The following is a 72,089-nucleotide window of genomic DNA, read 5'->3' as shown; positions in this document are numbered from 1 at the left end:
ATGATGAACTAAACAAAGAGAATGGAATACCTGATTTACCTTCAGAATTCCTAGTAGCAATGATATAACTCAGCTGAATTTTCTATAATGAATGTATTAGTTAAAAATAAAATATCACAAAAGTAACCGAAGCTTTATAAAATGGAAGTTAAATATAATATTGTTGGCATAAAAGTAATTAAAATAAAAGGTATGGACAGTTATAAATCTGTGTCAAACAGACTATTACATTTTGCAATTAATAATAATAATAATAGTAATAAGAACAACAGCAACAATAATAATAATAATAATAATAATAATAATAATAATAATAATAATAATACGTCTATGTACATCATGTCAACTAAGTCCGAATCGTTTACTGAATGGTCAGCGTACTGGCCTTCGGTTCAGAGGGTCGCGGGTTCGATTCCCGGCCGGGTCGGTGGTTTTAATCGCTTTTAATTCTTCTGGCTCGGGGACTGGGTGTATGTGTCCGACCCAACACTCTCCTCATAATATTGAGACGATATTCCACACTACCTACTACCACAGGAACACGCAATAGTGTTTACATCCCTCCAAAAAGGGTTGGCGGCAGGAAGGGCATCCGGCCGTAAAACAGGGCCAAATTCACACGTGAAACGCAGTTCGCAGCCGCGACCGCACAGATGTGAGAAGAAGCGCTAGGAAGTACATCATGTCAACTACTGCCTGTTTTCAAGTAAGGTCGGAATTATATAACGAATAAAGGTGCCTCACAACAACTGACACTGGTCTCTCCCATTAAGGAACTCTTTTTTACTAGCTGGCTACAAAGGGACTCCAGGAGCTTAAATTTTACTCTGTTCCTACTTTGACGACCGATAATATTTGACACTTCCTTAAAAACTGTCCACCATATTTCAACAATACACCTTCTGCCAACTAATTTTTGTTGAACTCTGGAGTTATTTCTAGTCCAATCAGCACTAATTATTATCACAGCAAGACCGAAGAATGATAAATATAATAACATGAGTTTTAATTGTACACTGTTTTTTTCTCTCATGTAATACTGTTTTATATGTATGTCTTATTTCGTGTTCATGAAGCACAAGATGCCCTTCACACAGGTTGAAACACGCCCTTAGATATGTTTAGACAGGTCATTTAATTGAAGTGGTAACATTTTATTTCATTAAACAGGTGGATAATAAATACCTAAACTCTTACTAACAATATTTAAATATATACTGTTTCCTTCCATTTTTTATGTAGAACCCACCTTAGCGTAGGTACTGAAGTACAACGGATGACAATTATATAGGGTAAGAAACTTAGACTGATGAGTACCACGTATCTAATGTCTCGATGGCTATAGAATAAAATTAATTACCGAGCACCACTCCCCTATTTCCTTCATTCCCTTCTTCCTGTTAAAACGACAACAAACACCACCGCTACTGTAGATTGTCAAAAAATGAGAAGACAGCACGCGGCTGTTATCTAATTGTTTGACACCCAGAAGAACCTAGTAGCTCATTTATCTGCTCGGACGATCATTACAGCTGCGGCGTGCAGAGCGATTTCCTTTTATCTGTGTTAAAATTTGTCTCCAATCATTCCGTTTGTCAGACCCTTAGAATGCTGTTACAATTGTCATAGATCCTACAATTAATTTGATGACATAAAGCACAGGCCATGAATTAAACAAGATGGTTTTATATTTTTGCCGTGCGAAATTGTTTAAGCAGCTAGGTACGCGTAGGTAATTAAAACTTGTTTAGTTCTGGGAAGGTGAAGTAATTTTTCATGGAATCTCAATTTTAGTAGCAGTTTATGACGTCTGATTCAGAGTAAATCCATAATACTATCATGTCAGATATTTTAGTACGTGAAAGCATAAGCTTACGGGGTTGTTAGTCATGTTCATCATGTATTTCCATGAATACTGGTGTTCTAAACTGGCCAGATTTGATTTCGTAAACGTCTGTATACAGCAACAAATGCGTTGAAGCCTTCTTTCGCCTTCCCCGATTTCTTACGTTTCGCCTCATTCCACTGGTGAAAAGATCAGAAAGTCAGAGAACACCAAGAAATATTGTTGTGTATAGTACTGAGGTCAACACTTCGGTAAACTTGTCTGTGTTGTTTCCGTGCTGGTGTGTTGTTTGCAATTGGGGCTAGGGTGGGGAAAGGAGTGTTCTGTACTTTCGTTGTTTGTTTGTTCGTGATGATGTCGGCGTCGCTGGAGGCGGTTGCATTAGTGATAATGCTACTTCATTAAAGGAACTTGGGACATCATAAATTAATAACCCTGTTCATTTAATGTGCCATGAGTCTGAAAAAATGAATATATGCTGTGTGCGTGTAAGGGTGAGTATGGAATCTTAAGCCACTTATTTATTATGGATGGACATAATGACAACAATCATGGCTTAATACTAAGCAAACGTAATAATGCCTTGGCGGAACGCCATATTCACCAGGCGTTCATCGCGTTACCCATGACACAAAACTCCAAAATATACATAAATCTTAACTATAGACGGAAATGCCTTTCATCGTTCAGTCTGCAAGCCTCTGTAAATTTACTAAACGCCTGCCCAGTACTCTATTTGTAAGTAGCTCTGTGGCATCGTTTAGTTCTGTACCTCTGATTTTTAAATCATTAGAAACTGAGTCTAACGAACGTCGTCCTGGTCTCCTTCTCTTACAATCCATGATCTAGTCCATTATTTTCCCAGGCAACCCACCTTCGCCTCACATGACTCACTGACGCCTCGTTGTTCGTAGAGCTTCATCAATCGAGCTCATTGCTATTACCAACCTCTTATGCTTGTATCAGCAATTATTCTCGCTACTTTCATGTCTGTTGCTTATAACTAATGAATAATATGACATGAATCCACACAGCTTTCACTCCCGGAGAGTAAAGTTCACATGAAAATAGATCGGAGTAAATATACTTTCGTTCAGGAGTTCTCTTCTCTCTTACAGAGTACTCTTCACCGCGACTGCGAGCTCACTGCATTAGCCTAGCTGCAAGTTGATTCACTTTCACTTACTAATACCATTCTTTTCCATAGCAATGGTATCCCGGATCTCAGGTTCATTTACCAAGTCACTGCCCGAACTTCACGAACTGGGAGTAGGCTACAGTAATCTACACCACAAACCAACTAAAATCATAACCATTCCCAGTCTTTCAGGTCGTGAAGATTGTAATTTTATTTAATAGAATGTTACTTCTTATCTATTGTTTATATCGTACACTGAACACTCGTTTTACTATATGCCAAGTGATTGATGTGGAAATATGTCATCACATGTTTGCACATGCGCAGCTTTTCATGTCTCTTCCCTCCCTCCCTTCCTTCACTGCATAACGCCCGTAGTGTGTCATTTTTCTGTAATTACTCATATTCATGATTGTTCATGTTCTTCAAACTAGTCTAAAAGGAAAGGTAAAATGCTTATCCAAGTACAGTTTTTTAATTGCTATATGCCTATTCTTGATCATTGCGAGTAATTGTATTGAATTGAATTAACGCAGAAGTTCATCATCTACGTCAAATCTTCCTTGCACTTGTCATGAGTAGTTTGGATTCATTATTACGCCCATCCTCAACATTATAAGCTTATACAATTCCACAGATTGGACACCGCAAAGACATCTTTACTATCCTTATAGAAGCGTGATTCATCGCCATTCCATAAAAAATGTAAAATATCATCTCCCATCATAGTCTTCTTGAAAGCAATGTTGGAAGAGAGAAGATAGTTAGCTGTCTGAGCAAAATACAATGTACCGTATCATCAGTAGTATTCACAGGGCAATGTCAGATGTTGTCGCAAAATTCGGATACTGGGAAATACAGTAGAAAATCAAAGCATATAGAGAAGGGAACTGTGACTCATGAATTCTTGTGAATGCCAGACTGAGCAGCTCAGATGGTAGAAAAATACTTTTCTAAATCCAAGTTAGTGGGTTCGATCCCGGCTCAGTCCGATGGTATTTGAAGGTGCTCAAATTCACCAGACTCGTATCGGTTGATTTAATGACCCGCAAAGGAACTCCTGTGAGACAACATTGTGGTAACTTGGTGTATTCGAGGTCGTAAAAATGGTTGAGGTTAATATTAGTATTAATAATACTTTTATTTTTGTTATTATTACCTTTTTGAAACGTTATAAACGTGGGAAAATTCAATTTTGAGAAGCTTTTTTTGCTATTGGCATTACGTCTCACCGACACAGATAGGTCTTATGGCGACGATGGGACAGGAAAGGGCTAGGACTGGGAAAGAATCGGCCGTGGCTTTAATTAAGGTACATCCCCAGCTTTTGCCTGATGTGAAAATGGGAAACCAAGAAAAACCACCTTCAGGGCTGCCGACAGTGGGGTTCGAACCCACTATCTCCCGAATACTGGATACTGGCCGCACTTAAGCGCCTGCAGATATCGAGCTCGGTTTTTGAGAAGTTAATACGTTAACAATCTTGACACATTGAACTTGACCTCATATAAACGACGTTGGGAAGGGGATGCGGACGTATTATTATTATTATTATTATTATTATTATTATTATTATTATTATTATTATTATTATTATTATTATTATTATTATATAATGTAAACCTACATAGGTCCATGCTACTCTAACCAGCTTCTTCTCTTCTTTTGACGTTAGAATGCCGTGACATTACATATGCATTTGCTTGCATACAGCATCTTGTTTTACTTCATGCAGCAACTTGTCGATCACTTATTCACTAACGTGAAAATATCGCCTATAGTAGTGGAATGTTTCAATTCGAGAATAGCAAGTCCTGCATTATATTCAGTGAAAGCTTTTGTTGTGAGGTGCTCATGTTTCTCCTTTGAAACAAATATATCTTTAGGCCACTTCTAACACGTTATGTGGTGAAGCATTCTTCGCTTTTCCATTCGCGAATAATTTCTCCTGCAGTGAAACTGTGCTTTTCTCTGTCATACATAAAGCATTTTAAGAACTAGCAACACGCTCACCATGTATCTTTTAAATATGTGAACCAGGATCCACGACCTATCAGGCACGTATCATCGAAATGTACGATTATAGTGTCTGAGCTTACGGCAGATAGTGGACTCTGGTATATTTCAACCTTACAGCATTTCTGTTATGTGTGATGACCAGGGAACGGATTTATATGTACTAATAATTATTGAAATATGTACATATATATTTAGTTATTTTTATTGAAATATGGAATTATATATGGACTTAAAATTACACATATAACATTAATTTCTAATTAATATCAAAGTTCGAAGAAGCTAAACAAAGTAGACCTACATGCAACATAATGTTGCATTTCTCATTTTAATATATTTGAAGAACACACAATCCTTTATTCTCAGTTACCAAAACAATGGATTACAAAATGTTCTTTTAAATGCTGGAAAGTGAATCTTCTCCTATTATCTCTAAGGGCAGATGTATATTGAGTGAAACTGCGTTCAACATTGGAAGAGGTAATGGGGGCATAATTCACTTTCACAATATCTGCTGGGGTTAAATCCAGTGTTAATTTTACATTTAAATCTCCACACAGCATTGCAGAAACCTTTGTCATTTCTTCATTATCCAGGGTTCTTTGGAAGTACAGTGGCCATCTTCATGTTTGATACATCTGCGACTTTACCTGTACCACGATTTAGTTGTTCCACAGTTTTATTCACAATTTCACAACTTTCAGAAAGTGAGAGATATGAGTTTTGGAGCCTTTTCAGTGTTTTTGTGATGCATGAAAAATTATGCTGAATGTAACATAAGTCATTTCTCACACTTGTATCGCAGACAACTGTTTTCGCGGCTTCAAGCGAGGCTGCATCTTCAGAGTCCATGGCATGCAGAACGTTCTTAATACAGACTATATATTCAACATAATATTTAACCGCTTGCAATCACGTACCCCACCTAGTTAGAATCGGCTTAGGCGGCAATGGAATCTCCGGGTACATTTCTTTCAAAAGAGGAACTCTCCTGGAGACTTTGAGAAAAACATTTTTCACTGAGTAAATCAATAAATCTACTTTGGGGTAACTGCCTCTTATCACTTCTGCCACACGATGAATGGCATGTGCTACACATATTAAATGAGTCATCTTAGGATATACAACACCTAATGCTTCTCCGGCTTTTATCATATAAGGTGCGGCATCGCTAATAAAAAGTAACACTTTATTATACTCAACGCCCTGTGACCAGAGGATACCCATAGCCTCATTGAATAGTTTTGCTACAGTTTTGTTATCGCACTTTTCTAGAACATCACAGTCTAAGAGAATCCGTTTACAATAATCTTCGCTTAACAAACCAATGATTACGTTGCCAATTAGCCTGCCTTCTTTGTCTGTTGTCTCATCAATGGAAACCCAAATTGGACCGCCTTTAATCTCTTGCCTTATCTTCCGAACAGTTTTATCGTATATGGCTGAACAGTACGTTTTTCTGACCGTTGACTCCTCCGGGATGGATCGTTTAGTACATTTCTCGAGGAATTCCCTGAAGCACTGATTATTCAGTTTGAAGAGTGGTACGGCAGCAGAGATGACAGCACGGCAGAGATCGGTGTTGAACTCGGACGTTACACTGGAAGTTGCTGGTTGTGTCGGAAACAACTGTCTCTGCTTGGAATCTCGTTGTTTGTTAGCCTGGTGTTTACTGGTTAAAACGTGCTGTTGCACAAAGAACCCTTGAGTAGATGTCACTGTACAATGACACAAATTACAAAATAATATCTTACTGTCAGTTGATAAACCACCTTCTTTAAATTCTGATACATCACTTTTCAATTTTAAACTGGTTGACTGAGCTACTTTAGGCATATTGTAACAACATTAATGTCTTCTATGAATATCACTGTACAACTGCACACACTTAACGTACAAGAACACTATGATCCGTCTCACTGCTAATTCAAACTGTGAATGACTGGTAGTGAACTAGATGGAGTTCTGAAGCAATCAAAGGGAATGCCAGAATTACGAACTAATCCGGAAACCACTAGCACATCGTCGATGAATGAGATTTCCCTTGTTACAAAATTACGTCACAGACACAGTCGATGTTACGTAATGCAGCTTATCAGTGCTGTAAGTGTGATTCAGGTAGTCACGGTACTGACCGGCTGATCTCCACCACTGCTGGGCTCAACCCCTCTCTTTCTTCGCACCGCTTATCAACTTATTTTATCAGCCCAGACGTAGACAGGCGTGATTATGACCTGCACACCAGTTAAAATATTAATTTTTCGAATATAGATTTTTAATTTATTTCTCCATTATTGAGAGGGACTACTTTTTAGTCGAAATATGGGCTATATTGATTTTAATGACGAAGAATACGGAACATATGTGCTAAACTCCAAAATATGGAAAAATATGGAAAATGAATACTCAATTTTTCAACTTCACACGTCATGATTGGTAGCGATAATGCAAAATATAATTCATTTTAGCTTCCTAAAGAGATATGTATTAACATATAAATCCGTTCCCTGGTGATGACCATGTTGGCAGTTTACCTTTTCAGACATTTTTTCATTCTTCCAATAAGGACATATTTTCCAATTCATTCCTTCACAAGACATCAAGGGGCATAATTTCACGTCTTTATTATATGACTAACACATGAATAGGTTTTTGAATGTAACTCCGTCGTGCAATTTCAGGCAATATTGTTCAAATTAGCACGTGTTCTTTCATCCTCGCCTGGAAACGACTGGGTTCACCACGATACTTGTACTCAGTACTATACTTTCAGAACACGTTTGTAGCAAATTTGCCAACAATATTCCAGAATTTAATGTAGTATTTCAATATCCATGGATGTGAAATGTAAATTAGTAAAATTTTGTTTCTTATGACTGTTAGGTTCTTCGGTCCGTCGAAACCACTAAAATAAATCAATTTAGAAACCATCTGAAAAAGAGAACATATGATAACAGAAATATATCTGAATAAGGAACAAATTAATTAATTCATTTCCATTCTATTTTTAGATAGACTAAATTTTCAAATTCATAAATGAGTTCGACAGTCTGAAGAACCAAACTTTTATAAATTAACTGAGTCGGAACTGAAATGTAATGGCTTCAAATATCAAAAAAGCTTATATTGTTAGAAATTTGTTATCTCTCACTGGGGAAAATATATTTTTCTCTCTGGCTTGTATGTTAGAGGCACACATCCGAACACAAGACTCGGCACAGGGGTAATTAGGTAACTGAAATTTGCATATAAATACACATAAAGCTCATAAATTCGGTCATACACAGAATTGAGCGAATACACATTGACATCCATTGAAATACCATGCACAGTTGGTCGATTTCGTAACACTTGTTGGTGCATTTAAAGCGGTCAAGAAAGTCACACAATTCGCATGTTTGGGAAACTTTTGTCAAATTTACAGTCCCCAAGAAAGGAATGGACTGTTGCTCTTTCTTGAAGGACGCAGTACTTTGCGTATGTCTCTTGGCATATTCTGGAGCGAAATTTAGCTTTCACTGATGTCGCAGATTTATGGCTGTGACAGTATAGAAGCTGCTGAGATGTGGATAGTGTCGAGTCTTGACATTTAAGGCAAGACCTGTGGGACTGGATATTATGAAAGCGGATACTCGTAGTTCCCGCAGGGCTGCAATGGTACTTTATAGCCCAGTAACGAAATAAATGGCAAAAAACTCATTCCCCACCTTCCTTTGTACTCTTCATTACGGGACCAATTTTGTTTTTTTTTTGGAGGGGGTTTCCCAATAACTACATACAATCTGGACTGAAAAGTAAAGACATGAAAGGTACGCTTGAGACTTAACATTTCACTTAGTATGGGCAGAACTGGCGCAGCTCTAATGCGTTTACGTTGCTCTCAAGGGACTAACTCTGGTGTTCTGTGTCAAGGTTACTTCATAGAATGGCCGCTATACATTGTCCGACCTGTGTACGGTCATTTCATACTGCAATGTCTTCCGGGTTTTACAACTAATAACCGGGGACCCATTAATCTTATAAACGTATCCAGCGAAGTGTCTAATGCGTAAGATTGCCATTAAAGCTGACCTGGTAAACGATCACTTCATACTACAATGTCCTCAGTTTCTTACAACTTGTAAACTTGGATCTGTAGCAGAGTTTGGCATTACCTTTACTTACATTTTACTGAGCTCCTCTCTCTTATTTATCCTGCCTAAACTTCTCCGAATAGGGAAACAGGGTTCAATTTCCGGCGGGATTTCCGATTGTAACTCTTTCGACTCCGCAACTGAGGTGTCGGGGTAAAGGGAAAGATAGCTGCTCTATATTGTTTTCATTCTCAGGGTTTTACAACTTGTAACACAGCATCTCTAGCTGGCTTTACATTACTTATTTTTGTCACTAACTATTTAAATTGCTATATTTTATTTTTACTTGTACATTTATTTTTTATTTTTCTCTCTATATGCCTTGTTTCTGGTTGGGTTCTGGATTTTAAGTCTCCCGACCTGGGGACTGGGTGTTTGTACTAACCCCAATATTAATGGAACTCATATATTAGACAAAACACTATGCTATATGACATTATTACGCAGTATCCCCTTCACGTCAGATGACGCCCACCCTCGTCGGAGGGTCTGCCTTACAAAGACCGTACACTTTAATTTGGTAGTTTTCGATAAAGACCAGCAACTCTTACCAGAGGTCTGGGAGGAGGGTCTCAAATGAGGGAGCTTGCTCGGTGATTAGGAACTTCTCCCAGTTATAATGCAGTAGGGTGGTCTAATTACTTGAGGTGCTAGTTTATGAAAACTAGATAATGTTTATTATAAGTAACTAAATACACGGCCCGCCTGAAATTTTGGATGTGAAACACTAGGTAGAACTAAGGCAGTATCAGTTAAAAGGTTGCTTGCTTTGCAAGGTCTTGGGTACTGTATTTACTTTTCAGCAGTTGCTGCTCTACTGATACAGGCTACCTCTATGGACAGATAAAGAGTCTAAAGTGAAGAAGACCAAACATGCAAGGGTGTTTCCTCGCTGGCATTTGGTATTAATAACAATAATAATCGGAGACGTTGACATGTAGGAAATTAGTGCTACTGGATATTTTAGTGAATAATGTTTGAGGGGCTGTCTAGCCAAGGTGTTAAACAGATGTAGCTTAGCTTAGCATTTCAAGACTTAGTTTCATTCCGGAGCGCTGAAGCGAGTCACTCAGTTCCCATTATGAGCATAGGACGCTGCATGGTCATGCGTGGTGATCATGTCCATGACAGGTAGTAAAAGACTGGTGATGAAGTCATTTAGTTGATTTTTATCGTACAGCATGTTGTTACAATTAAAGAGAATATAAATGGTTAGGAATAGACGCCTCGTAAAGCTATGTACTATGGACTTTAGACACAACTTTGCTTTGACATCCATCAGCTGAATCTAATATGACTTCGACTTATGACAGTCCCCTCACTTTAATCATTAACTATGTGATCTTCATCGGTTAACTCTTATTATTTTCTAATCACCTCCGACGGTATTAGGTTTGCAGACACAGATGACGATTTATTAGAAACATGAACTATGAGATGATACCAAGAGTCTCGTTTTAAATACTTCTGTAGAAATCAGTAATAACTTCAGTTACCGATATTACTAAAACATAATAAGCTATGAGATGATGCCAAGAAGATGGCCTTAAGTGCAAGGAGTCGATGTCTATAATGATCCTACAGAAATCGGATGATAACATAAATGGTTATTGCTGTTCAGAGAGTAATATAATATAATATAATATAATATAATATAATATAATATAATATAATATAATATAATATAATATAATATAATATAATATAATATAATATTAGGAGCCTACCGCTGTCTTTTGCGAGAGCAAATTGGAATTTATGGTGATAGGTCTTATAACATTTATTTTGTAAATAACATTACTTGGGTTTTACAGTTCAACCGGATGGTCTATAATTGTTAAGATATCAAGCCTATAGGCCTACGATCCGGTATCGTGGTTAACCAGTTCTGGTCCCGTTGGTTGAACTAATTTTCACCATTAGAGTATTACCCAGCAGGCTAGGAGAGGTGAAGGTATATCACTTCTAATCACTAGATTGCGTTCGAGCGCTAAAAGCCCGTATTCAATTCTAAATCCCTCTTCAGTGTTCCCGTGGAGTGAGGGCATTTGACGCTGTTCATGGTGATTCGCCTGTCCGATAGGGACGATAAGCCTTCAATAGACCTCTTGGTGTTTTTTGACAGAGTAGTCTTTGTACCAACCCCGCGTTTCACCCTCTACCTACCTCATCGACATCATCTCAAATTCAGAAGTGTAGGTTGCCCATGAGCTTAATTATACTCCTAGCGAATACTTAATATAGGCATACATCCAGCTTTCAGCTGGACTCCGCAGTCAGCAAATACGGAAAAGTCAGGCGGGCCACGTATGAGCGGACGATTGAACTTCACTAGCAACTTACATAATATTAACCTCTGACTCACAAGGGACCATCAAGCAATGTTAAGAAAGCTTGAAAACGATTTATACACCATACGAAAGAGCATATCGAAATATGTAAAACCCTCAAACATTTATCTTATCGTGCATGTATATACGAGTTACAGGGTGGTAAATATGTGCCGGTGGGGGTCGTCAGTGTCCAATCGGAGTGAAGTTATTTTGAACTGCTGGCGCGATGTAAGGAGATTCGGCTGAGTGAGATAGAGGGAGAGACAGCACTGTGAGTGCAGTGAGACACCTCGAGTTGTATACGGGTCTTTCCGACGTAAGCTTCTACCTATAAAAATGAACCCTCTTAACGTGGTGAATACGTCATGTAATCACTTTAAGAATTTCCAGTTCTCCGTTTTAACCAAAGAAGACGAGTCAGTGTTTCACAGAGGAATCGAGGCGGCAGTGAATTAATACAGACGTGTTATTAATGTGTGCTAGTTTTTATCCAAATAAACACACTTCATGTTCTTTTTCAACACAAATACTGGACTAAATTTTAGTATTACGACTTAGTGTAAACTTCGAGGACTGGAATCGACAAAATTTTATTTACTTAGAGTGAAATTTATTATTTTATGTTCTAAGTGTAGAAAACCTTTAGGACACCAATAACGAACAGTGGAACATCGTAATCAAGGGAGGATTCAAAGCCTTCCAAACTCAAAGATATGACTTCTTACCAAGGAAATCAGTCCGTACATAACTTTGCCGACAGTTCTACCCATAATGTACCTAACCTTCTGTAATTATGTTAACACCAAAAAAGGAACAGGCTATTATTGGAGATGCTCACGACGGAATCCCAATAAGAGACTACGTCCTTGCTGTAGGAAAAATAACAGATGCAGCTAACATACGTCATATATCACGTATTTCAAACTCAAGAATTTGCATATTCCTATCGAACACAAAAATTGTTCAGGAATTGTCACTCAGTCACCCTGTAATCATAATCAATAATATTGATCTCACTCTCAGACCGTTCATCGTCGCAAACAAGAGCGTGATATTATCCATTGTATGTCCTATTTTACCCAACACAGTCACTGAAGAACACTTACAACAACTTGGTATCAAACCAGTATCATCTGGATTCACACACACTCTTAGCTTCCACCGACAACTATATCTTAAGGCTGTCGGTTTCAATAAACTACCGAATGCACTGCAAATATGTTTTGAAGGACCCAATTAATGGATCTAGAAAACCTCAGATGTTCCCACCTGTTTTATTTGCAAAGAATAAGGCCACTTGGCCCAAGTATGTCCCTCACTATCTGAGACTCTAGAAGAAATGAACCGGTCAGCTAATCAACATTCAGTTTCTTCCAAGGAAGACACCTCCAACTCAGCAAACGCAAGTATGAATCCTCAGCCAACTACTGACCCTCAGCAAATTATTGAACATTCTAACGACAGATAACCTTTCTCCAGAAACCCCCTCAACAGGACGTCTCCTTGAATTTGAACTCTTCAGTCTCAATATAATTGTGAATGAATGTGCCTATGCGCTTTATGATTGTGTACCGGGCGAGTTAGCCGTGTGGTTAGGGGCGCGCAGCTGTGAGCTTGCATCCGGGAGGTAGTGGGTTCGAATCCCGCATGTCGGCAGCCCTGAAGATGGTTTTCCGTAGTTTACCATTTTCACACCAGGCAAATGCTGGGGCGGTACCTTAATTAAGGCCACGGCCGCTTCCTTCGAACTCCTAACCCTTTCCTATCCCATCGTCGCCATAAGACCTATCTGTGTCCGTGCGACGTAAAGCCACTAGCCAATAAAGTATCACTCACAACTAAACCTCAAGGAATAAAACGACCCTTGCCTTCAAGTTACTCTTCAAATAACACTTCCATAGCTGATAATAATTCCTTCTGAGATAATTCTTCTATCTCGGGAGATGATAAAACGGATAATGAATTTCCTGTTCTAGGGTCACATAAAACCCAAGATATTAGACAGCCTAAGAAGAAACTAATGCTATTAAATCCCCTCAGTCTTGAAGAACAACTTCTTCCTGTTAAGGGAGTAATAGAAGCTAATCAATCAAATCTTATTCTTAATTTCATACAACTGAAAGGTTTATTTGAAAATAATAAAGAACATCAGCAACAAATATCTTACCCATTGCATTATCTTACACTTCTCATGTTGAAGATCTCATCGAGACAATGGTTAAACTATAACCCTACTGTCAAGACAAAAATATTACAAATCAGGGTACCAGACTTGTAAAAAAACTACTCACAGCCATAAACGGAGAAACAATAGGTCTACACGAGATGAGACAATCCCAGTAACTAATAAGGATCAAATCTATTAAGTACATCTCTTAAAAGCCATCATGAATTCTTCGATACTGCAGTGGAATATTAACGGATATTACCCTCAATACGAATATCTACAACAACTTATTAATTAACACCAACCCGAAATAATTTGCTTATAAGAATCTAATTTTCGAGAAAACTACGTAGCTGATATGATACAATTCACGGCATATCGCAAAAACCACAGAAATCCCATTCATGCAAGTGGAGGGGTTGCTACTTACATAAGTGACAATGTTCCTCAAAGAGATATACCACTGAAAACCAATTTGGAAGCAGTTGCAGTTACAGTCTTTCTAACATTTCCCTATGCATCTATAATATTTATTTGCCCAGCAGCCAGAATATGGAATTAAATGAATTAGTAGATCTGATAAATCAACTTTCTAAACCATTCATCCTCTTAGGATATTTCAACTCCCATAACATCCTTTCTAACTATCTTTACACTAACGCAAAGGGGAAGAATAATTGAATCGTTGCTAGATTCTGAAAATTTGATCTTAATAGACTCGAATGGTCCTATTCACTACGATATCCAGCATGGAACATTTAGCACTAAAGATCTGTATCTGAGCACTCCAGGTGAAGCAACGATATATACATCATCAGGTAGCAAAACTATTTTCGGAAGTGATCATTTTCCTATCATAATAAATGGAAACAACAAACCCCACCCAAATGTGCCCCCAAATTAATGGAATATTAAACATGTCAATTGGCAAGAATGCAAAGGAAATATTAGAGCAGAGTTATACAGATTACTACCACCTACCCATTTCAAAAATAACAACATTGACTGTATCGTAAGAGAATTCACCAATATCATACTTAAAGCCGCAGAAAATTCTGTTTCTAGTACATAAAATACAACTTGCAGAACATCAGTTACTTGGTGGAATGATTCTGTAAAGATGCTATTAGAAAGAAACTCCAAGCATTCTACAAGTATAAACGCCATCCCACTTTACAAAACCAATTACTGTTCCCGAAAAAGTCGCGCTACAGCCCGAAAAGCCATAAAAGGGTGTAAACGAGCATCTTGGCTGACGTATGTGTCATCCCCTTCTCATCAGATCCCACAAAACACAATTTAGGAACATCTATGAAAAATAAGAAGGCTTAAAAACCTCACGTAACATAGCCCGCAATAAAACGACTGGATCAGTTACAATTACCCATCACGATATTGCAAATACATTAGCAGAAAACTTTGCAAATATTTCAAGTGATTACAACTATGAACAAGAATTTTTATCCTCTCGTGATGATTGCCCTGGTTTACAATCACACATCCGTCTAAGTGCTGACCGATGCTACAGCGATAATATCAGTATTACTGAATTACTACTTGAATTCAGTAGCACTCGAAGTACAATCCCAGGTCCTGATGATAATATATATGACTTCTTGAAAGAACTTCCTCCTAAAGGCCCAGCATTCCTCACTGAAGTATTTAATTTTATTAGGTCACAGAAAGTCTTTCCAGTCGCTTGGAGAAAAGCTACAGTAATTCCAAAACCTAAGCCTGGCTGCGACCATATGTTACCAGACAACTATCGACCAATAGCTCTAACGTGCACTATGTCAAAGTAATGGAAAAAATAATAAATAAAAGGCTAAAATGGGTTCTAGAACAACAGAATTTCTTCACTGCAGAACAGTGTGGCTTCCGACAGTTTCACTCAACAGCTGACACCTTAGTAGTATTAGAGTCAGAAATCCTGGATGCCTTTCATTACAGACAACATCTCCTTGCAGTCTGCCTAGATATTCATAAAGCGTACGATATGGTGTGGGAAACTCAGTTATTAATACTCTACTGAAACATAATGTTACGAGAAATATCATCAGTTTTATGTATAACTTCCTGCAAGACCGACGCGTTCAAGTTCGGTATAATGGGGTCTTATTCCAAGAAATCAGTTTAAAAAATGGTGTCCCACAAGACACTGTTCTGAGTGTACCACTATTCTTGGTAGGTATAAATGGCATCACGTCATGCATTAACCCTCCAGTAAGACCTGCCTATTTGCTGATGACATGACGTTTTTTGCTGAGGTCGCAACCTGTCAACCACCCAAAAAATTACACAAAATTCTATTGAAGATATTGCCAAATGGGGAAAACACACAGGCTTTACCTTTTCTTCAACCAGAACTAAATGCATCTTATTTTCCAAACAAAATAGCTCTAGTAACTGCTAAGAATTGTATCTCAAGGGAAATAAAATTGAGGTAGTAAATCAAATAAAAATACTAGGAATGGCCTTTGACAGAAAATTAACATGGAACTCTCATCTAAAAGCTGTAAAAATGTTTGCCTACATCGAATTAATGTACTCAAATCATTGGCAGCTAACAAATGGGGAGCAGATCTTCATGTATTAATGTGCACTCAAAAATCTATAATAATTCTCACCAAACTGCATTATGGTTCTATTATATATAATTCAGCTACGGCATCCTCACTGGAATGCTTGACCCAATTCAAAACACATCCCTCAGGATTGCCTTCCGAGCATTCAAACTAACACGATCTCAAGTATGTTCATGGAAGCTAACGAACCCCCCGCCCACCCTGGGACCCGCAGAAAATAACTGACTATCAACTACGCAGTAAAGATAGCGGCGTCTCCACACTCCAGAGCATATACTTATGTTTCCCCACGCTATCAGTCTCAACGCTATTCCCCGCATCAAAAGAGACATGAACCCTTCCACATTACGTTTACGCTATACTTACAAGAAATTAATTCTTCAGTTCCCCCAATTGCTTCAGGAACTAAAAAAGACATCACATTCCCTCCATGGAAAGCTGAACCACCACCTATAATATTAGAGTTGATTGAATTCAACAAGGAAACAACAGACAGTACCGTATTTAAAAATAAGCTATCCGAAAAGTGTGAAAGTCTGCCCAGACACACTCCTATTTACACTGATGGCTCTAAAACCGAATATGGAAGCGGCTGTGCTGTTGTCTACCCCGATCACACAATGAAGTATGCACTACCTGATACATGCTCCATATTCACATGTGAACTGAATGCTATCCTAAAAGCAATCGAATCCTAAAAAGTTCCCCCAAAAAGAACCTTTTTCAATCCTTGGTGATTCTTTATCAACAGTAAAACTCATTCAAAATGCATCATCCTCAAATACACTAGTCCAAGAAATACTGCAGACTTACAATACTGTGAAAAATAAACGGCAGCTAGTTACCATGATATGGATTCTCTCACATAAGGGAATAAAAGGCAATGAACAAGCTGGCAAATCAGACAAAGAAGCAACTCGTCTTCCTGTACAATGTACATGATCCAAACTTTCTAATTTCCCACACAGATGTTTCTCCTTTTCTTACTACAAAGATCCGGAAACAATGGTTAACTGACGGGACACGGAAACAACACACAAGACTCCATGATATCAGGCGTGGATCTACAGATAACTTTGATGTTTCCTTCCTCCAGCGTCGAGAACAAATGTTCATTACTAGAATACGTATAGGCCATAGAAAATTGACTCATGCACACATCTTCTCTAAGAAACCTCCACCAATATGTGACACCTGTCAAAAAAGAAAAACTGTTGACCACGTTTTACTAGAATGCCGTCTATACAATCAACAAAGACAATTGTGTAACTTAAACCAGAGTAATAGTGTATGTGACACCTTGAACAGTGTAATAACATCATTAAGATTCTTTGACAAACAAATCTGTTCCATGACATCTAATCTCTATCTGATCAGTATATACTATTGTTATTTTTGCAATTGTAACTCTATGTAATCAATGTAATTATTCCTTTATGTATAATTATGAATGTCGCGATACGACTTTCTAAGCAAAAACGACAATAAATAAACTTTATAAAAAGCTTTTCAGTATTTAGTACATACACTAGAGTCTGATGCAGAAATAATATATACGCTTCTGAATGAATACGAACCAGAATCTGAAACAGTGTTTTGCCCTACGAATACGAATCTCCATGGAAGCATGTACTTCACCTGCATCAAAACAGGAATCAACATGAGAAGGTCGACAGAGCACGGAAAAGCATAGATTAGAATGGTCACTGGAAGAAAAAATAAAGATTATAAACACATGGTTGAGTGCAAAGAAGCGGAAACCAAAGCAAGTATTTCCTCACTTAACATGGAACTCTATGAAAAACAGATATCCTTGATTAAAGCGGGAGACGCAGTTGTACCGTTTTAAGGAAGATATTGAAAAAGGGGTTCTATTGGCAAGTCATCTTGTAGTTTAACAGTCACAGATAAATATAAGCAGTTGTACGAGTTGGTGTTTACGAAATTTATGAAACTTGATAGTACACGATATGAGCTTACAAAAAAGGGGCCCTGAAGAAGCCAAATCGCTTGATTTACCTTTGTCAGCAAGTGTAACATTGGTATGGAATTTCAAGCAGCGTTTTTGCATAGGATCACGAACACTTACGCAGTTTGTCACACGACAAGAAGAACAAGAAGTAAATGATGAAACTACCAACAACATACTGCATTCCTAGAGAGAAGAGATGATGTTGCTTCTAGAGCAGTATGGTGTTGACAATGTGTATAAAGTAGTTCAGCCTGGCATCAATCAAGAATTGCATTCTGGGAGAACACTTGACCGTCGTTGTAAAAAGATAGTGTGTGGCCTTACACAATCACATTTTTCTATTTGCTTTACGTCGCACTGACAATGATAGGTCTTATGGCGACAATGAGACAGGAAGGGCCTGGGAATGGGAAGGAAGCGGCCATGCCCTTAATCAAGATACAGCCCCAGCATTTTGCTTATTGTAAAAATGGGGTTTGAACCCACTATCTCCGGGATGCGAGCACACACCTGCGGGCCCATAAACGCATGGCAACCTCGCCCGGTACACAATCACAAGGCGCATAGGCACATTCATTCACAATTATGCCAATTGTATCATGCATGCATAATATTGCAGGAATGAAATCCACCAAGTCAAGTTGTCCAGCAAGATATGTTCAACGGCCCTACTATAATTGTGCGTTGGTCGAAATCTGGAAAAATGACAAAATACCTTTTCCGTATATTTCTCGAGTAGTCATTTTTACCTCACTCCGGTCCATCGAACTGTTTACTGATGGATTCGTGGTCGCCTCACAAGTATAATAATTCAATACATGAAATACCTTAATTAAATAACTATGAACCTGAAAAGTTAGAAGACCGGGCGAGTTGGCCGTGCGCGTAGTGGCGCGGGGCTGTGAGCTTGCATCCGGGAGATAGTAGGTTCGAATCCCACTATCGGCAGCCCTGAAGATGGTTTTTCGTGGTTTCCCATTTTCACACCAGGCAAATGCTGGGGCTGTACCTTAATTAAGGCCACGGCCGCTTCCTTCCAACTCCTAGGCCTTTCCTATCCCATCGTCGCCATAAGACCTATCTGTGTCGGTGCGACGTAAAGCCCCTAGCAGAAAAAAAGTTAGAAGTGCAAATCATTCCATTATAAAACAACTTCTGAATTAAAACCGTTAGACAGCCATTGTTTCCGAATGTCCAAAACAATGGACCGAAATATCCGCGATTTTGTTGTGTTAAATAATATCGATGTGAACTTGCAACAGCGTAATAATATTATCAAACGCATGATATTGATCTAAAATAAAGAACGGTCACCGTGCTTCCGTTTGTCACATAGACATGGGTGGAAATTAGCGGGCCTAATTAGCACAAATGAAACTTTTTGAAACCACAAAGACTACTGTATTAGAAAGGGAACTGGTACTTGCGAATTCCTTATGGAGGACAATAATAATTGTGATCAGCTGTCTCTACTGAAATGTAGCTGGTGCAAGAAGCTATTGTGTTTCGAACATTTTTTCTTAATTTCACTTAACATTCACTGGAGATTGAATACACTGAAGGGTATTAACATGACTGCCGCATTATTTGTGTGTATGCATTTTTTTTGCTATGGGCTTTACGTCGCACCGACACAGATAGGTCTTATGGCGACGATGGGACAGGAAAGGCCTAGGAGTTGGAAGGAAGCGGCCGTGGCCTTAATTAAGGTGCAGCCCCAGCATTTGCCTGGTGTGAAAATGGGAAACCACGGAAAACCATTTTCAGGGCTGCCGATAGTGGGATTCGAACCTACTATCTCCCGGATGAAAGCTTCACAGCCGCGCGCCTCTACGCGCACGGCTAACTCGCCCGCTGTGTGTATGTAATTGTTTAATCAGTACATACTCTCATACATACAGTTTTTAAATGTTTACCTTGAATATTTTTATCCCTTATGCGATTACAACACAACGGCAGGTTAATATTTAATTGTGTCTTTGAAACATGCATACATTAATCCCAAGTTTTGTGATTACTGCGTTACGATTCAAAAGGAATGTATACGTAGTTTAACAGGCGCACAACGTTCACACTTTTCATTGTACTCACAGTGCTGTCTCTCTCTCTCTCTCTCGTTTCTCCTTACATCACGCCAGCAGTTCAAAATAACTTCACTCCGACTGGACACTTAAGACCCCCACCCGCATACCTTTACCTCCCTATAACTCGTATATACATGCACTATAGGATACAATATTCGAGGGTTTTACATATTTCAGTGTGCTCTTTCGGGTGGTGTATAAATCGGTTTCAAATTTTCTTAACATTGATTGATTGTCCGTTTGTAATACAATAATTGAGAGTGAACAGTGTACATATATATATTTAACTGCATCAAGAGTCAACGAACAAGGGCGCAAAAACTTTTCTAACGGCCATCATATAAGATTTTTATTTCGTCAGGATTTTTTACTGTTAAACTTTAAACAAACACTGTATACAATCGTGTGTTTAATGTTCTTTAGATTATTATCATGTATGTTACTGAAGGATGACCATATGCTGGGTTGAAACATGTGTAATTGAAAGCTCATCTTAACTAGATGTAGGCCTACTGAACTAAGGAGTCGAGAATGTCTTCGGACACTCCCGACGCTAAAATGTCACATGGTAAAACAGTTTTATTCGGATCATTATAGCTTTCAATGAGTGATTGGTTTTCTTATAGCTACGCAGCCTATAATTGTTCCTAATGTGCTTCTACACTATCTAATCAAAAGCAGCCGGACACCTATCTGAAATTGCACTAATAATTTACCCGTGTCACGTTACATATTTTTCGACTTCAATGTAGGATGGGTCCACACTTCGCCTTTATGACGGCTTTAACTCTGCTGGTGACACTTTCAGTGAAGCAAATATTGGTAATGGCAGACTCAGCCAAAAGTCCTAGTATACAAGTCGTTAGACCATGAAGACATTACAGTATGAAAGGCTAGTATACCCTTTCGAGTTAGTAGCTACCTTACACATTAGCACCTGCACCAGCTATTCCTTTGAACAAAGTACAGCAGGCAACTTGCGCGGTAGCCCAGGCCCAGCTCGCCAGTGTTAGTCCCATGAGAGTAATTAAAACGCATTAGACCCTGCGCCAGGTCTACCCGTTTTTTCCCTACTAAACATCAACAATTTTAGACCGAAGTGTGTTTTGTTCTTAACACTTCCCTGTAACAGTCAAGGACAGATGTTACATACTCATTTAACAAACGTTAAAGATCTACCACTACAAGCTATTCATCCTAACAGCAATTAACCGCAGGGTTCTTCAAGCTTAACAGTAATTGCCATTTTACATACGAGTGCTAGAACACTGCTCAACAGCACCAAGATGCTAAAGGTAAGAATCCCGAAAAAGGACTACGACTGGGCTGCCCGTGGTTTGAGCTTGAATTTCATGTTTCATACTCTGTCAGCATCGGTATTAGGAAACATTTCCCTTGACCCTAATGGTTGAAGTTACTCTCAATAATGTAAATAGCACTTAGTCGTGTCAGTAAAACGAATTCATACCAATGCTAAATGTGTCGAATTAAATTACTGTAACATCATGCTTGCAAACAACAGAAATCGCATTATTTTAGAATTCAAAATTCACAGCCCAGCAACGTCTCTCACCAAACTCTGCCAGTAACCCAGTTTTCCTTTCCCGGAAACTCATCAGTGTAGATTTACTCCACGACAGAATCGGGATGGCGATAACATCTGTTCTCTGCGAGAATAGAGAGCACTTCTTCTTCTTTTCATCTTCCCCCGCTTCCTCTTCTTCTTCTTCTTCTTCTTCTGCAACTTATCCCACGTCTGTGGGTTAGTGGGTGCGAACTGTGTCGCACAAGTGGATTTGGCCCTGTTATATGACCGGATGCTCTTCCTGACGCCAACCCTATGTGGAGAGACTTAAACACAATTGCGTGTTTCTGTGGTGGTTGGTAGTGTAGTGTGTTGTCTGAATATGATGAGGAAATTGTTGGGACAAACACTAACACCCAGTCACCGAGTCAGAAGATTAATCAGACGCGATTAAAATCCCGACCGGGCTGGGAATCGAAACCTGGATTCTCTGAAGCGGAGGACTCAAAGCTGACTATTTTAGAGCATTTACTCAAGCGTATCTTAAATAGTACTTAAATCAAAGTCTCAGGACACCTATCGCAAACCTACGCATGAATTATCACACTTACAGTCATTCCTGCAGATCCCACAGGAACACCGTTTTATCCTGTTGTTATTTCACCAGAAAACAAACATCCATAGACGTTCTATGGCTCTAAACAACAAGAGGGATATACGTTAAATAATATCGTGATAATAAGCCTTTCCAAGAACATGGAACTTGCCTCATGAACTATGTAATTATATCAGTATAATTCGTGCGGCTACTTCAGTAGGAGGGCAAGGCGGGTGTGGCTACTCCAACCACTACTCTTATACCTTCATATCTTCTACACAATATAAATAACATTTGTTTGAGCGCCAGTTGCTTTTTTAAGAAAAACAACAAAATTCGGTAGAGCATACCTCTTATATCAATTATCTCAAGGCGTGAGGTGATAAACTCACATATCTGGCAATATACAGGGATATGGATCAGGACAATATTAAATTACTGTTGCATTTCCACAATTGAGGATTGTACATGGAACTGGAATCACTTATTATAATTAAAATAAAACTGAGTTTATGACTATAATTTACGTCACAATGAACAATCATTGACGTCTTTTAATTTAACAAAAAATATATCTGGTGAGATTTACGGTAATATGAAAAAGATAATTTAATCTAAACAAAAAAGCTATTGACATGAACTTGAAGTGAGATGTGATATCGCCGCTGATTACATTCTTCTTCATGTTATGAATGCATAACATGTCTGATGCTTTAATTACCTGATGTCTGCATACACCGCTGTTGAATTTGAAATTCCAGGGAAAACCTATGAGCTGAAGTCGGGAGCCGTCTGCTGTTATCTTCTTATATAACAAGGAGTTGGCCTACATACCATGTACGCGTGTAGGGAGCTCCAATGTAATTACGTCCACTCAATATATTATAAGAAATTGGAAAATATTATTGAAACATCTTGTGAAGTCCATCCTCACAAGAAGATGATGTTTCTTTATCAGCATAGTACCCGTCTCTGCTCGGATACAACCACCACTTGTAGACCTCCTCGATTATTACAAGACTTCTTGAAAACACAACTCTTATCTCTGACCATCACTCTAAGACCACTTCTTCCATTTGATACATCTGACTGTTACATATGATCTGAACGATATGATCTGAATACCTCTCACCACCGTAGCATCGACTTATATAACCTCGCGATGACGACTCATCTCCCTACTCTCTGTTCATCCCTTCCACTTCAAAATACAGTAGCTGACGAATACTGACACTTGATCGCAATCACGTGCCCACGCACTGATGTCATCAGTCAAGTGTTGTCTAAGCGTGCCCAAGCGGATTGCAAATGACTAAGTTTCATGCGTCACCGGGAATTCTACTTGCACATAACATTCTCAGTTAAACATAGCCTCGATTGCAAAATACTATGCCAGCTCATCTAGCCAGAGTTACAAGCCACAGCATGACTATGAAACCAACAAATCTCACTTACTACAATACAGAATAATTACAAACAAATTTCACTTAAGCTATGATTAAATACAATAATATACGTGATACCTAATTATTACAGTCTAAGTGATGAGAAACAGAATATAAAATCTAGTGAATCGGGTTAATAATAATAATAATAATAATAATAATAATAATAATAATAATAAATACTGAATGGAATCTGTAACCCTGTTGTACGGTTACACGGGTTCTAAGCAAACAACCGCCAGCATTTTTTGTGCTGAGTCAGCATCCTAGGTCATTGAGCCCTGGCAAGGCCATTGACCCCATGACGTCACGGTCAAGTGACTGTGGCATCACGACTACGTGCTATTGTTTACAAACATGGCCACGAGCTCGTGACTGCTGTCAAGATGACAGATGACAGACCCTAAACTCATTTTTTGAGCACATGGGTGCGGATAACATCACTGCTGCCATCTTGACAGATCCTAACCTCCTGCACTTCTTTTGGCGAGGAATTTTGAACGAGCCTAACCTCACTGCCGTGATCTTGACAGGTCCTAACCACGTTCTCGTGTTGGGCGCGGAATTTAGAAAATGTGAACGACTCTAACCTCACAGCTGTCATCTTGACGGGACTTAGCCACGTGCAGGCGCAGAATTTTGGAAAAGAGAACGACTGGGGTGTCTAACTACACAGAACTAGTTTTACGGCCAGATGCCATTTCCGACACCACCTTAGAGGGGCCTAAGGACCCTAGTTTTAAGGCTAGCTGCTCTTCTCGATACCATCTTGGCGGGGCCTAATCTCACAGACTCCTAGTTTTAAGGTTAGATACCCTTCCCGACGCCATATAGCCAGATGCCATTCTCAAAACTATCTTGGAGGACCACAATCTCACAGGGTCTTAGTTTTAAAACTAAATGCCCTTCCCGACGCCATCTAGCCAGATGCCCTTCTCGACACAATCTTGGAGTGGTCAAACCTCACAGGATCCTAGTTTTAAGGCCAAATGCCTTTCCCAACATCATGTTGGAGGGGTCTAACCTCGGGGGATCCTAGTTTTAAGTTTAGCTGCCCTTCTGGACATGCCCCTTTCCCATCACCACCTTTGAGAGGCTAGCTGCCATTCTCGACATGCCCCGGACGATCGCTAACCTCACTGCTGTAATCTTGACGGGACTTAGCCACGTGCTCGGAATTTTGAAAAAGAGAACGAAACGTAACCTCACTGCCATCACCTTAACGGGACATAGCAACGTGCTTTTGTGAGGAGCCGAATTTTTTATAAGATCCCGACGCTATTTTTGGAGAGACCTATCCTCACAAGGCGAAGTTTTACAGCCAGATGCCCTTCCTGAAAAACGAAATCATAATTATGTTATTAATACAAATCAAGAGCTATCTAATAACGATCCCCGGTGTAATTTGCAATGAATAAGGGATAAGATTATTAGACTAAATATTTTAATAAATTATCATTACATGATAACAATACTGTGACCGTTCACCATCATGCCATGGAGATGTTAGGAGGTCTGGCTAATTATGTATGCCGTTTTGCGCAACATCCTGTGACATATAATGCAGTAGTTAGCATTCTGTATGTCAAACCGGGGTATGATCCGCGACGCGCCAGTCCGGAAGGAGCATTTTCCTACGCTGTAATGAGAAGAGGGCAACGCAGTATTGCTAACCTTGAAACCGCGCTCTCTTTTCGAGCGAGCGAGAAGAGATGATGACGCTGCGCACGGAGATGGAGGTTATTGGAGACTGGGCCGAATTAAGGTGTGTTAACTTTTGAAAAATAAATGCCCACTGTAAATTCAACACCGCATTCATTAGTACCACCTCACCATAATTTACGAAAAAGAGGAAGAAGAAGAATACTTCTATATGAAATAATTTTTCTAAATGTATAAATCAGGTCCCATTCGAACCAATGTATTTTAGGCTGACTGTCAATGCATATAAATACAATACTTTAAATATGGATCAGTAATGACGCCCATCATACAGTAGTACGCAGATCAAAGGCGACTACTGAAATCTGACAACATGTGGAAAAAAGTGGGAGATATTGCATGATGAAACATGACGCATGATTTTCCAAGAGAACGCTTTGGAAATTATGAATAACCTACTGATCGCTTTGGTTTCACATATGTTCAGTAGAAAGTAGAGGTCATAAAATTTAATTCGACTGTTATCACGTCGTTCAAAGACTCCGATTACCGGACTGTCATTTCCAACAGGGACATAATTCATCTCCCCCCTGACCATTTGTCCGGAGGCTATAAGTACAACTGGACCCAGATACTGTATCTCATTCTCATCCGTGTAGCTGCAGTGGTAACACCTTACCTTGTCGTCTGTGTAGTTGCAGCTCAACATATTAGAAGTGGACCTGGATATTAGTTACTTGGATATCAGTGTACCAAGTGTTGTGCCATTGAAGAAACACATCAGTGTGATGTAAATATTTTTACGGAATAAGCCGTGTGGTACAGGTTATTGTACATAATTGCCGAATAGAAGCCTTAATTTGGCATTTTAATATCACAATCGTTGAAGATAGTCAGTTATGACTTATGGTGCAATCACCAACGGAGGGAAAACGCTTCAGGTTATTTGGCGTGGTGAGACAGTCAGTTAATATACGAGAGTTAATTATCACCGCTCCTGAGTATTTAAGAACGAGTGACATTTTAGCAAAAATTAAATAACTCTTCTTGACAAAATTAATATTCGCATCGTTCAGGGACATTCGTTGTGATAGTCTGTGTGACGGTCAGGGAATGAACAGTGATTTTACAACTTATCACTACTTGCGTTAATCTATTTCAACTTAAGAGTGGATCTTGTTACAAGTAGGCCCCCTTTGAAAGTGCATAAAACAGTATTTGATAACTCATTCTCCATTTTTCCGTATGTTCGTGAGTGGTCGTCGAACGCAAGACTCGGAGCCTACAAGAGTCGCGCCTGAGTGCCTGCAATCAGCTTTAAAAGGATCGTCCCGAAATTCAACTGAGAAAACAACAGTTCGAATCATGGATCGTCGTATGAAGAAGAACCGAGGACTACCAGGAACAAGAATATTCATCATGTTCGTGTAAAGATCTAAGATGTACCCTAGATGACAGCAAGCCTTACTCACCAAGTGTTAAGTACATACTTTTATATACCCTAAACACGAGAGATGCATGCCAGTAATAATAATATTTGTAAATATTATAATGTCATAATTAAATATTAAATACGTAGGGACCATTATGCGCGTATGACTGGGAAAGATTTATTATTATTAGTTAGGATCATCAAGTGATTTTTAAGATAATCATTGATATTTAACAAAATTCACTTTGCATGAATTATTATATAGACTTCAAAGTTCTTAGCTTATATGAACTATCTTTGGGAAGAACGGCAAGTTAGCTAGCTTTATATTTCTTCGTCCGGTAAAGATCTTCAGAGTAGTTTGGATATGATATATACGTTTGCGATTCAGGTATTTGTAATCCCGGATAATATTAGATAATCATTGGAGTTGATCCAAACCGAGGTGCAATTAATTTATAATTATATATGAAATTGTGAGAAGAATTAAATATCCTCAAATAATGGAGTCTTCTCTGTGAATTAAATGAACGGATTGAGATACGATGGCATGACATGAGAGGGCGGAGCTGTAACATGTTATAGTGTTGGAGTGATAAGGAAGAATAAATAATTATAGCTGTTGTGAGATATTAAATTGGGCTGAATATATAGCCAGATAACGAGTAATAAGAAATAATGGCTTTCAAGTGAGTGCATACTTGACAATAAGCCGAGATGATATGTAAGGAAAATGAAAGAGAGAGTGACGGACGATTTATGGTGTCCAAAGCCTAGGGCTGCTTACAGCTGTTATTGTGATTGACAGGTATATGCCGGTCGACTTTAGGCCGAGCAAACTTTGCAGTCTCCAGCAAAGCGATGTTAACGGGCCAAGCTCCTTTCATTCACCAAAGTAGTCTCAATTCTATTCTGATTATACGTTGCGAGTAACACGGAAAATTTCCGGATTTTATGAAGGATAGATCCCTTCTCATGATAAGCATTAATTTAGCCTCTGATTGGAGTCCAAAAGTGTTTACCTTGGAAGCCGAAGCCTGTTGGTTCGAATGATGCTGGAGCGAAGATTTAACCAGATATTATGGCTTGGTTAAGCCATGTCTTCAAGATGTGTTGTGTAAATATATTTGATATTTTTTATATGTATGTTTCTGTGTGTTTTATTATTTCCCAAAATATACTATGGTGATGGGTTTGATTCCAGCTTTAACTGATTTTCTTTAAATATATTTGTTAGGTAAACCCAGGATACGCACATATATGTTCAGCGTGTATGTTCATCGTAAGTGTTTAATGTAAATATACATTTGTCATGGTCAAATGGATCACATGTTCGATACTCGGCAATGCAATCTCGTGTGTATAACAGATGTGCTTATATTGTGTTATATTTTTTTCTCTTTATCCAAATCATGACTAGTAAATAAAGGATACCTGGTTCTTACCCAGGAGGTTCGAGTTCGATCCCCGGTATCGGAACCATATTTAATATCCATTTGTGACGAGAGTTTAACAAATGAAGGATACCATTCAATATCCATTTTTTATAAATAAATAAACTCATATATCAGTGTATGTTGATTGAGTGAATTGGTGTACGTCAAGAATTAATTATGCATGGACAATTTCAAGAAAAGAAGGCATACAATGTATATAATTGTGTCAGTTTAATTGTTTCTTTTGCTCACATGTTGAGATAGAATATTATTTGTGTGGTTCACATCAGTATAAATAAAATGTTTAGAATATATACTTGAACGGAGATTCTTCTCATTTAACAAATATTAGCATATTCCTATCATATTATAGAATCCTACTTTCATTATTTTAGATAGTGCCTATTTTATTTCTTTATCGAACATTCCATTACCCATATTGCTCTACGAATTCAGCCGGTGATCTTATGAAAGTAGGGAGGATGAGACTTCAAGCCTGGTAAGTGACTTCTGGCGGTTCTCATCCAAATGTTCCATCTGTACATCTGTTTGTGAAACCAATTTAAATAATATTGCCTTAATTATACCCACAGTAAGCATCATTTGTTGCCCAACTAACGGGGCCAGTTTCATTTTGTCGCCTGTTGTGTTCAGAGCTGGTTCATATTTAATTTGGTGCGACGATAAAGCCCTAACGGTTGCAATACATTAATAACACATATAACCCCTTTTTATATAGATATACTTACGTCATTGTTATATTATCAATCTGGTAAGTATGGTGTAGATTTGTCCTCTTCGTATTTTCACCCCCCTGATAAGATGTAACACATAAGTTTAACAATTTTTTACTCACATTTCTTACCCTTTTTCCGTTAGATGAAAGAAGAGGAGAGAGCGGTAGATGAATAAGGAGAGGTTCGGTAAGGAGAAAGGTGATACTTTCTTTTTTGCTCTTTTTTAACAGGTTATACCATATTATAACCAAATCATAATTAGATGGAGAAAGGAAGAGAGAACGAAACGTAACCTCACTGCTATCACCTTGACGGGACATAGCCAAGTGCTTTTGCGATGTTAATATATTATAGTAAAAATAAAACAATATAGAATTTTTTACTTTATTTTTGCATTATTCATCAATCATCATTATCATCGTCATCATCATTATTTGTGATTAACGCATATTGCTAACATATATTATTATTATTATTATTATTATTATTATTATTATTATTATTATTATTATTATTATTATTATTATTATTATTATTATTATTATTACATTTGTGATGTTATATAAAAAGGTGTTATCATTTTTTGAAAATGTTTTTACCTATTCATTATTTTTTTCGAAAAAGATAATGTTACGTGTTCAATATGCAAGTTAAATTAGAAATTAAAACTAATTAGAAAACACTATCATTGATTTTTGTATATTGCAATCATATATAGAAATCTTAAAATTCGAAATTTCATTTTTTAAATATTGCAGATAAATGAAATAATCTAGAGATTATAAAGTTTATATCATGATTATAGAAATTAAAACTCGAAATTTAAAATGAATGATGATGTAACAATATTTTTAGATAATCTTTTCCCTTTTTACACATAATTATTATATTTACAATAATGAAAGAATCATGAATATTATTTACATAAAAATATCATGGCGTAACTAACAGCTATATGGTACACGAGTAAGAGAATCACTATTACGCTGACGTTTACTATCAATAGGAATTATGAACATTTAATCTCTTCAATAGTAAAAACGTGATGTCTGTGTGATTGTATTCTCATCTGTCTACATAGAGCTGCATTTTTAGATGCTAGTACATTGCGATAGTGTTGAACATGGCTAACTGCACTTGAACGTACACCTTTTGCCTTTTTTTACAGATTCAGAATTTTCTGCCTCATACGCATACATTTTTGGTGCTAAACCAATAAACTCAGTCATAATATTCATACCACATTCAGTTTTCATAAGACCAATATCTTTCTTATCAAGTGGCTTAATGTGCAGTTGATTACATGGTGAAAAAGAAGAATTGTCCAAGGAATCAGAATGGTTACGCATTACATTGTAGACGTTTGTATTCCGAATATGATAAATAAAACTATCTGTATCCATATACAAAAGAGAAACATCTGAAAAATGCTGCTTTGCAAATCCATAATGAAAATCATACACTTTAAGTTTAGAGAAATCTAATATGACCATTCCGAAATAAATTGGCTTTGCAGAAACTACCTGAGTTTTTTCATTTCAACAGTAATAAGGTCACGAACAATGATATGATAGGATTTAAAATTATTTTTCGAGATGTACTTGCGTGCCGCATACCGTCCATCCCATTGATTAATTTAATGAATGTCGCGATGATTGCGCACATTTTCCATATATTTTCCACGGATGGAATTATTCATGAATTTGAAATACGTACTTTTAAATGATGAAGTAGCACGTTGACGATGCTGTGTATTTAAATCCATGTACGATTTAAGCCATGCTTCCGCCGTAAACGCAATAATACGATGAATACACTGTCATTGTAAACCGTATTCTAGACATTGAACAAGACATTGAATGTGAATACCATACCGCTTTTTTAACCCCTTCAGACCTGAATTATTTTTACAGGCACTAAAAATCATTTGGTTGTAATTTCCACCTTAAAATAGTCCAAACAAATGAAAAATTATGTTTCTTTGAATATTTTAAAAATTTATTCGGAAATATGGCATGTCCACTGTAGTGGACATATGGTCTCAATAGTAACGGTTGAACTGATTATAGCTATACAAGTAGATATGCATTATAAGTTATTTTAATTCAAATTATCTGATCAAAGTTCACAATATGGCATTGTTTAATACATTACATAGGTTTATTATGTATTAAAAGTCTTTTTTCCTCATGATTCATCAATCTAAAGACTTTTCCTATGGAAAGACATGAAGCAGTTGCGCTTCTTCACGAAGCAAAGATGGACAGTACATTTGTCACAATACGCATGGGTTTTCCATTTGCATCCGGTGTTCGTACATCGCATTGCTTCATCTTTCTCATCATAATTGGGCATATGATCTGTCAAATCTCTCTGAATCTCAACAGTTGGTCGAACTTCCACCTTCTGCTTTTTCCCAGATGGCGGAGTTTTGATGTCACTGGAGCTGGGTCGACCTCGTCTTTGGAGATTTGCTCATTTATTCATTTTGACTAGGGCTTCTCCAATCCTCATTCTAAAATGCAGCAAGTGCAGGATCTTCTAGGATTCGATCCCATTCTTTTCACAATTACGTTTGTATTCAAGTCAGCTATTGACACAAGCCATATCAATTGCATGAAAGAACATGCGCAATGTTCATTTCCTTGATTTTATAAAAATTCTGTAAAATTCAAGAAGATCCATCTTGTCAACTCCACTCATGCTATGGTTATAAAACTTTACAATTTCTTGTCTCCTCACCATAATGTATTTCCTAGTTTTCTTGTCCCATCTCTGTACCTCATCTTCTTCACCAACTCCAACAAAGTTTGAGGCCAGTACTACAAATCTGTTATCAACCCATTTGCACAGCACAGTGTTTCCATCTTGGCTTGTCACCTAGTCATTATAGCCTCTCTCTTTCTTGCTTGCTTCTCTGATCACTTCCTAATACCGTACATCCAAATCGGATAGGATACCATCTTCCAACAGGTCAAGAATTTTTTCTGCTCCTGATGGAGGTGAAGGATTGTATTGCTCCGAAACAATGCAACCACATTGTTATTTTTATTATTAAAGGCAGCGAAATCGTCTTTTGAAGTCGAACAGCATAAAAATTTAGTGATAAAATATATGCACAACAAACTTATCAAAACTCATACTAGCCACAAAAAAGTTAACTAAACATGTAATTATGCATTGTTCAAACAAGAATGTATCATTCACTGAATGACTGTAAAGTATAACATAACACAATGATACTCTGACGATAGTAAGTTACATCAAATAAACCTGAACAGTCACTGTAAGTATGTGCCTGCCACAGTGACAGCAACAAGAGGGGAATTCCTCAAGGCAGTATTATCGGACCTTTATGTTTTCTTATATATATAAATGATATGAGTAAGGTAGTGGAATCGGAGGTAAAGCCTTTTCCGGATGATGTTATTCTCTATAGAGTGATAAATAAGTTACAAGTATGTTGATAAACGGAGTTAAAAGTCAGGTTGTGAGTTTCACAAATAGGAAAAGTCCTCTCAGTTTTAATTACTGCATTGATGGGGTGAAAGTTCCCTTTGGGGATCATTGTAAGTATCTAGGTGTTAATATAAGGAAAGATCTTCATTGGGGTAATCACATAAATGGGATAGTAAATAAAGGGTACAGATCTCTGCACATGGTTATGAGGTTGTTTAGGGGTTGTAGTAAGGATGTAAAGGAGAGGGCATATATGTCTCTGGTAAGACCCCAACTAGAGTATGGTTCCAGTGTATGGGACCCTCACCAGGATTACCTGATTCAAGAACTGGAAAAAATCCTAACAAAAGCAGCTCGATTAGTTCTGGGTGATTTCCGACAAAGGAGTTGCGTTACAAAAATGTTGCAATGCTTGGGTTGGGAAGAACTGAGAGAAAGAAGAAGAGCTGCTCGACAAAGTGGTATGTTCCGAGCTGTCAGCGGAGAGATGGCGTGGAATGACATTAGTAGACGAATAAGTTTGAATGACGTTTATAAAAGTAGGAAAGGTCACAATATGAAGATAAAGTTGGAATTGAAGAGGACAAACTGGGACAAATATTCATTTATAGGAAGGGGAGTTAGGGATTGGAATAACTTACCAAGGGAGTTGTTCAATAAATTTCCAATTTCTTTGAAATCATTTAGGAAAAATCTAGGAAAGCAACAGATAGGGAATCTGCCACCTGGGCGACTGTCCTAAATGCAGATCAGTATTGATTGATTGATTGATTGATTGATTGATTGATTGATTGATTGATTGATTGATTGATTGATTGATTGATTGATTGATTGATTGATTGATTGATTGATTGATTGATTGATTGATTGATTGATTGATTGATTGATTGATTGATTGATTGATTGATTGATTGATTGATTGATTGATTGATTGATTGATTGATTGATTGATTGATTGATTGATTGATTGATTGATTCAGGCATTAAAAAGTTTATAAAACAATCGAGACGTAATGTCCATTATAGTGGACATCATATTTTACAACTCACCATATATTCTCAAAGTGGTGAAGCAAATGAGGAATTACAACCAAACGTCTTTTTATATATTCCTAGCTTAAATACTGATAAAACAAAAGAAGATGTAGATCATTTAAGTACTCAGAATAGAAAGATAAACATGGCATACCTTCATTGCCTCTGGAAGGGGCAGCCATCTTGTACAGAATGTTTTTTCCTGCAGTTCCAGCTGCCAACACTGGCTGCAGCACTATATATATGTTGAGTATACATGTGAAGTGAGATGGACAAATAGTCAAAAACACTGCAGAAGCCATTTCAATTATAAGAGGGAATATGTTGTGTCCATTGTAATGGGCACTGGGTCTGAAGGGGTTAAATAGGTTAGCTAGCAGTTTAACGTGCTTTGACGTATTATCAGGGGGAATCATTATTTCAACACAAAAAGGAAGGTCCGGATGTTACTCTCTATCACGAAACCGCGAATAGGATTTTTAGCAGCCAGATAAACATCGAAATGAACAGTTTCATTTTCAGAAAGCCATACAAAAATTGTATATGATAAAGCCTTTGACATTGTATACCCATACGGATTATTAACATCAAAATACATCACATAAGGTATGAATTAGTTGCAATTGCACGTCTGTTAATAAACGAAACAAAACCGCTGCGAATTCCGCGTTCAAAAAACAAAAGCATGCGAACATCAGTAAGAAGATCAAGATTTACCTGTATACTTAAGCGTTGCATCCCACGAAGGACCGGGAGACGTGTCGTAACAACAAGGGTCTAATCCATAAATAGTTAAACACATTTTTTGGAAATTTTCAAACACATCATAGAGTAGAAGTGTGTCCTACCCTTAAATATAAGTCAGCATATTCACCTAATGAATTTATATTAAATGTTGACCACACATTACGTACATGCAAATGGTCTTCATCTAAAATAGATATTGTATGCTTATCATATGACGATGAGCTTAGTGATGGTGTACTGCATTCAATTAATACACTTGAAAATGCAGAATGTGGAGGTAATTTTGTTACTTCTATCGTTTGAAAGCGTTGAATATAGTCACATGGCAGAATACCTTTCCTTATACAAAGTTTAATTTCCTCAGGATCTGGAAAATACTGACGAACGTACTTGAAGTCCTCGCTTGAAATTCCATTTACAAGCTTATCAAGACAAAAGTTTATAAATTTATAGGAGTCTAGAAAGCGAATGGCAATATCGCTCACACGTTGACTGAATGATATAAACCGTTTATGATTTTGTGCCATTATATTGAACTTCGTGCTATTTAATCGTGCAAATTCTCGAACAATGAAGTGGGAGTCGTAGCCTGACTATTTATGAAAAATCATGAAATAAATTTAAGAACACGATATAAAATGTTACACGGTTCATGTGCAGGTCCACGATATTTTCCAGTAAAGTGGCAGTGATCTCTAACCTTAATCTCTGGGAATGTAATAGGCTATTTGGCCTTCATCTGTTTCATCATGCATACTCATATAATCAAATGACATTTGAATAGCAACTGGATGTGATATAAGAAAATGAACGCGATATGCTAACTCTTGTAACTCATTTAACAGCCATTCAGTACCGTTTTCTCCGTGATACATATTAAGAATGATAGAGATGAATCGTATGAACAAACAAATCTGTATGCCACAGAAAACGGTGTATGCTTCTGTATATAATAAGTATATGTTTCAGACATGTCTGGTCGGCAACGATAAAAGGTGCTGTAAAACATAAATCTGCATAAACAGTAAACAGGACAGGTCCCTGTCGATAATAATTCTCAAATTTCCTTTGTGCATTTTTACTATTTGGAAGAACAAGCTTTATGGCTGGGTGTGTTGTACAATCAACTAAGTGTTTAGCTAACATGCTTTCATTTGAAAAGTACTGCAAGCATCTGTTACACATAAACTTCTTTTGTTTTTTGCTGAAAGTTGCGAGCTTAACAAACGTGAAATGTTTGTCATAAGACAGTAGTGGCTTGTGTTTTCGTCGCAAACATACTAAAGATGAATATAGTGTTGTTTTGGGGAAGAAGCTGTATAGAGTGTTCCTACAATACCCTCTCCGTTGACAACGTACACATAAAATTAAAAATCGGGATTTTTCTCAAATTTGGAAATATTTGTTATGTCCACTGGAAAAGTAACACTGTCAAAGTTTTACGTATGTTGCAACTCAATAAACATATTTTCATACTGTGAAGTTCTTGAAGGATTATGTGTTGCTGGTTTTAATGCAATCACGACACACCATAGAAAGCAATAGTCATCGTTATTCCTAATATTGATAACAGCTTTCTTATCTGCAATGGCTTTCGGAATTGGGATACATTGTCTACCTGTATTAAATGGATCAAATTTACAGACAATAATCTGAAGATGAGAAATACTTTGTAGAGGTTTCTTGCTCGCACCTTCTTCAAACTTTTGAAATTTTGCAAGCAATTCGTCTACAACGTGTTCATCAAACCATTCTGAAATATTATCAGAATATAAGAGTTTTTTTTATTTTCGATGATATATACAAAGTTTCATGAATTTCATCATTAGCCTTAAAACAATAAATGAACATGCAAGTGAGGCATTTAGCTTAAGCGCAGAATGCGTAGTTAGCGAAGTAGACACTTGTTCTTCAAATACATTTTAGCATGATACTATAAACGAATTTGGATCTAAAATATTCAATGAATTTTTTATAATACCGCTTATTATTCATGATGGAAAACATGTTAAGCCATATCTGCACGGTTATTATTATTTCTAGCTTTATATTCATGCATGCAGTGGTCAGTTCAGTGAAGATTTGTACATTCCTAAAGGACTTTTGGCCGGTCGGGTTTATCAAATGGTATGTGCAAGTCAGCAATGTTAATTTTGCTGCTTCGCGCTCTGCGTGTATGTTCTCTGCTAACTGTATAAAAACTACCAAGTATACCTATGTATTCAATTAAAAATATTTAATACATAACTATTGTATAATAGTAATCGCTGCTCAGGTCGAAGGCCTGCAGATTTACGAGCTGTCATGTAGTTAGCATGATGAATCCTTACGATGCCTATTCTTACTTTACTAGGCCGAGGGGGCTACCTTACAGTCAGATAGTTCCTTAAATCTAATCACGTCGGCTGAGTAGACCTCATGCCAGCCCTCAGGTCGAGGTAAAAATCCCTGACCTCACCGGGAATCGAACCCGGGACCTACGGGTAAGAGGCAGACAATATTAATAATATTAAGATTATATTTGTGAGGACATTTTATAAGCCTTGCTATTCTTTTGTACTCGTTTTTCTTTCGTTTTATCTTCCCTGTAAGAAGAGACAAAGGATGCATTATCTGTATCCCTGCATGTCGTAAGAGGCGAACAACTAAATAATATGTTCATGCTCTCTCGCCTTGTAACATGAGAAACATATCCACGATTCTATGATTTGCTACGTAGCAGGGAAGACGTATAAAATACAAAGTATTTTATCTTTTGTGCGAAAACTCTGCCTTCTGCGGGCAAATAATTCAATTGTGTGTGGCATCTTATTATTTTTCGACTCGTAGCTGAAAGGTCACCACTGTGGCCTCCGGTTGAGAGGATCCCGAGTTCGATTCGCCACTGAACATTGGCCTGAATCGAAAAAAGGACGAGAGGATTTGTAGTGCTGAACACACGACACTGATCGTAATCTGCGAGCCTTCAGGGGGTATTGGTTAGTCAAGTGCTATGGCGTTTAGTTTGGACAGGCAAAAATCCCTGACCTTGTTAGGAATCGAACCGGCGATATCAGGATGTATCAATCCCCCGCCTCTACAGAAACCTCAGGTAAATGGACTAGGGGGAATTTGAACCACAGAAAATCCAGTGGTGTATTCGTTGATAACAACCTGTGTTCACACATACACTAGTCAGGGGGAAATCGAACCCGTGACCCCTCCTCCCGAGTAAGAGGTAAAGCAACCTCTAAAAACCGCAGCACAATGTTTTGAATTGTTAATTTTCTTACTGCATTAAAAACGAACAGCGGAGATATTTGTTCGCCAATACTTTTGTGTGTAGAAAAATGATGATGACACATGCACATCCGTTTCTTGTCCCCAGCATCATGCATGTAAACGCGGTGTTCTGTACGAAGGTAACCAAACATCCGCAGAGGGTATATGATCTATTATTATTTTTTGAAATTGATTTACTTCGCACCGTCGTTGGTCAGCGTTGAAGCCTCCAGTTCAGAGGATCCCGGGTTCGATTTGCAGGGGCTACATGGTATTATTATTATTATTATCCGAGGTGTAAGAATGTTGTCGCGCAGGAATTCTTTTATATACCGGTGAATTTATCTACGCGAGGCTGATGTATTTCACCAAATTTACATTCCACGGGACTGAGCCAGGATCGTACCTAACAAATTGCTGCAAGAAGGCACCGTCAGTGTCATCCAGTCCGGCTGTTTTTATTATTATTCAACTCGTAGCTGAATGGTCAGCGTTGAGGCCTCCAGTTCAGAGGATCTCGGGTTCGATCTGCAGAGGCTGCATACTCTTATTATTATTAAATAATTAATTAAAATTGCTTTACGTTGCATAGTTGTAGCCTTCCAATAGCAGCTGCAAATGAGGAGTACTGCTTATCCTTTAGACACAGAGGTCCCGGGTCATCATCAGCCTAGGGTCGTCAAATTAAAAAGACGTGCACCAGCCCTCTCGGAAAGCTATATGCTATTATTAATTAGAAAATTGTTTTACGCACACCGAGGAGTAGAAAGGAAGCGGCTGTAGTCTTAAATTAAGGAACACCGGGCGAGTTGGCCGTGCGCGTAGAGGCGCGTGGCTGTGAGCTTGCATCCCGGAGATAGTAGGTTCGAATCCCACTATCGGCAGCCCTGAAGATGGTTTTCCGTGGTTTCCCATTTTCACACCAGGCAAATGCTGGGGCTGTACCTTAATTAAGGCCACGGCCGCTTCCTTCCAACTCCTAGGCCTTTCCTATCCCATCGTCGCCATAAGACTTATCTGTGTCGGTGCGACGTAAAGCCCCTAGCAAAAAAAAATATTAAGGAACAGTTTCAACATATATGTCTAGTAAGAAAGTGCGACACCACGTCTATCTATCTTTACGGCTGCTAACATGGCGAGGTTTGGCTTAACGCAGAGCACATACCCACATTCAAAAAATCTTAAAATAGGATTTAATCATTCCCCCCTTTTTCCTCATGTAAGTATTTCAGGTAATCAAAATCAAATAAAAAAATTGTAATTGCTATATATGTGAAAGAAGTGCAAAGAATTAAAACTCGTCCGTGTTTGCGCGTAGTGATAAAATATACGTATGTAATGGCTAGCCCGCAGCATTTGCTTGTCCCACAAATATTTTTCTACGTAACAATCAATTCCGTATTTTGCGTGTGTGGGTTCGGCTTACGATAGAGTGCTGTCTGCGCATAACACCAAAGAAGTGTACTACCGAAAATAAGAAGTAGTGCGTTTGTTATCATGTATAGTCTGTTGTTATCTTACACATCAGAGTTTCAGTGTTCGATTCCATGTATGAAATTTTCAACGGTAATTTTGGGCTTGTGTCGTGAATCATGTCTAGACAGCACAAAGAATAGGGAGTGAAGTATTTTTATTCCAGCAATAATAGATCAGGGTTCTAATCCATGTGTTGCATGTATTAGTGATTTTTTTATTCTAACGCTGAACAGAGAGAGATCATAGTTCGAATCCATGAATTTTTTTTTCTGTTACGATGACTACTGTGTTAGCGTCATAAAGTTAATGTTATGTTAAAGAAATAAGGGGAGAGAGAGGTAGTTTCCCGTTGGGTTTCTTTCCATGCAATCATCATCTACCTGCGTGTCAATTTCAACTGTTTTTATCAACAAGATACCGCGCCCTCCTACTAACATACATTTATAATCAAGGTAAGTTCCTCTGTTCAAAACACGATGGGAATGTACGATAAATATTGAAATCTTTACTGTAAAATGAAAAGAGACTATGTTTGTTGCTGTTGGTAGAGAGCACAGCACAATGTATTACTGGTCCTCCGTAACTCAGGATTGATCCTGTACAGATTGTCGACATATTTAGTCTTGTTCAGGAGGGGAAGTCACACGTCAGATAAAACGTAAAGCCTTGCGCAATATGGCGTCAGGAAGAGCATCTCGCTATAAATCTATGCGGTGTAAGGTTAGACCCCTCCAAGAAGGCATCGGGAAGGGGGGCATCTGGCAAGATCGTGTTGGGAAGGGGCATCTGTCCAACCTGTGAGGTTAATTCCCTCTATGGTGGTGTCGGGAAGGGGCATGTCGAGAAGGGAGCTAGTCTTAAAATAGAGTCCTCTGCGGTTAGGCCCCTCTAAGGTGGTGTCGGAAGGGGCATGTCGAGAAGAGCAGCTAGCCTTAAAACTAGGGTCCTCTGAGGTTAGGGCCCTCCAAGACGATGTTGGCAAAGGCATCTAGCCTTTAAACTAGAACCGTGTCAGGTTTGACCACTCAAAGATGGTGTCTAGAAAGGCATCTGGTAAGACGGGGTCAGGAAGGGCATCTAGTCTTAAAACTAGGACCCTGTGAGATTATGGTCCTCCAATATTGCATCGAGAAGGGCATCTAGCCTTGAAACTAGAATTCTGTGAGTTGAGACCACTCCTATATGCTGTCGGGGAAGAGGTATCTGGCAAGATGTTATCGAGAAGGGCAGCGAGCCTTAAAACTAGGGCCCTTAGTCCCCTCTAAGATGGTGACGGGAATGGCATCTGGCAGTAAAACTAAATTCTGTGTAATTAGTCCCCCAGTCTTTCTATTTGCCAAAATTCTGCGCCTGCACGTGGCTAAGTGACGTCAAGATGACAGTAGTGAGGATAAGATCGTTCGAAATTCCGCGCCACGCTAAAGGATGTGGCTAAGTGCCGTCATGATGGCAGCTGTGAGGTTAGAATCATTCACGTTTACAAAATTCCGCGCGCAAAACGAGCACGTGGTTAGAACCCATCAAGATGACAGCTGTGAGGTTAGCCTTGTGCACTTATTCAAAATCCGCGCCAGCAATTGCACGTGGTAAGGACCTGTCAATACGGAAGCAGTGAGGTTAGGCTCGTTCGAAATGCCGCGCCAAAACAAGTGTATGAGATTAGGATCTGTCAAGGTGGCAGCATTGAGGTTAGCCACGATTACTTGTTCACAAATGTAAGGTTAGGAACTGTCAGGTTGGCAACAGTGAAGTTAGCCACGACCACGTGCTCAAAAAGTGAGGTTAGTGTCTGTGAAGATAACAGCTGTCACGAGCACGCGGCCATGTTTGTAAACAATAGCACGTGGTTATGACGTCACGGTAATGTGACCGTGACGTCATGGGATCAATTATCCTGACGGGGATCAATGACCTCGGGTGCTGATTCAGCACAAAAATGCTGACAGTTGTATACTTTAGAGCCCCCCCCTTGCCCTACTACTTACTTCTTGCCTGGTGCCCTAAGGCAGACCTCTAACGAGGGTAGGTGGTGCCTTTAGTGTATGTGGAATTGCATGTTATCGTGGCGGAAGACATTGCTGTGCGCGGTGTAAGACATAAACTTCCTCTCCTGGAGCCAAGGGAATTAATCGCTTAAGATTACAATTTCTTGACACAACCGGAGGCCCAAGAACGAAGGGATATTCTCTGACCACTTAGGCATGGATCCTGGTTGTATTATTATATGAACATATTCGAATGCTCTTTGAAAACCACACTGTGACTGATTTTTCTATTCCATACGCCCTTTTCCTTCATTCTCTCCGTGTTAGTAAGTTTCAATCGATGTGTGACTCAAGAGATGTATATTCAACTCCATCTGTTCTATAAATTGCACCACATTAATGTCATCATGGGATGCAATTATAGTCATGATTTCAGGATCAACCATCGACGAGCATGTATAATACATAACCCTTGGTTATATCAAAATGAAAGGGGTTCGAGTTGAAGGTAAAATAAAAATAATAGCTATTAAATATAAGGACTGGAGAGGCATGTAATATGCTAAAGAGTGGAAAGCGATCTGATCTGTAGAATATAGGAGAAATAGGTAACTATCTTTTACGAAAATGATGAAATAGCGACGACATTGAGTAAGATAATCTCTCCCTCCTTGTATTTAGCTTCTTTCGTCTCAAGAAGCTCCCTCACAGTTCCATTTCTCTTCCTTCATCATTGTTTTATTTTTTCGTCTACTTTTTATATATACATTCCGCCAGTCCACTTGTAGATTTTACCTCTATTAAGACTCGCAGTAAATAGACGGAGGGCGGAGAAGAAAATGAAATACTCAAATATATTATTACTAATAACCAAAATTTACTTTAAAACTCACTGCTTTTCTTTTCGGTGTCTTACGTACACTACTGCTTATTAATTTCAATACACCCTGGTATTTCAGATTTACAACATAAATCAAACGTTATTTTTCACAGAAGATAATTATATTAACTTACACATATATAATACAATCACAAACATTATATTTTACTTTCATCAATGTATCCTAATTTGGATTTAATGACTGCCTCACAAACTTGAGGCATGCAGTCAATCATTTTTTGTAGGTATCGTGAATCTATATGATTCCACGCATCCTTAACAATATACCAGAGATGTTCCTTGCTGGATATATTAACTTCCCTGATACGTCTGTCCACTTCATCCCAGACAATTTCAATGGGATTACAATCGGGGCGTTGGGACGGCCATACCATATATTTCAGTACTTTCTGTTTTTCCTTTGATGCAATGTAGTTCGTACAGTATGCCTACCGATGTTTTGGGTCATTACCCTGTTGTAAGGTGAACCCTTTCCATATTAAGCGCAATCCATTTGGTATTGCATGATACTGGAGTATGCGGTGGTACTGCTTCTGATCCATACATCCTTCTATTCTCACAATGTCGCCAACTCGATCTCCGCCAAAACATCCACAAACCGTAATAGAACCTCCACCTCCACCGTGTTTAACTGTAGGTAGAACACACTGCTAGGCTACCCTTTCCCCTACAAATCGGCGAACAAATATTCTCTTTTTGGTTCCAAAAATCTCGAACTTCGATTCATCGGTGAATAACACCTTCGTCCACTCTTCCGATGTCCAAGTACGATGTTTTCTAGCCTATTCAAGTCTCTTCAGTTTGTTCATGGGCCTTAGAAAGGGTTTTCTTGCTGTTGCACATCATTTCAAGCCGGCTTCTATCAGTCTCCTTTTTACTGTTGCAACAGATATTGCTGTCGTGTTCATTTCTACCAATTCTGCACGAATTTGGGGCGCTGTTTTGAATCTATTACTCTTATTGCTAATTCTGATATATTTATCACCGCTTTTAGTTGTTTTACGACGTCGTCCTGGTCGTGGAATGACCTTATTGCTGCCTGTTTTCTTCTGGCGGTTAAGGGTGTATCGCACTCCCCCTAAAGACACACTACACTGTTTCGCAATTTGGCGAACAGATAAACCTGCTTGGCTAAGTGCGACAATTGCAGCACGTTTTTCTATGGATATCTCCACTCGTAGAGCCCTACTAGCGATGTGCATACTTCAACTGTCACGAAGGAACTGACATGCAGGAACCACATGTTATGTATCGTGGCAATGCAATGCTTGCTGCATCACTACAGGGAACAACACAGGTGCACCAAATGCGGCGTCCGTCGGGAAATAAGTAAACAAACATATCCAATAGGTACGTAACGTTTATGTACACAACATTCTTTGTTGGATACTATTGTATCTTGATGACCATAAACAAAAATCATGACCTGTGTACAACTGTTGTACTATTCCTTTGCTTCCTCAACCGTACCCACGGTATTAGACCTTATCTATAGAGAAGTAGTTGTCAATTATTGGGTGTATTGAAATTAATGAGCGGTAGTGTATGTAGACGTAGGTATGTTTGATATTATTATTACGAAATGTATATTTAAAACGCAACTCTCAGATGTATGGAAGTAGCATTCACCTTTGTAAAACAAGTGCACACACACATGCACTCGTATTTTAAAGTACCATGTCACCATGTACGTGGTTGTGTTTCCAGGTTAATAGGCTCCCTACTATTAAGTCGAATAAACGCAATGTCTGATCAAAAAGGACGAATATACAAAACGTCAAATAGTAAATAGAAGTATCTACTGAATTAATTCTGAATACGTTAACTCTAAGTCCCATTTACACTGGCAACGCGTTAAACGACACTGAAGTTTCCGTCTTGTTTCTTTCAATATCCCATGAATACGAGGCGATGTATTGTTCAGTGAGTGGTGGTTTGGTGAGCAGTATGTGACGGATCGAAATATTATTCCAGTAAGTAAGTTGGATGTTCTGTTTCGGTGGCTCATTAAAATCATTAATGATCAATCAATATAATTCTCTAGGACGAACAAAAGAGGTGGATTAGTCCACGGCGTTCATTCCTTCATTCATGAACTTCGAACGAGATGGTGTTCAATGAGAAAGCAATAAACGAAATACATTAGATGCTGCTGTGCGCACTGACAAGTTAATCGGGTACAATGAAAATCATCGAAATGGGTCGCTCGCTTATTTCGAGCTCACAATATATACCAAGAGATATGTTCACTGTTATGCACAATAACATAAGAGGAAATCACAACGCTGTACCATGGACTGGACACCTAGGGATATATTTCTCTCAAGACGCAACAGTGCCTCGTTTTAGACGAGACACAAGGAAGGCTGTCCATGATGCCTAGTAACTAGGTCAGCGCGGCAGTATGCTTGTGAGATGGCAGTAAAGATACACTGGCGGAAAAAAATATAAACACCAAGAAGGGTTTGTTCTGGATGAACGAAAGTTGGTAGCCGTGATTATACACCTGAAAGACGACGTTAAATCAAATTTCCCGCAAACCGCATTAGCGTGGAACTAGTAGCGGCCCCATGACGTTGCATATCAGGTTTGCCGTAAATACGGACTCTACTGTGCGAGTGCAATGGCTACCTCTGAGACTGAACGGAGTGACTGTGAATGGGTAAAGAATACCAGTAGTAGGGCTGGAGGCATTCAGAGCGATATTCAAGGTCAATCCAGCATCTCCAGCCAATGGTCACGTGACTACTCATAGCCAATGGGAGAGCAGCGCAGCAGGGAATGCTAAAGAGGGGGACGTGGTTTGGAGTTCCCGCTATGCCGAAAACCTCTTGGTGATCGGGCGGGGCCTGTTGCTAGGGCATTGGCTGTCGGTTTACCGCAAAGGCACCATATTTAGCCGAAGCCATGATTCACCTTGCAATTAGGCCCTTTTAACAAGCAACGTCATCCCAGAACAAGTGACGGTTCGTTCAACTCGTAAGAGCGAGATGATTTCAATTCACTAATGCAAAATTAGTGTAAGGGGGTGCAATAGGGTTGAAAACGGTTTTTAATAAAAAACGCACCTTAAACGTTAATAATGTTGTATTTCAACCCTAGAACCTTGTTTAGACTTTAAGTGGGTATTTGGAGTGGGTAGTCAATTTTCAACTCCAAACACATATATTGCTATAGCTCCGAAACGGCTCACCCTGAAATTCTAATCCTTTTGCATGGAATTAAGATTTGAGATGCTCTTCTCAGATGAGAGGACGAGAGGGGTTGAAAGGGAGATGAATGCACTTTCACGAAATGCACCTTAAAACGTAAAAAATGTTGTTTTAACTCAAGAATCATGTTTAGACGCAAAATTTAAGGATTTTAAGGTATAGCAACTTTCCAACCATTAACACTAAAACGGCTATATCTTCTGAATGATTCACAATAAAAATATAATTCCTTTACCTAAAATTAAGTCTTGTGATGCTCTTTTAGATGAAAGGGTAGAAGAGGGTGTAGAGGGGATGAAGAATGATTTTAAATGCACCTTAAAAAGTAAGAAATGATGTAATTTAACCCTAGAGCCGTGTTTAAAATCGAAAGTATATTATTTGAAACAGTTGTCAATTTTTAACCCCTAACACAAAACGCTATAGTTCCTAAACTGTTTATCCGAAAATTATGATTCTTTTTCCTAAATTTAAGTCTCGGGATGCTGTTTCAGATGAAGGGCTGAGATGGGTTGTAAGGGTGTTGAAAAATCGGTTTTCTTCAAATAATTCACCACAGGACATACGAAATGATGTGTTTTAACACTAGAATCATGTTGAGACTTAAAATGTTATTATTTTAAGGTGTAGTCAATTTTCAACCCCTAACACATAACAGTCTATAGCTTGAAAACTAAGTGTCCTAAAATTATGAATCGTTTACCTAAAACAATGTTTTGGGATGCTCTTTCAAATGAGGGGGTGGGAAAGGGTGTAAGAGGAAGAAAACGTTTCCCACAAAATTTACCTTAAACGTAAGAAATGTTGTGTTTTAACCCTAGACTGATGATAAGACTTAAAATATGATTTTACGTTGTAGTCAATTTTCAACTCCTTAACACTGAAACGTCTACATCTTAAAAACTAAGCGTCCTAAGATGATAATTCTTTTTCCTAAATTTACGTCTCGAGATGCCCTTTCAGATGAGTGGGTGAGGTGGGGTGTAAGAGTGTTGAAAACCGCTTTTCTTCAAAAGTTCACACGAGGACATAAGACAGGTTGCGTTTTAACCCCAGAATCATGTTTAGACTTAAAATTTAGAGATTTAAAGCTATGCTACATTTTCGACACCTAACACATTTAGGGCTATAGCTCCTAAACGGTTGACCCGAACATTATAATTCTTTCACCTAAAATTAAGTATTAGAAAGTTCTTTTACATAAAAGGGTGAAGGGGAGTGTAAAGGGGATAAAAACAGATAACAGATTGTTGTATAAGTTTGTTTCGACACCCGTAGGTGACAAGTGCGTTGTGATGAGGATGTAGTGATAATAAAGACGACACATACACCCATTCCCCCTTCCAGCGGAATTAACTAATTATATTAAAATTCCCAACCCTGCCGGGAATCGAACCTGGGACCTTGCAATCAAAGTCCAGCACGCTAACTATTTAGCCGTAGAGCCAGACGTTTATGCTCAAATCATACATAACATAGTGCCCTAGTAACATTCTAACATGTATTATTCTTCCGGGAATCGAACCCGGGATCCCTGAAACCAAAGTCCAGCACCCTAACTAGCCATAGATACGGACGTTCATGCTCAAATCATACATAACGTGGTGCTATCGTATCATCCTAATAACCCTGTGGCTGAAACGTAAAAAATTAAAAAATCGAGATTTTTCCCTAAAAATACCTTCTACTTAAGATTTTCAACCCAGGAGGACTAGGTATGGCTGAGAATTTGTTTTCGCCCCTATTCTTGATAATTTCAACAATTTGGTTAATTTTACCTCAATAGCGAGTTTGGGGGATTGCTTTGATGATTTAATAAAACCAATTCAGAGTTCCATCCCCTAAACAACACTGTATATATACACGAAACTGAATTAAATTTCACACTCCGTAGAGTACTATTTATAAAACATGTAGCGCATTTTCCTACATCTTTAGAGTCGCGGTGCGAACTGTGTCACTAAGCTGGATTTCACCCTGCTGTATGGCCGGATACCCATCCTAACGCCAAGTCTATCCAGAGGGATTTAATCACTATTGCGTGTTTTGTGCTAGTTAGTAGTGTAGTGCGTTATCTGAATATGATGAGGAAAGTGTTGGTGCGAACAAAAATCTCAGTCCCCGAGCCAGAAGCATTAATCAAACACGACTAAACCCCCGACCGGGCCGGGAATCGAAATCGGGACCCTCTGAACGGAAGGCCTCAACGCTGACCATTCACCCATTAAGTCGGACTTTTGATTATTATTAAATTTGAAATTGCTCTAACTTTGCAACCGTAAAAAGTATAAATCGAGTTTTTCGTTACAAATACCCTCTACTAAAGGCCTTTCAACTGAGTGGCATTAGGTTTGACTGGGGATTTTTTGCCCTATTCTTCCTAATTTCAACAATTGGGTTAATTTCACCTCTAAATAGCAATAATATGCGTTTATAATATTCTTCCGTTAATACGATCAACAGTTTTCGGGACATTATAGTCAACAGCGTAGTGCACATGTAAACATCATACTGAACAAACTTTTTAACGTCTTCACATGTCTTATTTTAGTAGTGATAAATTTTCATATAACCCTGATTGCTGTTACGGTACTCAAAACCAGTTTTATGCACCAGCTGTTTATTATAATAACGGTGACATCAAAACGTGTAGCTTTTTGTGTTCATGCTATCTTAACGGCTTGCTGCCCTTCCTGACGTACCTTTTACCTATTCTCACATATCTGTCAATGTAGTAATAATAATATTACTCGATTCCTGTAATAACATTACTGTTATCAACGTCTTTCACTTAGGTACCACAAACCTTTCTTCATATTGTCACACACCTGATGTACAATAAGTACAGTCATAAAATAGGTTTTTTTTGCAAAATTCACCTCAAAACTTAAAAAGTGGTGTATTTTAACACTAGAAATATGTTTGTTACCATCCCATTCACCGTTTAGTCTGTAAGCCTCTCTCAATGTACTAATAATCATGTTACCCGAATTCTGTAATATCATTACGGTTATCACACTTTTATCACCCTGGCTACACCTCGGTAAGACGAGATTACAACCCTCGCACTGGTGTTAACGGTAGTTTCTACATTCTAGCGTCGCAGTTGGCTTGGTGTTTTAGCCCATATTACGAACTTGCGGTCTGCATGATCGTAGCCTGTTTAAGAGTGTTGATATTTCTGTTTTCTATAGAATTATCGCGATCATCAGTCCTGTATGCTTAAACCAACCATATGGATGCACAGGTCATTACAGTCATCAGTCCCTTGCACTTAAAACACACCTTTTAAAATCGCTTTGTAGCTTAAGTTTTTAATTAATGTAGATATTACCGGGATCGATTGCTGCAGTCGCTTAAGTGCAGTCAGTATCCAGGTTTCGGGAGATAGTATGTTCAAACCCCACTCTCGGCAGCTCTGGAGATGGTTTTCCGTAGTTTCCCATTTTCACACAGGCAAATACTGGGGCTGAACCTTCATAAAGCCCACGGCCGCTTTCTTCCTGTCACCGTTACTTTGCTCTTAAAACAAACCTCTTGAAATTCTCCCATGGCTTATCTTTCTGTTAATTAACATTAATGTTGCCATCTATGCTTTCACGGCCCGTACTTACAGACATGATACTGTATAGGCTTTTGGGCTTATGCCGTGTCAAGAAAATAAGGTGACAATCTTCACGTTTCGCAGAGAACTGTGCTCTGCGTCACCAGAAATAATATCGACTGTCCTCGAGAAAGGCTTCTTAAACAATTACTTTTAAATTTAGACGTTGTAATAGAAGTGGAAATGGTACGTTCATTCCCCACCAGATGGCTCCCCGGACGTGGCACAGCGCTAGCGTTAGAAGCGGAAGCTGAACGAACCATCAGAATCAGTCTAGGAGGTTCACATAACATGTGTACGTAACATAAGACATTGACAGGTGTATGGCATTGAAACAAGCCTGGAATGAAACATCTGGTGATGAGGAACATATGAATGTGGAAAACAACGACACGAAATAATAATAGTGAAGGGACAGGGAAGGGAACTACCAACGTAAATTTTTTATGGCTGGCACCAGGTATTACTTAATAGATAGCCAGTGTCCCTGTTGAAATTGTTAGGATTTCTACGTATTTCCACAGCTTCCCGTATAATCCTGGACCTGTAGTGTCTAGTGTGGGTGGGAGCTCGAGCATCTTGGAACATGACATCATGACCCGGCGATAGAGCGTGCTCATCTATTGCCGATTTGTCTGGTTGGTTGAGACGAATATTACGTTCATGTTCCTTGATACGGGTACCAATGGACCGGCATGTTTGGCTGATGTATACCTTACCGAAAATACACGGAATTTCGTATACCCCAGGATGTAAAAGTGGGAAAAATTTGTCCTTGGTTTTTTACTCAGACTGTGAGCAATTTTAGTGGCGGGGCCAAACACGTTTCTTATATCTGTTTGCGGAGGACCTTGGCAATTCGATCTGTGGTGTTGTGAATATAAGGCAAGTAGGCATTTCCCTTCACTTCTCCCTTCTGTGAGCTTTGCTTGGTCATTTATTTGGAATGCAGGGCTCTATGAATCCGCAAATCGCTGTAAACATTACCCTTGAACGCGACTTTGAGCGTGTCCAACTCCACCTCGATATTTGATGGGTCACAAATTCGGCTCGCCCCCTTGGCGAGTGTTGTGAAAATGCCTTGTTTTTGTGCTGGATGGTGGTGAGAATCTGAATGAAGATAGCGATTTGTGCGGGTAGGCTTACGATAGACGGTATGTCATAAGGAGCCATCGGATTTCTTTCTTACTAGAACATCTAAGAAAGGAAGGCATCCCTCCGACTCCATCTCCATAGTGAACTTAATTGAAGGATGTTACTGATTTAGGTGGTTTAGAAATAGATGAAGTTTCTCTGGACCTTCTGTCAAGGCCACAAATGCATCATCAACATACCTCCAACATACCATAGGTTTGACGGGATAATTTATTTATGGAGTATTTTGAGGAGGAGACTATTGCTTCGCCGCCAGCCCTAGTATTAATACTTTTAAGACGACGAGGAGCCCAGTATCAACAGCTCACTGCCGTTGAACGATGCCGTATAATAAGGATACGTATATGTGGATTTTCCTTCCGCGCTATTGCAGAACGACTTGTCAGGAATGTCTCCATTGTGCATGCGTGCTGAGAGCAGTGGTCACGAGAAGGTACGCTCGCAAGAAGGTCGGACTCCGGACGTCCCCGTGGCACCACCGAGGGGGAGGACCGTCATATTCGGCGTATGGCTGCGGCGCAGCGGATTACGTCCGCAGGAGCAATTTTAGCAGCAACTGCCACCACAGTGACCCAACGAACTGTTCGAAATCGGTTACGTGAAGGATAGCTCCGAGCCACACACCCTGCGGAGTGCATTCCACTTACCCCAAACCACCACCGTCTGCGACTTCAATGGTTTCAAACGCGAGAACTCATTGGAGGATGGAGTGGAGTTTCGTTGTGTTTTCCGACGAAAGGCTGTTCTGCTTTGGTGCCAGTGTTGGCCGTGTGTTGGTTGGAAGGAAGCCAGATGAGCACCTGCATTCCACCTGTCTGCGGCGTCGATACACTGGGCCTACACCGGGAGTTCAGTTTCGGGGAGGAAAGTCCTATGACTGCAGAAGCACTCTGGTGGTTATTCCACGCACCCTGGCTACAGATGTGTACGTCCGTTTTGTGACTCGACCTGTTGTGCTGCCAATCAAGAACAGAATAGCCGGGGGTGTTTTCCAACAGAATAATGCACGCCTCCATGCCGCTGTTTTAACCCAACGTGCTCTACAGAGCGTCGAGACGTTACCTTGGCCTGCTCGATCCCCGATCTGTCCCCAATCGAGCACGTACGGGACATCACTGGACGACAAGTCCAGCATCATCCACAACCTGCCTTATCCGTCCCTGTATTGATCGACTAAGTGCAACAGGCATGGAACTTCTTCCCACAAGCTGACATTCGGCACCTGTACGACATAATGCATGCAGATTTGCATGTCTTCATTCAAAAGTCAGGCAATTACACCGGTTATTAATGGACCAGCATGGCATATTTGCGATGGATTTTCTCACGCGGATATTAACCTGTAATCTTGTACCTTTAATCCATCAAATATGTTACCTCGACAAATATATTGCAAAAATTCCATATTCAACGTTCCTTTTTTCATTGCGTTGGGATGCCTTTTTCCGCCAGTGTATTTGCATGAAGTGAAGGAGAAGTGGTAGATGGAAAGGGTATAAAATTACGTAAGTTATGTGTTATTTTGTTATTTTTTAGAATAGATAATATTGTTCTTTTTAAATTCATTAATGTATGTGTTTTATTTGGTTGACTTCTGATTGAATATCAACTCGCACAAAAGTACAACACTGAATCCGGTTTACAGAAACGTTTATGAACGACAATTAAAATTTCTGTCTAATCACTCTTATGGAACAAATCCTCTTCCGTTACATCCCTCTGATTGTCCTCCATTCATTCATGCATTCATCAACCGTAGTCTCTTCAGTCACATATCTATCAACACTCACACTACAAAACTTTTGGTTGTACTTTCAGAGGACCCATCTAGTCTGCAAGCAGATGAGTAAATGCCTTGTATATCATCCGCAAGCACTGAATAACCATGTCTCGGCTTCCGTATTACCACAATACTTGAAGTTTAACTAAGACATCAGTTAAAGGTACACTTCAGTATGGCCTAACCTAATGGACAAATTAAAACAAAACAAATATGATCAAAAAATAATAACGTACTTAAAATATCAGTAGCAATACAAAATTAAAATATGTTATGGAAGACATGATTTTGGTTCATGCTTGACGAAATTAATGACACAGACTACTAGAACCTTGACGTTTCCACTTCCTTAGAAATTAACCATTGCTCTTCTCCTTAATTACGGGCCGCGAATGCATTTTTCAAAATTTTCAACAGGTGCACAGTCTCGAAGAAATTGTTAAAAATGTATTTCATTTTTGAAATGGAATTTCAAGTAATATATCTTCCATCATTTGGTAAGGTAAAACATCTGGATAACATTGTACCAAACAAATTTTCTCTGAATTGTTTTACACTAAGATTGTGCTAATGAAAGCTGGCTGTATGTGTATGAGCACCCTGGATTTAAGAGGTAAACTCTCTGAACAGCATCGCTAATACAAAATTTGTAATAATTTTTGTTAATAATGTTATTTGCTTTACGTCCCACTAACTACTTTTTTTTAAGGTCTTCGGAGACGCCGAGGTGCCGGAATTTAGTCCCGCAGGAGTTCTTTTACGTGCCAGTAAATCTACCGACACGGGGCTGTCGTATTTGAGCATCTTCAAATACCACCGGACTGAGCCAGGATCGAACCTGCCAAGTTGGGGTTAGAAGGCCAGCGCCTTAACCGTCTGAGCCACTCAGCCCGGCAATAATTTTTGTCTCGAATTTAGAGTTCTATTAGAACTCCTGCGCAATTCCGTGGTTGCGTGGTTCCGAAAATCCAATATTTCGTGTGATGTATACCATTATTCATAATAATGATGGTGGGAGACTATTTTCTAAGCAAATCTGACAAAATTAAGTCTCAAAACGGACTTGAAATTCCATATGCAGTATAGGATAGATAGGGATTTATAGTAAATGGGATGATCTGCTGGCACCTTAAATCAGAATAACTATATATGACCCTGAAGAAGGTAAGGAAAATCTTGGTGTCGTTCACTCTCAGGCATGTTTATTTTCGGTAGCTCTAATGAGTAAAACGTTCTTGTTCAGACTGATTATTCGTATTCAGTCTGCTGAGCAAAGCTGAAATGGAAAACAAGGTTCCTAATTATTTCAAATCAGATGGAGTACTCATTTATGATGGTTATAATTCATTCGTGTGTACAGGTTTCGGAATGAACAGTGATCACAAACACATTAAAACCCTAGGGGTTCGATATCAGGCTTTTGTAGCCAGTCGGTGTGGTGATTTGCGGTTCGCTCTACGCGTGACGGTACCCAAATGGAAGAATAGCTCAATGTTGTCCAATGTTTCAGACAGGGGTATTCGTGAAAAACGGGAATGCGATGCAATGATTTATACGTTGTATTACGAGACTCCTTTGTTAGAATACATGTATCCCTTGATTATTCGTATTCAATCTTCAAGGAAAGCTGAAATGGAAGAGGATACGATGATACAGAATTCCTTCGTTTCTGAAGGCCACTGTATTAGCAGTGATCACAAAAATGTGGAGCCTCTCCTTTGATCTCAGATGCTCAGATTGGTGGACTGAAATCGTAATAATTTATAGCAAATTATATGGTATGTACTCGAACGTAACCAAGGGTTACAGAAAAAAAAAACATTTACCTAGGAGCTGTTTGCAATTTAGTGATCATTTATTTTCTACGACTATATAAGGTACATCCTCCTCACAAACAAATTTTTTGGTAGCAAAAACCTGATACAGACCTATTGGAATGTGTAATTGTCAAAGAGAATCAAAAGAAGTGACCAATCTATACACGAGTAACAGTCCATAGCCATAAATATATTTTATATCATTTATAAACAGAGAAGGATTTACAATATTTTGCTTTGTAATTGATTAATGAAAATGTTTCGTATAATCTCGCGAATACAAATGTAATTTAAGATAATTGACTTATACCTTCGAGAAGAGTCTGTGGAGAACATGGCTTACGTCCTAGAATTTAATGGAATGTACTCACCCAGAACGGACTTACCTTCTAGAATTATCAGAGCCCGTGGAAAATGAAAATGAAGTACAACGTCGTTTTAAAACTTGTAGTTAACGATTATTATGTTAACCTTCATAAACGTTACGAAAATTAATATTGTCTGTTACGGCATCGTTATTCCATCAGTTATGAAATTTCACGTGATTCCTGATGTCCCGAAAAATAATTTGGTTACGAGTGGAAGGTGCATTGTCTGTAGAAATTTGCAGAATGACATGGTACGGAATGAAGTCTGCTGATGCATTTCAACTGAACTAAAATTCTAGGTAATGAAATGTACCGTATAGGTGTCATCTCAAGAAAATGTACTTTGATATCTCCTTAAAGTTTCACTTGCCATAAATAAAGTCGTTGGACAAAGATCCTTTCAACACGCCAAGACAGTTATCAAGAAAATATGGCTTTCAATTATGTTAGTGGGAAGGAACATTTCAATATACGAGGGCAGTAAGAAAAGTAGTGGCAACGTAGTCCAGACACTCGCAGAAGATCGGAAATGCACAAATAGGAGTGGTCAGGTGGCGCTGTTATCCATGGCATTGGGAGGTCTTGGAACACCCTCCGTACTCACTGGACATGAGTCCTGGTGACTTCGAACTGTTTCCGAAGTTGAAGGAACCCCTCCGAGGCCGCCGATTTTTCTGATGTGGCATCTATACTCCGCGCAGTAGGACGTTCCGTCACTGCCATCAATAGAGAACGCCTTGGAAACGGTCCCCAACCGCTTCCCGAAATTCGGCAAACGGTGATAGACTTTGCGGGTGACCACATTGGAGGAATCTAATGCAATTGTACTTGTTAATTCATTAAATATTGCGTTCTATCAATATTGCCACTACTTTATTTAGGCCCACAGACCTCCTATCGAATTTGAAAGGGAAAATTATTATTTGAATATAGTGACTCACTCTGGCTTCATACTGGAGCAATTCTGAATTTATAGTAATAGGCATTATGAGAGTTCCTCGAAGATGTACGTAGCTCAGTGCGAAGATTTTCCGAAGCCTTTCTGGTTGGCTTACTGATAGCTTGCTTCTTTCTTCCTACGTGTTTTTTAAACGGTACCTTTATTTTCACTATTACCTGATACTGGTACCAAAATAGATTGCCTTCATTACTACCTGAAACTACTTTCAAAATGGATTTCAGGAATGTACCGCTGTAACTTGTACAATATTAGAAGTGAGTTTCGTTCCTAATTTCTGTAGTAAAAGTGTTTGTCAAACTACAACAGCGTGTACGCCTCCTATTAACTCAAAATTAATTGAAGTTGATTTAATTTGTTTAAAAATAATTTTTAACTATTTTCACTAAATCTAGTGAACTTCAAAAATCACATTTAATATTCTCAGCAATTGTAGACAATTCAGTTTTCTACTGTATGGCACCCGGGCGGAAGATCATTGTGTACGGTTTCGGCTTTGAATTTCGTGGAAGGCGTCGCTTGTCGAAGATCTTTTGCATCCGTCGATAGAACAGTTCCAGCTTGTTAACTCTCGCGGAGAGGGTATTTTCAATCCAGTTGCCAACGTTCTTGAATTCTCCACACGCTTCACCTTACCCTCTTATAGTGACATCTCTCTGTTATCCTGTTTGATATTGGTGAAGTACTTGATCTTCTCCAGTGACAGTTGGAGCCCTCATTGGCCGCTTGTATACCGAAAGAATTGACCTGGATCTTCAGTAGTTCCAAAGATTCAGTGCACGGTGCCATATCATATACAAGGGATAGACAGTATACTGTCAGCCCTTCTCTCTTGTGACCCAGGTAGACTGCACCCTGCACACTGAAACTGACCAATTCCTGGCATCATTCTCCAACAACATTCTCATGGACGACGTTGAAGAGGAATAGGGAAATGCCATTTCCTTCTCTGACCCATGTCTTGATCTCGAAGTTTTCCGAGATATCCCCTTTGAATTTAACCTCGGAGTGGTTATAAGTCAGGGTTTGTAGAACGAGTCTTCCGGTTTTCTTGTCTAATCCCAGTTCCTCGAAACTTTTACTAAGGTTTTGTCTGTCCACAGAGTCGTAGGCGTTCCTAAAGTCAATACAGGTGGATACCACCTTGCGGCTGATGCAGACATACACAATCTGCCGGGTTGAACATTTTTTCAGCGTTATTAGCTGGCTAATAATAGAGTGGGCAGGTTCGATGCCTGTTTCTTAGTCGCCTTTCAAATATTCACACGTTTTATCGACCAGGACAGCCAAGTTATTTTCAGCACCTTGAGTTCATGAGACTGGTTGACTTAAAACAATACAGAGAATTTGTGTTACGATATTATATATAACACAGAGAAGGTCACGGAAATGATTTAATACAGGCTACTGATACCTTTGTGGTATTACTGTTATTGCTGATTTCATTGTTACAATTATACTAAATATTATCATTTTTATTATTATTACTAATATCGGAATCCATCAGTTCGAGGTGGAAATGGTGCGTTCGATTCATCCAGAATACCGTGAGCCAGAATCTCTAGAAAACTGGGAATGAAACAACAACTTCTGGAGGGTCACAAGGCCTTGGAATTTTCTTAGCCTAGAAAGAAATTTCTAGAAGGTTAACTTCTGCGGATAAATACAATTTCTCACTGTAATGACAGAGTTCCAAAAGCAGTGCTCTTACACAAGGAAGAGAGTAAGTCAAAGTTTGGTTATTAAAGGCAACCAAATGCATTTATATTCACACTCGCGGTGCAGTGAGAGATGATGACAGAATGAGAACGTAGTTCAGTGCAATTACTGGTATATAGTGGTGTGATCATTATTTTAGGAGGAAGAACTATTTCATGTATAAGGTTAAGAAAAAAGTGCAACCTTTAATTCCATGATGTCATACATTTTATCGTTCACTTTAGGTCTTAAAATAACAGGCCGAGGTTCGATTTGATTGGAAAGGATTTACATAATTGAATTTCATCCTACGGCTTGGTTTTAGAGCAGACTGTATCAGAATGACTTTGAAATTATTTTTGTAATTTTTCCAAAGAGGACAGCCAGGATTATGTAAAGTTTATTATTTCGTAGTCGTTTTCCAACAGGACTTCTTGTACATTCGATTTTCATTTTGCTTCCAAAAGACTATATATTTATTCAGGATAGGAAGTAATATATCTTTCACCATTTGATAAGGTAAAACATCTGGATAATATTGTACCAAACAAACTTTCTCTGAATCTTTGTACACTAAGATTGTGCTAATGAAAACTGGATGTATGTGTCTTAGCACCCTGAATTTTATACGCAGACTCTCTGAAGAGCATCGCTAAAACAAAGTTGTAATAATTCTTGTCTCGAATTTAGAGTTCTATTAGACCTCCTCCACTATCCCGCGTTGCGTGGTTTCGAAAATCCAATAATACGTGTGAACTATACCATTATTCATAATAATGATGTTGGGAGACAATTCGCTAAGCAAATCCGACAAAAAAGTCTCAAAACGCATAGCCGTCATTCGAAGGTTGTCTGGGATTGTAGTATTAAGAGGAGTATACTACTTTAAAACTTTCATTCAAGACATTGACCTCGTGTCGGATAGACAGTATGGGGATCTATGTTACTGTTCGTATGCTAAAGGTTAGAATAGGTTACACATCGTCTTAACTTGTGGTGAAGTTAGGGAAATAGCCTTTCTTACACTTAACAATGGACAACTGGCACTTATGTTATTGTTATTATTATTATTATTATTATTATTATTATTATTATTATTATTATTATTATTATTATTATTATTATTATTATTCATATATTGTCATTGTATACCGTTATACCTTTCAGAGTTCAGTCTGCAAGCATCCGTGAATTTATAAATATCACTCCAATCCTCTATTTGCAACTAGTGCTGTGGCCTCATTTAGTTCCATACCTCTTATCCTTAAATCTATAGAAACTAAGTCTAACCATCATCATCCTGGTCTCCCTCTACTTCTCTTACTCTCCGTACCAGAGTACGGCATTCTCCTAGGTAACCTCTCCTCATCCACTCGCCTCACATGACCCCACCACCGAAGACGTTTTATGGGTACAGCATCGGCATCAAGTTCATTCCTAACTTAGACTTTATCTCCTCATTCCGAGTACCCTTCTGCCACTGTTTCCACCTGTTTCTACCAGCAAACCATTCTCGAATTTTCATATCTGTTACTTCTAACTTATGAATAAGATATCATGAGTTCACTCAGCTTTCTCTCCCGTAGAGCGAAATCGGTCTGAAAACAGACCGATGTAAATATTGTTTCGTCCGGGAGCTGACTTCATTCTTACAGAATACTGTTAAACGCAACTGCGAGATCACTGCTTTATCTTTACTGCTACTGGATGCAATCTCACTTACTATCTTACCACCCTGGGAGAATAAACATCCTAAATACTTGAAATTATCTACTTGTTCCATGTTTTTATCACGAATCTGACACTCAACTCTGTTGAAGTTATTACCTACTGACATAAATTTATTCCTCGAAAGGCTAATTTTCATACCATACTCATTACACCTATTTTCAAGTTGCAAGATGTTAGACTGCAGGCTTTCGGCACAATCTGCCATTAAGACCAAATCGTCAACATAGGCCCGACGGCTCACTACATTTCCACCTAACTGAATCACTCCCATCCACTTTATACCTTTCAGCAGATGGTCCATGTAAACTACGAACAACATACTGTAGGTGAACGATTACAGACTTGTCTAACCCCCGTAAGTACCCTGAACCAAGAACTCATTCTACCATCAATTCTCACTGAAGCCCAATTGTCAACATAAATGCCTTTGATTGATTTTAATAATCTTCCCTTAATTCCATAGTCCCCCAGTCTAGTGAACATCTTTTCCCTCGGTACTCTGTCATATGCTTTCTCTAGATCTACGAAACTTAAACTCAACTGTCTATTTCTCTCGTAACATTTTTCATTTACCTGGCGCATACTGAAAATCTGAACCTGACAGCCACTCTGTGATCTGAAACAACACTGGTTTCATCCAACTTCCTCTCAACCACTGATCGCACAATCCCTTCCAAGATGCCAGTGAATACTTTGCCTGGTATACTAATCAATGAGATACCTCGATAGTTGTTGCAATCTCTCATGTTCCCTTGCTTATAGATAGGTGCAATCACTGTTTTTGTCCGGTCTGAATGTACCTTACCAACACTCTATGCTAATATTATTCTATGAAGCCATTTAATCTCTGCCTTCCCACAATATTCCACCACTTCAAGTCTATAACATAAATTTGATCTAAGTAAAACAATATTTAAACACAGGCAATAATTCTAAAATTAATCCTGATAATAATTATAATGTATGTATACCTTTAATGTCTTTTTATTACCTAACAACTGGTGAAATAGATATTACTTAATATTCCAAGGTAATTATCCTAAGAATACTGACGAGGCATATTTTTACTCAGAATTCTTTAAGCACACTTCAGGTTAATTGTCTTACGTTGTTCGAAACTATGACAGGGGCTCACTTTAAATTTCAGTTCCACAATTTACTACAATTACACATTAAAGTGAGTAGCAGTTGTCTGACGTTTGAGACTGACTGAATAGCTCAGTTGCTTATGTGCTCAAATTTCTTGTATAACTAATGGCATAACCTGTATTGTTTTCTTTTGCTAGTGGTTTTACGTCGCATCTACATCTGCGACGATGGGATAAGAAAGGCCTAGGAGTTGGAAGGAAGCTGCCGTGCCATTAATTAAGGTACATACCCAGCATTTGCCTGGTGTGAAAATGGGAAACCACGGAAAATCTTCTTCAAGGCTGCCGACAGTTTGATTCGAACCCATTTACTCCCGGATGCAAGCTCACAGCTGTCCGCCCCTAACAGCACGGTCAACTTGCCCGATATATGTATATATGTAAAACCTCTATCGTCGGATGAAAATGACGAATAAATACATTCGAGAAGAATATCCGTACGTACGTACGTACGTAGAATGGGTAATACTCTGGCGTTCCTAAGTGTCAAAATCTATTAAAGTGGAAGGAATATGAAATACGTAGGACCGTTAATGATGATGAATGCCGAAGAAAACTCTGACTGAATATCTGCATCCTCTCTAGCTACTCGTTAAATCAACAAGCATTAATAGTGGATACTACAGGAAATTGTCCATCCAGCGATTTTCTTTGGGGAATATTTGCCGATTCTTCTTCTTCTTGCATACATTTAGTACAGAAATTTAGCAAACACTTCCCCACTTGAGGGTTGCCTAAAAGACATATTATTGAAACACAATGGTATTATTAGAGAAAGTTAAGATATTTGAAAAAATCAACAACGGAAAAAGCGTCTCAGCGAAGGTGGTTGTGTAAAATGCTGACTGATGACTTTAAATCGGTGAGCACCACTTCAATAACGAGTGAGTTGGGAAGTTGAGAAGCATAAAAGAATGTGAGAATTGTCCTTGGTATTGTGCCCCTGGCTCCAAGTAGCAGGCCAATAACTTCGATCTTTTGCAGGCCATAAGCATTGTTGTACAACGGAATAGTGGGCTCGTGAATGTGTTTCTTCTCCTTAGAGAATTCAAGGCCGATTGTTGGGTCTGTTATGTAGCCTGCGATGTCTTTGCAGGCGATAATGTCAATCCCTTTGACCGCTAGACCATGCATCTCTTCATGCTGCCCTCAAGGTCTGAGCTATCGAAGATCTAATAGTATCTTGTGATGTCTTGCAATATACAGAGTGTGACAGTGCTCGCAGTGACCTGTGATTTCTTGCAATATACAGAGTGTGACAGTGCTCGCAGTGACCTATGATGTCTTGCAATATACAGAGTGTGACAGTGCTCGCAGTGACCAAGAACGTGCACAAGTGTTTCAGTCTCGTTGTGGCAACGCCTACAAATTGTTGCTGTCCTTAGTTCTGTCGGGCACAGCACGAACTGCTGCTACGTTATCTTCAGAGCATCTCTCCACTCACTGAATGATAAGAGCATCATGAAGGCTGGTCCTGTAAGTGGTCTGAAATATTATGTCATCATCCTCGTGGAGTTAGAATGTGCTAATACCTTGCGCGATAATCAATGTCGATGATATGTGCATCTTTTTGCTATCGTATAAGGCTCCAACTGAGAAAGTATAGTCCGTGCCTAATCAATTATGCCATACGTATGTTTCATTACAGGTATACGACTCCTTGACTGAACGGTCAGCGTACTGGCCTTAGGTTCAGAGGGTCCCGGGTTCGATTCCCGGCCGGGTCGGGGATTTCAACCTTAATTTGTTAATTCCAATGGCACGGGGGCTGGGTGTATGTGTTGTCTTTCATTTCATCCTCATCACGACGCGCAGGTCGCCTACGGCCGTCAAATAGAAAGTCCTGCTCCTGGCGAGTCGAACAAATCCTGGGATATCCCGGCACTAAAAGCCATACGACATTTCATTTCATTAGAGGTGAGGTGCGAAGCTGCAGGAAACAGCTTTTGGAATGGTCGGGAATGTGAAATTTTAATTTTAATTATCATGTTAACTGAGGCTTAGTTTATCCCGTTTGAGGCCTCCAAATCTCTCATAAATTAGTTGTAACCTGAGCAATTGAATTTGATCTGACAAAGCCGTATGCTGCTGTTCTAAACATGAAACTACTGCAGCGGACAATGGCTGGTGGAAAGGTGGTTATGATCCAATACTCCCAACATCTATCGACTGTGAGTCTCCTGCTGTGATACCACCAAACTTTTAGCATGGTTATTTAACCTGGGGATTTTTATTTTCACTTTTACTTGTCCTCAGAAACAACATGTACCAACTTGGGGTTAACGAAATTTTAAACTGAAATAGGCATTTTAAAATGTTCGTCCTACATCTGACTCGAACATGCTACTAATAAGTACCGGTCTCCTCCTCTAAATGTGAGCACGCTCGACTATCACCTGTTGTCATTTACCGCTGTTGTGGCAATACTACTCCTAGTCATTCACCCATCGTATTCTCTCTAGGCCTATATGATGTTTCTGTGATACAAAATTTTCACGATTATTTACCATTATTGGATATTTTATCATTAATGCTAATTTGGTTGACACGAATAAACGAATTGTAGGAAGCGTACTAAGACCATACATTTTTGTGAGTAGCCATGGTCAATATTTTTAGCTTAGGCCATAATATTCGGGTTGCATTAATCCGAGTGAATAGGCACAAGTTGAAACACCCGGTATATTTATCAGATATTGTAGTAGGAATTGAATCATGGCTGAGAGGATATATTATGGTTGGGGAAATTCTCTCAACAAACTGGCGTGTTTACCATAGAGACAGATTAGGAATTATACTTGTGAACGAAAAATTCGTATACTGAGAATAAGTAAAAGATTAGAAACACAATATTATAGATGTACCCTCGTAAGATTCACTCAGCCATCATATGAATAGACAACATGATATTTTAGGGGTATGCAGAGCACATGAGTCTGGCGCTTATGCGGAATTATGATAAAATATTTGCTATGTGGGGAACGACACATAAACGAATGTCGCAGTAGCTTGTGATCTCAATATACCAAATATTAACTAGGAAGGGAATTCGAATGACAGAAAGCTTGACGAAATAATGATGAATAATTTAATATGGGTAGGACAGCTGGATCAGAAAGTGATGGAACCAACTGCAGGGAAAATATACTAGACGTGGTGTTGATAAATGTGGATGACCTCTATACAGAAACTGAACTGATAGACGGTATATATGATCATGAAGCAGTTTTTGTCATAGTTAAGAATAAATGTGATAGAAGGGAAGGTTGTGTAAGTAGGAGTGGGGAAATTTTTGTAACGAAAATATAATCAGTGGAAATGGTAAATAAAAATATTAACATCCTATGGGTTGGGTTTAAAGCATTTTCTGAGATATGAGAAATGAGGTGTGTACATTTAAACGTGGTAAGGTGTGGTAAGGTCTCATTATACTATAACAGGGAAATAAACAGTTTAAGATGGAGTTGCAGGATAGAAAGAAACAGGGTTTGATATGTCTGGGCGGGAAAAGAGAGATTGAAGGAAATTCACATAAAATTGAATTTAACAAGAAAATAAACTTAGGAAAACATGATGGCAAACATACTTTGCAGTAATATGAACTTTAAGGAACACTAGAAGGGTATGTTTAGTATGTATAGATGCTTTAAGGCGGGAAAAGATTCCAGGAAGGACGTTCCAAGGATCATTGATGAAAAAAGTTTGTGTAGATGTGAGGAATTACAGAAGATGCGACTAATATTAGTGAATTACTGAAATTTACCCGAAATAAAAATACATTTCCAAAAAAATACAAAATATGAAATCTAGACAAGCAGCTGGGAGTCATAAGATTTCTGGGGATGTCCTAAAGGCAACGGGTTGGAATGTAGCACCGTACCTGAAATGCTTGTATGATTACTGTATGCATGAAGGAACGATACTAAATGAACGACCTTTGAAAACTATTTATTTATTTATTTATTTATTTATTATTTATTTATTTATTTATTTATTTATTTATTTATTTATTTATTTATTTATTTACTTATTTATTTATTTATTTATTTATTTATTTATTTATTTATTTATTTATTTATTGAATTAATTGCCGGATTACAACAGGGCACTAAATCCCAATTACAATAAACATTAAATTTGTGAAGTACTTATTGAATTACATTGACACAAGTCTTCAATCTTAATAACTAAATATACAATTCTTAATATCTAGAGTATTCATTCAATACATTGATACAAGTCTTAGATTTTAATAACTAATAATAAACTTAATAAATAAATTATTCAGTACGTACAAAAACTTTTTGACAGCTTTCAGTAGGATGTTAATTCTTAGGGTTGTGTCAATGCAACTGCAAAAGTTTTCCTGAACTTGGATATTGACATGTCGATCCAAGTTATTGCCTTTGCTAACAGCTGTATTATATTTGTTAAATAACCTATAGAGTGGCGAATGTTTGTGGGCGATTATTAGAGCTCTTTCAGTCCTAAACGTGCTGCGTTATCTTTAATGCAACCGAGGTGCGCGAAAATAAATAACGACAGTAAATTCATATTAATTCATATTAATAATTTATGCAAGTACAGTACTTGGCATCGATTATGTTTCTCTGATTTTCAAGGCCGGTCATTCCCTCATTGGTTAGTAAATTTTTGTATGGCACCATAAATGGGTACAACCCATGTGCTTGGTGATGTTGGAATCTTATAAAATGTGTTTTCACTCTTCCGAATGACTTCAATTTATTTATCGAACCATGTACTCCGTACAACGCTGGCATATTCCAATCGGAAGGCACTATAGAGTGCTATGATGTAATTCGTCTTCCTGTTTACATGAGCTAAGAAAGTAAGACCATTGTCGAGCTGAACGCAAAAGTCACTGACTTGATCAGCTTCCTGCAAGGCATTTGGACCCAGCTTGTATGAAGGGAGAGTTTTATTCCTTTTTCCCAAGAATGACATTTTAACACATTTCGAGATGTTAAATTAAAAGTTGTTCATATGACTCCACATCAGAATATCATCAAGGTCTTTTTGAAATAAGAGGCAGTCTTGGGTTGAGATAACCAGTCTGAATATTTTGAAGTCTTCGGCATAAAGAGACAATTGGAATGCTTTACATGTTTAGGCAAATCGTTTATGAAAATCACGAACATAATTGAGTCCAGGTTCGAATCCTAAACGATTCCCGAATTACACATTGTATTCCATAGAGGAGTTTCCAAGGTACGGAACATACTTTTTTCTATTAGATTAGGAAATTTTTTGCCATCAAACCTCGAGTAGATACTTCAAAGAGTAAATATATCTTAATCACATGGCACACTGGGTGTAGACCTGGAGCTGGGTACAGAGAGAGATTCTAACTACAATGCGTTCCGAATTTTTTAATTTGAATTTATTCACATAGGATTCACTATATTGTGCTAGTTACAGTGAAGTTGTTTCCATAGATCCTCCTTGATGGACAGCGGCTCACCCATGGAAAGATGACCCCTCGTGTGCAGCAACCAAACCAAGGAATCACGACCCCTTATAGGCAGCACCCAAACCATAGCAACACGATCCCTCGTGTGCAGCAACCAAACCAAGGAACCACGACCCCTTAGAGATGGCAACCAAACCATGGAACCACGATCCCTCGGAGGCAGTATAAGTTCCTCAACGACGTTCTACTTACTGAAAGTTTATAAGCACCGTAACGCCTGAATTATTCTCTGTTCCACAACTCGCACGTCACTTAGGCATAATCTCTCCCTGCATGCTGACTCTGTATCATGCGATGAACCAACATCGTCGTGTTGCCGGTGTGAACTGTCATAACAGGACAAGGAGTGGTGGCCTTTTTAATAGACCTAGCTCTGACGTAGTGTTTTTTTAAATCTTGAATTTCTCCGTAATACCAATATCGATTTTGGATAAATTAACGCGAGGAAACGAATGCCGTTGCTCCTGTATTGATACCTCAATTGATTTATGATATAGAAATGTTCTTGCTTTGTTGTTTTCAGATCGTATGACGCAACCTGTCCTTGACAACGCTCTGGCTGTGTGATGACAACAGTAGTGGTGTGTTGGTTGACAACTTACTGTTGCGAGATGTTGTTCATATGATCGCTGAAAATACACTCACTAATACTTTATACATTTTTTTTGCGTACTTTTTTAAGAAATACCTAATGTACGGTCAATCCCAGTACATGTTCCCTCCATTGGGTAAAAGAAAATACGTCAAGTACTTTCGTTATAATTATCCACTCTTAATGTTTGTCTGAAGATTAGCGGCGTTGTATATTTCTTCAATTGAATCATCTGTTCTCTCAATCTGATATGCGCCAATATCAGAGGAACCCTGTGAAAAGTCGAGTCTGCGCGTCCAATAGAATATGGAAATATGAGGATGCCATATCCATGTTAGTAAAGAACCTTTTACCATAAAATCCCCTGATAACATCTCTTAGTGGAGGAAGCTGGTCACATTCGAGAACAAAGCGTTCATTTAGAGTGGGAGCTTCCAAGCAAACTCGCAACCTGCTATCAGGTTCCTTGACTATAGCCAAAGGGTTGACGTAGGATGTAACACATTTGAAAATAATTCCATCAGCTTCCATCTGTTTAATTAGTGTCCTTCCTTCATCACGGTACTTCTCAGGCACCGTTTATGGCTTATTATTATAAGGGGACATATCCTTAACTTCAAAGTGATGATGGAAGTTTCAACTTACTCCGTGCTTCTTATCAAATACATCAGGATAAGCTCGAAAAAGTTATTGCCCTGCTTTAGCTAAGTTAGGATTGGGTTCTGGGCTTTCGATTGTACTAATCATCGATGTGAGGTAGTCTTGACCCCAGTCGTCGAATTCTTCTATACTGGGCTCCTCTAAATTGGGATCACCCCTTTCTTCAAATCCAACGAGTCCACTTCTTTCTTCCGGATCTCCTTCTTCATTGACTGACGCAGCATTGCTTATTCTACCATCAATTTTTATCTGTGAAGAATGGATCTTATGAATCCTGCTATCGTCTCCATCAGTTAGCTGCAATTCGACAGCCCCAAGTTATATAGTTTAAAGACAATTACCGCGTAATCTATATAATCCCTTCAAACTTTATTACAAAATCCGGGCCTATGGTGTTAAACTTCATGTTGGATATCAGAAGAAAAACATGTTCCAAGGATGTTGCTTCCATACAAAACTCGATGAAATCTTGGTACTTACATCGGATACTCTTGTCAGGAATAAGAGCTCGTAGCTTTAATCGAGGTACTGTTATCACAATTACAACAAATTCTGACATTATAGTATCTAACATTTTATCCGAAATGAGAGATGCTTGGGCACTCGAATTAATTAATGGAGAAACTTGGATATGTCCAATGTCAATGGAAATGATTGGCAAGCTTCGCTGTAACTTTGAGCCACCTGATTTCGCGCCTTCATGAAGTAGGTGAAAAATGTGAAATGTCGTATGGCTTTTAGTGCCGGGATATCCCAGGATGGGTTCGGCTCGCCAGGTGCAGGTCTTTCTATTTGACACCCGTAGGTGACCTACGCGTCGTGATGAGGATGAAATGATGATGAAGACAACATATACACCCAGCCCCCGTGCCATTGGAATTAACCAATTAAGGTTAAAATCCCCGACCCGGCCGGGAATTGAACCCGGGACCCTCTGAACCGAAGGCCAGTACGCTGACCGTTCAGCCAACGAGTCGGACATGATGTAGGTCATAATCATCAATGTGCCAGTAGTTAATATTGGTCACACGGCAATCTCTTTTTTTAAAATTTTAAGATTTTTAACAGCACCCGTTGGCTCAGGGTGCTGTCAAGTGTTCAAGTGCCTTTAGTTGTACTCTTGGTAGGCCAAAGACGTTTCAGCTGCTTGACTGATGTCCTGGTCATGTTTCTGGAAGTATTTTTGTGTTTCTCTCCATCTCTTTCGAGGCGCTGCTCGGTGAGAATCTTAACTTTCTTCCGGTTGCTCTCTCTGAGTTATCCAGGATGGTCTGTAATTTTAAGGTCTTTTCCCACGATATGGTCGTCTCTCATACCCTTTCCATTTCGTGGGTAAAACTCATGGAGTTTATCTCTCTTCCTCTCGTTTACCTTGGTGATATTGGTTATGACCTTTGTCTGCAGTTTCTGGTACTGCAAATCGAATCGAATGTGCAGTCACATATTTTATTTTATTCATTTTATTTCCAGTCCGGTTGTGGGCTATATCTAACCTGCGTAATATACCGTCCAATTGTTCCAGACTTTGCGCATTAACTGCTTCAGGGATTTCTCGCACATGTGTAGGATATTGCAAAATAATGACTTTAGTAATTCCTTTCCTGGTAACGGGGGGACAAGAAATTAAAATATCGTGATCTGAGAGATTACAATTTTAGAGTACTGAGAAGAATTTATGGAGGTATTGAACCTTTTTGAGTATAACTGCAACTTTATCATGTGCTGAGTCTCCGTGTTCCACAAAAGCTTGAATAAAACTTCTTTAAAGTCGTCGTATGTTTTCATTGTTAATTTGAAAGCGGGAAAACAGGCCATTGCTCTGCCTTCCAGCATTTTGCAGCCTTCTCTAAGTCGTTGGTCTCCCCTATCCTGTTCTTATTAAAGTATTCTTCTATGTTGGGAAGAAACTCTCTAGCTGTGTATTCCGCTTTACTGAAAAACGTAGTTGGTTTCTCATATGGTATGCGGGTAATAGTGTTAATAGGATTTTATCCTACAATACTGGATGAGTTTGAAAAGACGTCGAAATTTCTTTTCTTTCTAAATTTATTGCTTTGTCACTTATGATTTATATTTGGCTTTTCATTTCGATTAGAATGTTGTCAACAGTGCCTTCAAGTTGATTCAAATTGTTCTCTACTTCTTTAATATTATTACACAACATAGTAACGTGAGTAAGAGTACCTTTTACTTGTGTAGAGAAGCGTCTATCAAAGTTGTTATGCTCGGATTTTAACAGGCTTATTTCATTATGAAATTTATAGAGGTCATTCTTAAAGGAGTCCCTAATGTTGTCTTGAACTGATGTAATCTTGGCCAGTGTGAGTGAAAACTGTGCATGGGATTCTTGATATTCAGTTCTGAGACCATCGGCTTCCTTAGTTAGCTGTTGTGAAGTCGGAAGGATTTGTTTAGATCATCCCTCTCAGCTTCCATGACCTGAGCTTTAAGAGAATCCCTCATAGCTTCCACACTCTGTGTTAACTGACTGTTGTCTTCGCTGAGCTTATTATCCATTCTAACGTTAGAGTGTTTAAATCTTTTCTCAATAAGAGTGCTAGCTTTATTGAGTCGTAATTCTAAGTTGGTATTTGACTCGACAAACTTAGCTTCAGCACTTTTCTTGACCTGTGTAACTGATTCCGGTAACCTGTTTTCAAGTCCTTCAGTAGATCCATTAAGTCTACGTTGTAGATTTTGAGTAGATTCTTTAAGTCCAACAAAATTATCATTAGATTCTATTAACCTACGTTCAAGGTTCGTTTCAGTGAGCTTACGTTCAAGACTTGCCCATGTTTCAGTTAGCCTAGTCTCTAAATTGGAGTTAGTTTCATTTACATTGAGCCGATGGGCATCTTTTGTTGCTAAAATATTTTCCATGCTTCGCTAAATACACAAATTAGCACAAAATATAAATGAAACAGAAATATCTGTTCATGAAAGTCAAAATGTCGTTAAGTTCTTTTAGAATGAAATATTTCAAATTTTAAAATGGTTTTCCTACACCACTCATAATCCAAGTGAATAAAGAGGTTTTAGGACATTTTGAAATTACTGACACTTTGAATTATTAACACCACGCTCAGGGTGTCAAGTTTACTTGCTAGCTAAGCTCCTAAATATTAAATCGGCCGCCACGTCCAGGACGCATAATTTGCTTCTACCTTCTCTCTGTACCAGGAAATTATTTGATAATAAGCCACAACTAGATACTTCGGAGAATGAAGATATCTTAATCACAGGACACACTGGGTGTGGGCCTGGAGCTGCGTACAGAGGGAGGTCCTAACTACAATGAGTTCCAAATTCTTTAAACTAAATTTTTTACATAAGGTTCACCTTACAATTGTGCTGGTTACAGAGAAGTTGTTTTCATACACCCCCTTTATGGACACCGACTCACCCATGGTAACACGATCCCTAGTGTGCAGCAAACAAACCATGGTACCACGATCGCTTATAGGTAGCAACCAAAGCATGGACCCACGATCCCTTGTAGACAGTAATGGGTCGCCGTTGTTTCTTGGAGGCCCACGTGCCGGTTAACCACTCACTGATTATGTTACGCGAGTGTCAACGTTTAACTTCCCCCGATTATCGGATTGATTAACATAAACCACGGAAATTTGTGAATTGTAATCGTTGATTCGGTTGTAACTTAGAACCCAAAACGTAACATTTGAAAAATAAGTTGCACTTGGGAAAATTTTGGTCGCTTTCCACAAGAAGAAAATAAAGTTCGACTTCTATCACTTGCATAGAGTCTTTCTGTCAAATTAATATTTGCACTGTTCATTGGAAGTCATCACAACACACTTTATTTCTCCTTACGAAGATAAATAGAACGTCTGAGGGAATTACTGTACTCTTAAAATTATAATTCTAAAGAAAGTGATTGTTTGTAGCGACCTACTAGAAGCACAGTTCACTTGGAAAATTTACTTGCATTTTCACATGAATGTCCATGATTGCACTTGTGTCTATGTAGTGTAAATAATTAGTAAAAATCACTATCATTCCTAACTATTGCATTCTATGCGAAGCATTTGTTATTATTGTACCGGGCGGTACACCTCCACTCCGCTAATTTAAAATGTGCGCCTGTTAAAACTCCTCTGTTGGAGGAAGTCTGAACTTTATCTACGCTACTAATTCTCTACTTTCTCTGAAGATGTCACCACATGGAAAACTTTGAGTTTTTGAACTGTGTCATTTTTGATGTGTTTTTGTTTCGCTTGAAGTAAGAAGTGTGAACTTTCTCTTCTAGAGGACACTACTGAAGATCACCAATAGTGCAACCTAGTGCGGAGTCAAAGAACTATTTTGTTGGAGAAATTTTTATTTCAAATGTTTGTTCTTTGCTAAATTTCTTTCTGTTATTGTTTAAGTTGGCTGTATACCCCTCTTTTTCCCCTTGTTTTAGATTTATCCAATCCCGAATTTCTTTGAGTTATTTCCGACCAATCCGATGTATCTTCCCCCAACTTGGATATGTTTCTGTACCCTAGCCAATAAAGAATTTGCGGGAGGGTGTTTTCATTCCCCTAACGCCTCGAAACTTCTGCGAGAGGATATAAACTGCTGATTTTTGGGTCTCCGGGCCACTTCTGTTCCATCTTTCAGTGTGTAAAGTACATAGCAGGGGGCGGGAAGCGCCTCTTTCTTCTCCAGCTGTTCAACACCAGGTAATGGCCTCTTAATAACTTCTTTTCTTGCTAGGTTGGCAGTTTAACTCTCGGAGCGGGTTCGAAGCGTTTCCACCATGTAACCTTTTCCTAAAATGTAACCAATCTTTTCATCTATTCTCTTTTAAGCTGCATATTGGGATAGAGAGTGCTAACCCTCTCGAGCTCCCACTCACATTGTTTTGAGGTGAACTTATTTTCTCAATCTATTCTTCGTTAATGTAAAACCAATTGCTCTTTTCTAAAGTCACCTCTGTAGTATGGGATTAGCCCTTGCATTAGTGGCCTAGAGCCAGATTAGGTTTTAAAAAACAAGTGTAATAGGAGTGCAAGATCGCCTCCTCTCAAATTGTTATTTTAGAGGTCATGTAATTGCCCCTTTTCATTTAATAGACCTCAGTAGGTTGGGTATTTTACCCCTGTGTCTATGTCCAGTGAGGACAACTTGAAGGTGGAGTTTGGTGTGGCCTGGGAGAGGCTTAAATTTGAGAGCGAGTGGCTCTTTTGAAAATTGAGTGTTGTATGCCTCGAGGAGGCTTTTCAGTGTAATTTGGAGCAAGGGCTCCTAGGCATGAATGGGGTTTTCTGCCCCTCTGTTGAAACTTGTGTTTGGGGTAAAACTGAGCTGATTGCCCAAGCAGTGTAAAGTCAGGGCGCGAAGCCCAAATCCTGTAAATATTGTAACTCCCCTTTTGATTTGCTACTTTGTACCTGCCATGCTTGTTATTTCCTTGTTTTTGAAAAAGAAAATATAACCTTGTTAAATTTTACATTAACTTTGATTCCGTAGCTTGAGACCCGTCCCCCCCCCGCACCTTCTTTCACGCATAACTACCACAAAAACACGGTAACAAGTGGTAGCAGAGCGTGGTTGAATGGGTCTCAATTTAGCCCCTTTTGACGGCTAAACATTGTTTTGTTCCGAACTCTAACTATTTTCCCAGTTGCTGGAATCTTTTGAGTTTTTCAAAATTGTTCTGTCACCATGCCCGGCCCTCGCGATGTTCTCCATCTTAACTATTTGCGCAAGGAGGAGTTGATCTATGAATTGACTATTAGAAATGTACAATCTGGAGGCACGGTTGCAGTAGACACAAACAAGCTTAGAGAGTCCCTAGATTTGCCCATTTCCATCCCCAATTTGGGAGAGAAAGAAATTGACGACTCTCTTTCCACGATCACGGAGAATATTACTGGGCTAGCTTCTGTAGTTA

This window comes from Anabrus simplex, chromosome 2 (genome assembly GCF_040414725.1).
Source record: "Anabrus simplex isolate iqAnaSimp1 chromosome 2, ASM4041472v1, whole genome shotgun sequence".
NCBI lineage: Eukaryota > Metazoa > Arthropoda > Insecta > Orthoptera > Tettigoniidae > Anabrus > Anabrus simplex.
The sequence above is the reverse complement of the archived record's forward strand: the minus strand, read 5'-3'. Positions refer to the sequence as shown.